Source organism: Hemicordylus capensis, chromosome 2 (assembly GCF_027244095.1).
Source record: "Hemicordylus capensis ecotype Gifberg chromosome 2, rHemCap1.1.pri, whole genome shotgun sequence".
Classification (NCBI taxonomy): Eukaryota; Metazoa; Chordata; class Lepidosauria; order Squamata; family Cordylidae; genus Hemicordylus; species Hemicordylus capensis.
The window spans coordinates 162,069,332-162,130,279 of NC_069658.1; the positions used below are offsets into that span (position 1 = coordinate 162,069,332).

The 60,948-nt window shown below is 45.5% G+C and overlaps 1 protein-coding gene and 1 long non-coding RNA gene across 2 annotated transcripts; one reads left to right on the forward strand and one right to left on the reverse strand.

The window, feature by feature from the left end:
* Positions 1-6,442: 6,442 nt before the first annotated feature.
* Positions 6,443-8,214, reverse strand: LOC128346502 (uncharacterized). Its single transcript, XR_008316992.1, has 2 exons — positions 7,985-8,214; positions 6,443-6,563 (listed from the first exon to the last, which is right to left on the reverse strand). It is a non-coding gene; the product is annotated as an uncharacterized LOC128346502 (long non-coding RNA).
* A 5,180-nt stretch (positions 8,215-13,394) lies between these two features.
* On the forward strand, positions 13,395-41,674 carry HAO2 (hydroxyacid oxidase 2). The gene is made up of 8 exons (XM_053289577.1): positions 13,395-13,449; positions 21,461-21,612; positions 24,252-24,403; positions 26,610-26,890; positions 29,631-29,849; positions 37,041-37,199; positions 38,407-38,476; positions 40,915-41,674. Exons 2-8 carry the CDS (start codon positions 21,482-21,484, stop codon positions 40,968-40,970), a joined length of 1,068 nt encoding a protein of 355 aa, XP_053145552.1. The 5' UTR covers positions 13,395-13,449; positions 21,461-21,481; the 3' UTR covers positions 40,971-41,674.
* Positions 41,675-60,948: the final 19,274 nt, after the last annotated feature.

Sequence of the window (60,948 nt, forward strand, 5' to 3'; positions counted from 1 at the left end):
AAAATATTTCAGAAAAGTAGTGCTGCCTCAGTACTCTTATTTATAGTTTAGTTGATTCCACATAAAGGGATGAACAAAAACAATTACTTGAAACAAACAAAACTGCTATGATAATGACAATGGCGATGTTGAATATCCAACCAAAATTCTCAAAGCGGCTTACATAGAAAAATAAATAATACATTAATAAGATGGTCCCCTGTCCCTCAAAGGGCTCATAATCTCATCATCAGAGGGCTCACATCATCACACATTATGTTCAACACGCATGTACAGTATACTCAGGTACAATGACATCACGGGCTTGTGATGCTCAATTCCTACCGCGCAGGCGCACTGGAGCGCCTTGCAGTTCTCAAGGGCTGCTGGGACAGACGGACAGGCCCAGCGGCTGCTCTGCCCACCTCCGCCGCTGCCACACAGGGGGGTGCCTTCTCGGCTCAGCCCACCCCCCACCCTCCACATGGCAGGCACATGGCAGGCACATGGCTGCTGTCTCCTGGCTGCGCACATGGTGGCTGAAATTATGGCAAAAATTGGTGGGGCGGGGCAGTGGCAGGGCAGCAGCAGGCTTCTGAGGAGGCCCTCCTGGTTTATTTTTTTAAAAAAGTGAAACAATTTGAGGGGGGTGCCTCATGGAGGGGGGGCCTAAAGCCCTTCAGGTCCGGGCATCAAAATTACCTAGGTAAGCCACTGTCTGTATGAGCTGTTGCTCCAGCTAAGGCCTGAGGCTGTCTGAAGGCTTCATACAGCAGCCCATGGTCTAGATGGAGGTAATTCCTCCCCCAGGTACAGGTCTGATAAGACTTCAAGGGATCTCAGTTATGTCTCGGATCCTGCCAAGACTTAAAGGTCTTCAGTGTCTGGCAGATTCTTCAAAGCCAGACTCAGAGGGCAGTGCAGTGTCCTCAGGCCTTGGCACAGAGAGCTGGGGTTCAGGTTCCGGTGCCATCCTCCTCCTCTTCCAAGGAGTCCTCGGTAGCAGATTCCTGGCTGTAAATTGTGGGTTCCTGCACCCTGACTTCCTCCTAATCGGAGAAGTTCTCTATGATGGTTGGAGGATTGTGGCTTTGCGTCATGATACGCAGGTACAGTCATTTCCACAAACACATGTACAAGTGTACAGACACACCTGCACACTCCTACAACATAATGCCTGAATCAGGTTATAATTTTATCGGATTTTCCTGCCAAACTCGGATTCAATTGCCATGCGAGCAGATGACACATATCCTGTCACTGCCTGGCATCCTGACTAAAGAAGTGTGCATGCTTCCAGGGGCTGCAATATGTTCCTGATCTTGTGGGGCCTTTCCGGAGCATGGGGATTGCTCCAGACTCTAAGGGTCTCTTGTGCAACTGCACACACGCAGCAGGGGCTGGGGAGTTAGGGTTAGGTCTCCCTTCATCCTCCTCCAATCCCTTGAAGCATGCACCCTGTGTTTGTCGGAAGGTCAGTCCCTTGCCATTTGTCTCACCAGATCTGACCAACTTGGGTGTGGCTTGCCTGATGTGCTTACATGACGTGCCGCATTATGGAGCCATAATGCTGAGCCCCAGGGCTGCTGTAGCTTTGATGCTTTTCTGAAGTGCTAGCAGTTGCAGAAGCCGCAGGTCTGCAGTTTTCCCCATTGGGGGGAACCAGTGGGGAACCAATTGGGGGGAACCAATGGGGGAAATGGTAGGATCATGTGAGCCAGTACTCACACACTGAATACTGGTGCCAGATCCTCTATCCTGTCAACATATTCTTAGGGGTGGAATGTTTTTCAGTTCTGATTCAAATGGCCTTGCCCATGGAAAATGTAGTGATGCACTTTGTCACACAGCGCAACGTGAATGGGTATCCTCTGCAGGAGCTCCCGTTGGTAGCCCCCTGTAAAGTAAATGTGCCGTCAAGTCGATTTTGACTCCTGGCGCCCACAGAGACCTGTGGTTTTCTTTGGTAGAATACCGGAGGGGTTTACCATTGCTTCCTCCTATGCAGCGTCTTCCTATATCGCTGCTGCCCGATATAGTCCCAGCGGGGATTCAAACCGGCAACCTTCTACCTGTTAGTCAAGCATTTCCCTGCTGCACCACTTAAGGTGGTAGCCCCCTACCTAACTGTAAATGGGCATGTGCACTAGCATGACCCTAACCACACCGCTGCATCAACATCAGGGAGGTGTGGCCAGTATTGGGAAGAGGGCAGTCCACTCAGAGCTTTTTTTCTCAGAGCTCTGAATCAGCACTGAACAAAGTGATGGGTAGAGCAGCAGGGCCGCCCCTCTTCCCAAACTGGCCACGCCTTCCTGTGCCTGCTGTTAATGTGGGGATATTGGCCAGTGCCAGGGAAAGGGGTACCTCCTCAGCAGTCAGCACTTTCTTCAGCTCTCCCTCCGTTCAGCATGCCTTGAGGATGGAGAGAGGGACACGGCTGCCCCCATACAGACTGAATCAAAGTGGGGGAGGCAACTGCCCCCTTCCCCTGCTGTGGACAGCCAGGGCGGTGCGCCACCGTTGGAAGAGCTAAGCATGCATGCTGGCTGTGTGGTTCCAAACTGCATTCCTGTTTCGACCAAGGTCACAGAGCCTCCATAGCTCCTCAGTATTGCCTCAGTCACTGCTGTAGCAAACCTGCTCCAATTATTCAGAGCGTGAGCAGCATCACTACAGCGGTGGCGCAATTCATAGGAGCCAAAGAGGCTCTACAAAGCTCTGTAGCCACCAAGGGCGGCTCCAGAGTGTGGCATGGGGGGCAAGGGCCCCCCCGACCAGTGGCTTGCCCCCCATCCCCCCATTTCTGTTTCAGAAATATAATGTGCGAGACACAGCCAACCCACCCATAAATACACTTTGCTCCTTATAAGCCCCCCCTGTTTTCTGGTGCCTCAACTGGAAGCAGCGAGGACTCAGTTGGGAAACACATGGAGCCAAGATGCGTGCCCCGTGCTTCCATGGGCGGCCCGCACTGTACTGTATGTAAGCCACTGTGTGTAACACAATCAGTTACTTTTGACACAAACACTGGAGCACCAAACAAACATAGCTACCCTTTTGAAGAATATGTTGGGGGATGAGATTGACAACACCATGGTGGCACTGCTTTAGAAAACTGATAGCCATGAAGAATTGGCCTTTAAGATCATTTTGGTGACAACAGTAGGATCGATAAAGAACGGCTGTGAGTGCTCTACAACATTGTGGAATTAGTTGTCAATTCTCTCTGCACCTCTCCCAAAATGAAGCCTTGAGAAATGGGATCACTTATTTACAAGAGGTTTTTGCCTACTCTCCAGTAGGAATGCCTGAGATTACCAGGGATTCTGTGTGTACATGTGTGTGTCCCCCCACCATCAACTTCGCAACACCTGGACCAATATGAACCAAATCAAACAGTTACAGGGACACAAAGGGTGCGGTTCTAGGGACCCATAGGGACACCTCAATGGCGTAGTTTGTGATGATGTCATCCACCCTGATTCAAGATGGCAGACATGTAAACTTTGGAGGCACAAGTGGGCTAATTTGTGAACCGCCTAACCGATTTGAATCAAATTTGCTACAGCTGTAGGGACACATAGGGATGCCCCAATGTCATAGTTTGAGATGATATAATCCACCCCTATTATTATTATTATTATTATTATTTAATTAATTAATTCGATTTCTATACTGCCCTTCCAAATATGGCTCAGGGTGGTTTACACAGAGAAACAACAAACAAATAAGATGGATCCCTGTCCCCAAAGGGCTCACAATCTAAAAAGAAACACAAGATAGACACCAGCAACAGTCACTGGAGGTACTGTGCTGGGGGTGGATAGGGCCAATCCAAGATGGCAGACACGTGTGTTGGAGCTAGGACCCTGGCAGCATCAGCTCTCAGCTGCAATGTCTCATAATGACCACTGGAGGGGTTAGGGTCATGGATAAAACTGCTGGACTCCTCTCCTCTTTGTTCTCCCAGTGTTAGTCTCTATTTTCTCTCCCCAGCGATGGCTGTTTGTTTTCTCTCTTGGAGAGGAGAGCTGGTTTTGTGGTAGCAAGTATGACTTGTCCCCTTAGCTAAGCAGGATCTGCCCTGGTTGCATATGAATGGGAGACTTGGTGTGTGAGCACTGTAAGATATTCTCCTCAGGGGATGGAGCCACTCTGGGAAGAGCAGAAGGTTCCAAGTTCCCTCCCTGGCATCTCCAAGATAGGTCTGAGAGAGATTCTTGCGTGCAACTGTGGAGAAGCCGCTGCCAGTCTGTGAAGACAATACTGAGCTAGATAGACCGATGGTCTGACTCAGTATATGGCAGCTTCCTATGTTCCTCAGCCATGAGCTATAGCTGCAATTAAGCTGCAGGCTTTTTCACATTTGTAACCTTTTCTTTAACTAAATCCTTGTAGTTCTTCAATACTAAAGAACTGTCTCAAGACCTTTGCTGCTTTCTCACCAAACTGGTTTTGCTTTGCTATTTGGGAATGAACTGCCATTCTTCCCCTGCAACATGAACACTAGAGGCACAAGTGGGCTAACTTGTGGATTGTCTAACCACTTTGAACCAAATTAGGTACAGTTTTAGTGAGTGGCACACAGGGACGACGTGATGGTGTAATGATGTCATCCACCCTGACCCAAGATGGTGGACACGTGAACATTTGAGGTGCAAGAGGTCTAACTTGTGGACCTCGATTTGAACCAAAATTAGTCCAGTTGTAGAGATAGTGAAAGGAAATTAGGCAGATTAGTTCTTACTAGAAAAACAACTTGTTAACTATATAATTTGATGTTTTGAGACTACAAGGCAAAAAGAGGCATGCAGATGTTAAACAGTGGCAGCACCAGGAAAATACATTGAGTGGGGGCACAGAAAGGGCAAAGTGCATTTCTGAGTAGGTGAGCTGTGTCCCACATATTAGGTTTCTGAAACAAAAATGGGGGGGTAGGTAAAGGGGGACTACTTTTTTGAGGGCGCTTGACCCATTGACCCCCCCCATGGAGCCACCCTGTAACAAACAAACATATATGGTAAGAAATAAAAATACTGGGGGAATGGAACAATAGATAGCATAATTTAGAGTGTCAAGGGATACCTTTGATTACCTGCAGCATTCCCAGATGGGGCTTTTAGCTTGCATCTCCTCCAGAATGGAGAGTTTGCACTCGCACATCAGCCAGATTTACCCCAAAGTCTGTGTGACATATCAAAGGGTACTCCATACACTCTTTGGGGTTTTCCCTGCATATTGGAGCCTAGCCCAGTTTATGTCCAGGGTTAAAAAAAAATCCACTTTTTGCATTGAGATGCGAACTAAAGGGCTTTAAAAGCCCTGTGTGAAAACAGGGCAGCTCTCACAGCTCCCACACAGTTCTCAGGGTATATGATGAGTGATGACACTTTGAATTACATTCACAGCAAGAGGGAAGCAGCCCCTCCCCTCTGTTCTTGGGTTTTCTTTTTGTGCAGGTTCACATTGCATGTTTTCCTTCTAGCCAATGGGGGGGGGCAGGGTGTGTGTTTGGGAGCTCCATGGGGAGGAACACAATGTTGCCTGCAAAACTTCATGTCCTAGATTGAGAGCCTTTGTATACCCTAACAGATTTCTTCCCCTTTCCTGACACATGCATGGTGTACTTTTCATCAGTTTGTTGGTAGAACCTCTTTTTTAACCAGCGAAAACCTTAAGCAAGCAGGCTGATATTGTTCAAAGAAGTCAACTTGAGCATACACAGAGGTTTTGTAACTAGAACTTTCAAAGAGTTTGCTTCCGGAAAACTGGCTTTTCCACTCTTCGCATCTAGATGAGGCAGTTCTATTTGTATTCCTAAAGAGTGCTTTCCTCTTATCGTGTTAATGTCTATGTAAAGACTCTAGTCAGTGCCTCTCTCTGGCATTTGCTGCGGTATTTTCAGAAAAACTCACTTGAAACCAGGATTTTAAAAACCCGGAAACACATCAGGACAAGCTATAATTTGGAAGACAAAGCCTGATTTGGGTGTGGGGTGCTTCCAAAGATCTTGAATGGATTTTGAGGTAAGTCTGGCCAGTGTGAGAACACCCACACTCTTTTCCAGAGGAGATTTGCGGTAACAACCTTGTGTGGAAACCCTCCTGGTGAATGAACAGAGGGATAAATGATTGAGAACCACTCCGGGTAAACTCTTAACAACTAAAGAACAAGTCGCTTTAATATTATATTGTTCCCGTCAATTTCAGCATTTTTTCAACTGGAATTCTGACTCCTTGTCTACTCTACAAGTCCAAGAAATGCTCCTAGAATCTGTGGTACCAGATGAGTGCAGTGCAAACATTTGCCATAGGGGAATCATAAGAAGCAGGATATGAAAGTTGCATTGTGGCTTTGAGTGGCATGCATATCTCAATCTTTGCTCACTCTTCAGATCCAAAGAATCCACACAAAACATTCCGACTCCATGATTCTGCAAGGATTAATAGGCATCCAAGGGTGGTTGTTATTTTTTAATTTTTTTATTGATGTTGCTACAGCTGGAAATTGATCTGGCTTCCAGGAAGAGATCTAGTTCTTCCAGTGCTGCTTCTGTCTCTGCCTCAACATCGCAGCAGGATCTATAAAGAAAAGTAACATTTGCTGTTACTGCCACCAAACAGTGGTACACTGCTTCCCTTGATATTTTCCAATAACGTATTGCATTTCTCACCCGCCCCTGACATTTTTCCTGTTTAAGTTCTCCCCCCTTGAATCTTTCAGTTTTGTCCAAATTGCTTCTAGGAAATTTTTCAGATCAACCGCATAAATAGACTTTCATGGTAAAGCCCATCCTGTTAACATTCCCAGGTGCCTACCAGAAGGAGGAAAATTCCATTCTTTCTGCATGAAAGGAGATTTGTGGGACCACACTGGCATCTAGTGGGCAGAGAGTATAAAAACTGAATTGACTTAATCACTCTGTCATTCTATGCAGGGAATTCGATAAGGCTGTATTGCAGATCTGTATTGTGTGCGATAAGATCTGTATTGCTGACTTTTGTGTGCGCTTCAAGCCATAGCAGGAATCACCATGTTGGACCGGATGCCACTGCTACAGAACTACTACCAGTTGGCTTGTCAAGGAACAGATATACTGTATTGCAGACAAACAAGCCATAGGCTCACATACCAGGCAGTGCACTGCCCTTTGAAGGCTGCTGCATGCACACAAAGCTGTGTGCAGTCATTGCTATGCCCCTGCCACCCTTGGGAATCATGGCAGTAGCGATTGTACACAGGCACCGCAGCGATTGCATACAGCTTCATGTGCCCGCAATGCCCCCATCTCTGCTAACAGCAGGGGTGGGCTCTCACCTCTGCAGAACCCAAAGGAAAGAGTTGTGGTCAGGGGCGTAACTATAATAGGGCAAGGGAAGACAGTTGTCTGGGGGCCCACTGCCTTGGGGGGTCCCCCAGAGGCAAGTCACATGACTGACTCCCCCGGCTGTGCACCCGCCCGGGCTTCCTTCAGTTGTATTCATCCTCCAAAATTTATGTGAGTGTTAAAACCTGGAGCTACCAGAACAGCATGTCTCTCTCTAGTAAAATTAAATGCCTTGCATCGTCCACAATTTACAAAAACTTTAAAAAAATAATTTAGGATGATGTTCTATTGTGGCACATAGGATATATATATAAAGTTTTACTATGCTTTTTGTTACCACTATTCAGCCTCATTTGAGATTTCTTTACTTCATGAGCTGAACTTCAGTGAGGGCGGGGGACATTTTAAAATCTTGTCTCTGGGCCCACTACAGCCTTGCTATGCCCCTGGTTGTGGTATGAAGGACAAGACAGTGGAACTGAATATGAGGAATATTAATAGTTTAATGAAATAGATATTATGTACAGAGAGACAAGTGCAGACTGCTTTTCAGTGCTCTTGCTGCTGGCTGTGTTTTTAGCTCTGCCTCTACTCCAGGACTGGAATACAAGTAACTAAAGCATCATTCAAAAGCTGGCCTGGATCAAGGAATTGATTGACCAAAAACACACACACCACAATCTCATCCGAATGTTGCATGAGGATCTTTCTTTGAAGGGCAGTTGTGATGCATGGTGTGGGAACCAATGGCTTTTTCAGCCACAAGATGGTAGGCAACCTCAATGGAGACCAGCTGAGTACAGAATGGGCACTGTCACTGCTGCTTGTGGTGATCTTCCTGTAGGTTGCACTTGCAGTCTGTAGGGCAGAGAAAGTGAAGAATGTGCCTGAGGGCTGCCTGTGGAGAGTCTAAGGAGACACATGGACAGTAATGAGCAATGGTCAGAAATTGTTGCTGTCACTGAAGCCATGAGAAAAGTAAGTAAGGAGGGAAGGGGCTTAGAGAGGGAGGAGAGAGGTGTTGGTGTTAGACAACAGGAAGGGCATTTTTCTATGTTGACCAGTCTGCTTGACAATGGTTTTAGGGAAAACAAGGCTTTGGGGCCTATGATGGCAAAATCATACTTTCTCTGCCATCTCTACTGTGATCTGTTTTTCAGACAGTTTCAAACAGTTTCCAAATGTCAAAGGGTGCTCTTTCGGGGATGCACCGGAGGGCATGACCAAGCGCATCTTGGCAACTTTCCCAGTTTAGCCTGCCTTCTACTTCAAAGGCGATTTGAAGGGATGTGGCATTCTGACAGGATGAGCATAAACCACAGAAAGTTCTATATGATGCAGTTGTGATATAGGTAGTTTCATTTAAAAAAACCCCTAGATACTTTTTGCAGGTATCGATTGTGCAAATTCCACGCACAATATGATTGACCAATTGATTTATAGGCCACAGAGGGATGACAAATTAGGTGATAGGTTATCGGTGGTCTGGATTCTTCTAACCAATCATGATTAAGACGAACAAGGGGACAAAATTGGGGGGATGATGTCAAAACATTTGCAGCAACACATGCAGTTGTGATATGGGTAGTTTCATTAAAAACCCCTAGATACTTTTTGCAGGTATCGATTGCGCAAATTCTACGCACAATATGATTGACCAATTGATTTATAGGCCACAGCGGGGTGACAAATTAGGTGATAGGTTATCGGTGGTCTGGATTCTTCTAACCAATCATGATTAAGACGAACAAGGGGACAAAATTGGGGGGATGATGTCAAAACAGGATAGAAGACAGGAGGGGCAACCACAGAGGAGACAAGAAAGAGAGAAAGTGTGAAGACAGATAGCTTTCGAATCTTGACAGCCAAATTTCTGATTGATGCCTAGAACATGTTGCCTGAACCCTGAAATTGTTTCTTAGTGCTGTCTGCGGAAGGTTGTCAAGATTTGGGTGAGAATCACTTGTCTGTGTGTTTTCATGTGTCTTGGAGGAGGAGAACAAGCCAAGCAAAAGGCAAAGGACCTAGACTTCTGGATGCTCTTTTCCCCTTTTGGGAGTAGGGAATTCTGATGCCCCAATTTCTTACATTGGCAATTTCCAGGGGGTTGTATGGGAGATTCGATTGGATTGCTGCACTCACACTCATTAGGAGTGTGACATCAGTTGCTTTATGAGTATTGCATCCTTCACTGGCTACCACTTTGCTTCTGGGGCAGATTCAAAGTGCGGTTTTGACCTTTAAAACCCTATATGGCTGGGGTATCCATCAGACCGCATCCACCCATGTGAATCTGACAGGGCCTTTCATTCTGCACTAAAGGCCCTGCTTTGAGGACCCTTCTTTTTAGAGATACTTTTTAGGGTTTCTCTTTGTGGTTTGTATCTGAGTTGCACAACATTTAAGCAAGTACATGAAAACATAAACCAAAACATAGGGGATATTACAAGATCTGTACAGACTCAGGAATGGAGGTGAAAACAAACCATTTTCAACAACGGGGAGAAGCAGTTCATTCTTTCCTGCTTCATTTTTTAACTAGACTGGGGGGGATTTGGCCCTCACTGCTTTTTACGTACTCTACTCAGAGTGCTTGATCAGTGTGTGTGGGGGGGTATCTGTATGTGAGATATATAGATATATAGATATAGATATACACACACACACACACACACGCTGGCCAACGGCTGTAATAAAATTGATGATGATGATGATGATGATGATGATGATGATGATGATATATACTAGCCGACCCCGCACAGAGCATCTGTGCGCTCTTTGGGGCTGGCAGTTACCACCTCTCCCCCCCTTCTGCCCCAGTTTCTGCTTCCAGGCCCAGCCACCTCTCCTCCCCACTGCCGCTTCTGCCTCCCCCCGACTTTCTTTTCCTCCTCCTGGGTCTTGCCTCGGTGGCCGAGCCGGGCACACCACCTCTGGCCTCCACAGCCGGGCTGCTGCCGTGGCAACCAATCCTCCTGGGTGCGCCTCAGCCAATCAGGCGCATCTGCCACCCAACCAATCAGCTGGGCTCTGGGACGCACATTCCAAGGCACACCCAAGAGAATACACACACACACACACAGTTACCTATGGCTTGCTTCTGTTTTTGTTTAGGATGAAGGGGAACATTAAAGTGAAATACACTGGGTTCCAGGGGTATAACTGTAATGGAACGGATGGGTTCAAAGAAACCTGGCCTCCAAGCTCCTGAGGGCACCCCAGCTCCATCCCTCCCTATTTTCTTCATTATTTCCCTCACTCTGAGGGGCTGGTAGGGAGAGGGTTGAACATGGGCCCCCTCTTCACTGCTGGGTTCCTCCACATGGGGGGCACAGTTCGTTCCCCCCTGAAATACATTTTGCCCTTCTGTGCCCCCCCTTTTAATTTCTTGTGCCACCACAGGCCACATTACGAATACCTCTCTGGTAACATAAAACCAGAATAGATTCTTAAAAAAAAAAAAAAAAGATAAACCAGAGAGGGTTTATTAGAATATACAGAATATACAGAGGATTTAAAACACCACAAGATTCTTATTGATTTTAATAGTGAGAGCCAAAAAACTATGAAGTGGAAGGCTATTTAAGGTTCTTGATTTGATGATTGGTTAAAAATAATTCTAGACACATTGTGTTTAAAAATTTGCTCATCTGGATCGATTCTGTGAAGCTTAGAATTATCTTTTAGTATATCGGAATAGCCATAATCAGAACATTCCTGGGAACATACTGATATTTTGAAAATGATAGCTATCTTTAAAGATTCGTGTTTCAAAAATTTTCTAATGAATGGAACCATGTCATATATAATTCACACACACACACACACACACACACACACACACACACACACACACACTTCACAGTAATTCATGAAACTTACCAAAATAGAAATTTACCAAGAAAGACATTAAGAGGTACTATTAGAACAACAAAGGCAGCAGCCTGCCTTAAATGAAAATCAGTAGCCAGGGTGTTTTTCACACTGGGCTTTAAAAGTCCTTTAGCTCACATCTCCTCTAGAATGGAGGGTGTGCGTTCACATATCGGGCAGATTTACCCCAAAGTCCCTGCAAACTGTCAGGGAGCACTGCACACATAATTCAGGTTTTTCACTGCGCATTAGAGTGTAGTCCAGTTTATACGGAGTAAAAAAAATAATCCATTTTTTGTATCACTTTTTTGGGACAACTTTGAGTTCTCAGTAATGCCTCCTAGTAAACTTGCGGTAAAGCCTGCTGTGTGAAGACCACCCTGGGAAAACTTTCCAATACAAACCTGTCTTCATCTGCCCAGAGGAATTCACAGACACAGCTATGTGCTGCTGCCTGTGATGCCATCCACTGCTCCAGTCTGATTTTCTTATACTCTTTATATAGCGATAATCAGATGCTGATTTATTCTGCAAACCTTGTACCATCAAATAAATGGACGTGATTATTTATTTTTAAAATCCATATTTCTGTCCATAGCATGTGTGTTTCATCTTGTACCTGCTTTAAAGGGTATGGGTCCTATTTACAGTACTAACTTTGTCCTCATTAGTCCAATTTGGATATGCCATACATCAAATTGAGGTAATGAATTGGCTAATAAGTCTGTAATAGGCTTGAAATCTCCATCTCCAGTGGTTAAAATGGCAGTGCAGTCTGAAGCCATATTTTTCTCATTGTTTCTGGAGTTGGTTGTGTTCATCATTTGAGTTTTTCTAGCAAATCACTTCTAGCAAAGACAGAGTTCCATTGCCACGTCGTATTTTGTCGAACAGCCCCTTGTTTTCATTTTGGTGAGTAGTATGTCCACATTGATACATCATTTTCTGAGCTGTCATAATCTTTTCTGAAAGGAGCCCAAACCATGCCAAAGGGTTATGATTTATGACCTTGAAAATAACCTTCATGTTCATTTTTTTAGAACTGCATCCATCCATATCTTCTTGGTCACCCCGTGTATGATAGATCTAGAATGGATGCGTGCATTTAACATGCTAACTACCAGTGCCAGATTTGGGCACAAGCTAAGTAAAGCACAGCTTAAGGCCTCACATCATGAGGGACCTCTGCATAAAAAAGACAGACTAAATTTCACGTTTTACATAATGAATCTGTTCTCATGAGCAGCCTAGCCCAGACTAGGGCAGCCTGGGCCAGGCTGTTCATGTGGAGCGCCGGGATCCATGCAGATTCCAGCACTCCCACCCAACCTAACCCCACTCCTAGGCCCGGCTCTTAACCAAGGTTAAGGGAGCAAGTGCTCCCAGCTGCTGGGCTTGTGTGTCTCCTTGTGCTCCACACAGAGATGGGCTCCTAGAGTGCCTGTCTGATGAGGGAATCCCCCAAGAAACTGTGCTCACCGTGGTGCCTTGTGGGATAGCAGGGGGCTAGGAAAATTGATCATCTGGGTGAAGGTCGGTTGATTCCTGCCTTCCCCCCTTCCCGCCTGCCTGCCAGGTCATGTGAATAGCCCCAATCTATTTTCATTATGTATTTATTTGATTTATATACCACCCTTCCAAAATGGCTCAGGGTGGTTAATGCTCTTCCTAATACAAATAGGCTTATTGCAATATAACTGCTTTTGTTAGATGATTCGTTTTTCATTGCATATTTGTCCAGTAAAAATAAAGCTTTATTATTTCTATTCTCATTATCCTTTTTGTTAGAATAATAATATTTTATTTGTAATGCTGCGGGGCCTTTTAAGCTTGACATAGCTTAGGGCCTCAGCATGCCATAAGCTGGCCCTGCCAGTATGACTGAAAAGGGGGACTATTGTCCCCTATGGAACTGAGCTTACATATTGAGTTCTTATTATAAAATAGCTGCAACTCAAATACCACAAGCGACATTTACTATCTGGATAGGTACACTAACAAGTCTCCCCAAAAGGCAAAACAGGGATGGTGATTTACCAGGGTGTAGAATGGCTGGACTGTTTCATTGTCAATGCACTTTCAGAACTACATAAGCAGTACAAAGTTTGCTGGAAGGTTAAACTTTAAACTCTTATCTTCCCTTCCTCCCAAAGCTGCCCCCTAACACAAACTGGCCATCCTCTTGAAGAGTTCATTATGCATTCATTTCGGAATTCACTCTGAAGCAAACTCTTTCCGTCGGTGCTCCCCAATCTTCAGTGCTCAAAGTAAGTTAACTTTGTGGAGTGGGGCAGTGGAAGGGGGTAAGGGCTGTTGTTGAAAAACCCATGGCCTGCTGGACACACCCATATAGAGTTGATTGATTGATTCATTAATTCATTCATTAAGTGCCGTCAAGTTGGTGTCAACTCTTACTGACCAGATAGATAGATTCTCCCCAGGATGATCTGTCTTCAATTTGGCCTTTAAGGTCTCTCAGTGATGCATTCATTGCAGTTGTAATCGAGTCCATCCACCTTGCCACTGGTCATCCTCTTCTTCTCTTTCCTTCAACTTTCCCCAGCATTATGGACTTCTCAAGGGAGCTGTGTTTTCACATAATGTGTGATAGTTTGAGCCTTGTAATTTGTGCCTCAAGGGAAAATTCTGGATTGATTTGTTCTGTGATTCATTTGTTTGTTTCCCTGGCTGTCCATGATATCTTCAAAAGTCTTCTCCAGCACCAAAGTTCAAAAGCATCAATACTTATTCTGTCTTGCTTCTTCAAAGTCCAGCTTTTGCATCCATAGAGTGTCATGGGGAAAACCATTGTCCGACTGATTCTAATCTTTGTAGGTCACGACATCGGCATCTAAATATCCTTTCCAAGGCCTTCATTAACCCTACCAAGTGCTAGTCTGAGACATATTTCTTGACTGCTGGATCCTTTACTGTTGATAGTTGATCTTAAAAGGCAGAAGCTGTCCACCACTTCAATGTCTTAATTATCAGTTCTGAGGCTGGTTGCTGTACCTGCTGTCATTAGTTTAGTATTCTTGACATTTAGTCGTAGTCCCATTTTTTCACTGTGCTTCTTGACTTTCATTACTAGAGCTTGCAGATCATCCACATTCTCAGCTATCAGAGTGGTGTCGTCAGCATAGCACAGGTTATTGATGTTTCTTCTTCCAACTTTAAAAGCACACTCATCTTCTTCCAGTCCAGCTTCTCTTAGTATATGTTCAGCATATAAAATAAAGGTAAAGTGTGCCATCAAGTCAGTTTTGACTCCTGGCAACCAAAGAGCCCTGTGGTTGTCTTTGATAGAATACAGGAGGGGTTTACAATTGCCTCCTCCTGCACAGTATGAGATTATGCCTTTCAGCATCTTCCTGTATCACTGCTGCCCAATATAGTACCAGCAGGGATTTGAACTGGCAACCTTCTACTTGTTAATCAAGCATTTCCCTACTGCGCCATTAGGTGGCATAGAATTTGAATAAATAAGGAGAAAGTATACAGTCTTGTCTTACTCCTTTGCCATTCTGGAACCATATAGAATACTGCACTTGATTTCATTGCCTAATATCTTTGCATAGGTGGTAGATGAGAAAAAATCTATCACCTTAAAAAGGTGGTAGATGAGAATCATTTTGAAATTACTGATTGATTACTGAAGTTAGAGTACTTGTTCGAACCCAGGTCTTCTACACATGTTCACTCTTGTTTGTGTCTGTTGCTTGGAACACCACCAACATGTTCAGGCGCCTATATTTGGCAGCTGGGGGGATTACTTAAGATGCTACAGAGAGCCCTTTAGCTACTGCGGTTAATTAATTTCTAGCCCTCTTCAGGTGTTCTAAAAAAAAAAAGGATGCTGTACCTCTGTATCATGTCTGGAGATTACACTCGCAAACCCTACCACAGTGCTGATATGCTGAGAAGCCTCTTGCCACTCTGGCGTCCATACATATGTTATGGCATTTGTCTGAAGAAGCAAATACTGTATACAAGATGGCTCTTGTTTGCATTAGCAGAAGGTTGGAGCATCCCAGAAACAAGGTGGCTGTTCTCATGCGCATGCAAAACTGGGCTAAGGAAGCCCAGCGCGATTTCGCCTGTGTGTGAGAACTGTCGGGAGCTGCTCAGCAAACAGCAGCAGCACAGCAGCAAAACCGCTTAGGGAGCCGTCCTTCACAACATTTCTTCAATCATCTGCCAGCCCCGGCCGCTTGCAGCCAGGGCTGGGTGACTGAAGGGCTCCCTGCTGGCACCAGGGGAATCCCCATAATGCACTGCACACTCCCAGCCCCCAAACCTCCCTGCAGCCGGCAGCAGCAAAGGATCGCCTGGGTGCATAACCTGCACACCCAGCAAAGAGGAACAGATTGTCGGGGGGGGCGGTTTAAGCTTTTAAAGGCTTCCTCCTACTGGCCCTTCAAGCCCTTTTTCATGATGGTGAGAAAGGGCTCAGTGTCTCTGTCACTTACGGCGTGTGCCTCTTCAGACAAAGCTGTCAGTGTGGCTGTTTTACAACGCTGTCAGTGTGGCGTGAGCTTTCTCAGTATATCACTACCAGGGAAGAACTTCCAAGCAGGCTCTCAGGACACTGTACACAAATGCAGCTCCCCTTTTTCTAGAAGAAGGCTTCGACTAGTCAGGGAAGAAGCGGGCAGCTGTCTGCCCGGCAGCGTGAGCCCAGAATTACCAGCACTAAGGCCACAAGCATAGATAATTATTCTGGATCAGGTCTGGTCAGTGAAGTGCTTCCTTAGGATACCCCATGGACAGAGGCGTAACTATAGGGGGGGCAGGGGGGGGCACGTGCCCCGGGCGCCATCTTTTTGGGTCATGTGGGGGGCGCCGCCATGACCAAAATGTTTAAAAAGAAATTAAAAAATTTTTTAATACACATTTCTCCTGCTCAGTGCAGCAGCGCTGCAGCAGTCAAGGGAGTGCAACGGCGCCCCCTGCACCACGAGCGGCCCCTTCTGCGCCGCCCGTGCCCCCCCATTGCTTTACTGTCGGCCAGTCAGTGGCCTGGCTTGGCGGCGGCGGGCGCCGCGGCGGGTGCCTTTCATGCTGCTCACTGCGCCTGCCCTTGTCTGAGGCTCGCTCGCTCCGTCGCTCGCTTAGTCTGGAACAGCCAGAAAGAGGCCCTCTAGTGGCTTGCCAGCCAGAGGGTCTCTAGTCAGTGACGCACGCGCGACTCAGCCGGTGTGCCGAGTCGCGCTGCGCATGTGTGCAGTGCGTCCGGCCTCCTCTGTTTGCCTGCACGTGGTGGCGCGGTCGCCGTCGCGGAGGAAAGCGTCGTTGCTGGGGCTGGGCCTGCACTGCAGCAGGCGCAGGCAGGACGACGAGGACACACACAGACACCCGGCATGGAAGAAAGGATTCGGCGGCGGGCAGGTGGAAGCAGCAGACCAAGTGTCAGGGTGAGAATGAGTTGCAAAAACTACAGAAGCCACATGTGGAAAAAAAACATATTAAAGAATCAGGCTTTTATTTAGCTGCCCAACTATGGTCTCAGGTGCCTAACAGGTGTTAATGTTTGCATTATACGCTCCTCTCTCCGCCCCAAAAGAAAGAAAAACAATCATAAAGATTCTTTGGCACTCAATCTTAAATGCATGCATGTATATGGAACTGAGAGTCAATTCCCACAGCCTGGGTAGTACAGCAGTGTGAGTTGACTCAAGCAGTGTAACATAGCTGCCTGTGCATTGTTACAAGGTGTTTCAAGAGAGTTTTACCATGAGTTCTGCTTTCTGGCATGCTCATTTTTGCACTGTGAAAGCTTGCCTTGTGATCTTAGTTTACGCTGAAGTGCTCCTATAACAGCTCCATCTCAGGAAAAACCTGCAGTGCTAGCTTTAACAAGTGCCTGTGGTATCCTGCTAAAGACACAAAGTTTGGCAAGAAAAATGGAGGAGGGGGTTATATGCCAGGACCTTTGGAGATTGTCTCTTGCTTGTGGAGAAAAACCTAAGTATAATGTGGTGTGTATCATCATTGCGTCATAATTCTGTTGTTTGAGATACAAGCCAACTCCACAGGGTTGTTGCTTGTGAGGAAAAACCTAAGTATAATGTAGTGTGTATCATCATTGCATCATAATTCTGTTGTTTGAGATACAGGCCAACTCCACAGGGTTGTTGCTTGTGAGGAAAAACCTAAGTATAATATAGTGTGTATCATCATTGCATCATAATTCTGTTGTTTGAGATACAAGCCAACTCCACAGGGTTGTTGCTTGTGAGGAAAAACCTAAGTATGTAGTGCACCACTCTGGGCTACTTGGAGGGAGAGTTCGCATTTTTGGTTATTTATCGCATTTTTGATTATTTATCGCATTTTGAAATTTTTGGTAATTTTTGTATTTTTTTTAATTTTTAAAATAAAAGTTTTCTGAAACATGTGTGTCAGTCAGATGTATGCTGGGGGGTGGGGGTGGGGCGTGGCGGGGGGGGCAATTTCAGTGCTTGCCTCGGGCGCCGTTTCCCCTAGTTACGCCTCTGCCCATGGAGCATACCCCATGGAGATTCTGAAAGAGGAATTTTAAAAAGAAAGCAAGTTTATTTTGTACAAGGCACAATGAAGCTGTTGGAAGTGAAGGACTATACGCTGTCTCTTGTCTCAATGACATAGGAGGATAGTCAGAGGGCTAGAGGGTCAAGACATTGATCATCTCTTCTCTACTGCTCTGACACTATCCCTTTGATATGTAGATTGCTAAGCTCAGGGACTTCCTTCCTTCCTTCCTGCCACTTCATCTTTCTTCTTCTTCCCTACTTTCTACCTTGCAACATGCAAGCTCCTCTCCCCTGCACCATGTGTGCAGAGATGCTGAATGCATCTGCATCTAGCTAGCTAGCTAGATTAGAGATCCTGTCTCTTTACTTTACTATCTAGAATGGAGTTCTATAATAAATGCATCCTTATATTGATTTGAAACTATGAACTGGCTCCAAGTTACTTTACTCTCAGCATACACGCATGCCTAACTAAATTCTGCTGTGTTGTGCCTCTGTGCACTCTGCTATAATGAAAAAGAGTTTCTCCTACCAGAGAGAATTCCCAACAGAAGCAACCGGTTATTTAGCAGTAGTTGTAATATGGCGAGCGAAGAACTCCCGCAGGGGGAGAGTAAAAGAGTGGGGGGTGGGGGGGAGAGAAAGGTCTATGGTGAGGCCTCAGGGCTGCAGCTGTAAAAGTGAAAATGGGGAAATTTCCTGCTAGGAGAGGGGAGTGTGAATTACAACAGCAACGGATATTTATATATCGCTTTTCAACAAAAGTTCCCAAAGCAGTTTACAAAGAGGAATAAAAATCAATAAAGATGGATCCCTGTCCCCAAAGGACTCGCAATCTAAAAAGAAACGTAAGACAGACACCAGCAACAGCCACTGGAGGGATGCTGTGCTGGGGTTGGAGAGGGCCAGTTGCTCTCCCCCTGCTCCATAAAGAGAATCACCACTTTAAAAAGATGCATCTTTGCTCAGTTAGCAGGGGCTAGAAGAGATACATTTGATTCTGCTATCTTGAGAATGCTGCCAAAGAAAGGGATCTCAGTGGTGAAATCAGCGAGCCAGCATGGTCTAGTGGTTAGAGTGCTGGACTAGGACTGGGGAGACCCAAGTTCAAATCCCCATTCAGCCATGTTACTTGCGGGGTGACTCTGGGCCAGTCACTTCTCTCTCAGCCTAACCTACTTCACAGGGTTGTTGTGAAAGAGAAACTCAAGTATGTAGTACACCGCTCTGGGCTCCTTGGAGGAAGAGCGGGATATAACATGTAATAAATAAATAAATAAATAAATAAATAAATAAATAAAATGTGCTTCTTCACCACAGAGGTGACTGTCCAGATGCCAGGTGGACAGTGAGTTGAGGGGGCTGGGGCACAGGGGTGCCACGTTCCAAAAACAGCAAGAAGCTCAGGTGCAGTCCCGGCTTCCCCAAGCTCTCTAGACTCTTGGTAACATGACTTTTCTTGACTTAAAATGGAGTCTTTCCATCAGGTTTTTGGTCTCTGCTGCCATTCTGCTCCAAGCAGAAGTTAAATTCCGAAACAGAGGGGAGTCTGTCTTAGAACAAGAAAAAGACATTTTTTAAACCTTGGAATGGGAGGAGAGGTTACAGCATTATTATTATTTTATTGCAGGGGCATGAAAATGGGCTGCAAGATTAAAGTGTAAAGAACTATGCAAGGAGGGGTTGATTGTATTGTTCATTTCTTCAAGGTCTTTCCAGATGGTTTTTAAAAAATCCTTGCATTTTGAGGGTGCATCCATTCTAGTTTCAATCCTGCACAATATCTTTTCCCCATGTGATAGGTGAAGAATAGAGGGGAAAGAGGGGAAGGATACACACAGACACCAAAAAAATACCACCACCCAAAATACCACCACCCAAAGCAGAGGCAAAGCCTCAGACTGATGCTCAGAAAATGAACACATAGTGCACGGCCACCGTGTTTTCAACTAAACTTCTTCAGGGGCAGACTATTCATGTTCTTCCTTTTTCTGATAACAAAGCAGAAACTTGGAGTGATAGATACTCCATAATGGAGCTGTTTCAACTGTTGCTATCAAAATAAGGCAGAGCAAAGTTTTTCTTTTTGTTTTGCCTCTGAAGTTTATTTTCAAAACATCAGTGGAAAGTAGCCTTGCTGCAGAGGCAGGGGTGGTTGCTATGGAGACTGAGGTGCAAGGCACACAGTTTCACTGTCAAACAGCTCTTAGAGTTAGGAAGCCCTTCCTAATATCTAGCCTACATTGGCTTCCTTTAAAACTGTCAGTTCTAGTTCTGCCCTCAGGAGTAACAGAGAACAAGTCTGCTCCTTCTACATCTTTTAAAAGTGGTGATTCTCTTATATTTAGCAGGGGGAGAGCAACTGGCCCTATCCGTCCCCAGCACAGCATCCCTCCAGTGGCTGTTGCTGGTATCAGCCTTATGTTTCTTTTTAGATTGTGAGCCCTTTGGGAACAGGCAACCATGTTATTTATGTATTATTCATTTTTATATGTAAACCGCTTTGAGAACTTTGGTTGAAGAGAGGTATATAAATATCTGTAGTAGTAGTAGTAGTAGATGAAAGCCCTTCAGATATTTGAGGATGGCTACATCATATCTCCCCGTAGCCTTCTCTTCTCTAGGCTAAACATACCCCTCTCCTTTAACTGGACTTGTTTTCCAGCCCTTTTGCCGTCTTTGTTGACCTCCTCTGAACCTGTTTCAGTTTCTTGGTGTCTTTCTTAAAATGCAGGGCCCAGAACTGGACACAGTCAACCAAGTGAGGTCTGACCCGCACAGAACAGTGTGTGCAGACATACAAATATACAAATCGTGTGGATACTGCACCAGTAGGTACAGCCAGAGGCGCACTGACCCCCGGACCTTGGGGACCCGGTCTGGTCCTCCAAGATCCGGGCAGGGCTCCAAATGGCCGGGGGGGCCCTCAGCAGCAACCCTACCCCCGCCGCACCAAACCTCCGCTTTTTTCCCTTTTAAACTTCTTACCGCGGCCAAGGGGTGGCTGTGGGGGGGGGAGCGGAGCAGTCCTTCTCCCTTCTCCCCCCTGTCTCCTGATGGCAGAGAGACCAGAGGGATGCTGGCCGCGTCCGTTTGGCCCAGCATCTTTAACAAAGTGCAAGGCGTCCCCATTCCCCCCCGCCCAGCCACCCCTTGGTTATGGTAAGAATTTTTTTAAAAAAACCATAGAGGTTGGTGGAGTGGGCCTCCCACAGGAGGTTTGGGGGGGCCTCACATGCAGGGGGGCCCTGTGGCTGGGGTTCCAGGCAGTCCAGGTGCCCAAATTATCTTGGTGCACCCCTAGGTATAGCATCCACTAGAACATACCAGCAAGCTCCACCCTTACATGAACACACACACACAGCACTGTACTCCTGCATAGCATTTGTCTGAGGAGGCACTCTGGGAAAGATTCTCCCCTGGATATGGAATGACAGGGTGCCAGCATTCCAGATCATGGGGAATATCTCTCCCCAACTACAATACTTATAGGCACAATTCAAGGCACCAATAAGTCTTCTCCCCTGTGCCCCGCCCCCACCTTGTGTGCGAGAGTCCATGTGGTTTCCTCTTCTTGGCTGTGTTTTTTTCCCTCCGGTGAGGAGAAAGAAATGGCCTAGCTTTTTATTCAAACCAGTTCCCAGAGTGTTTTGAGGGTGAATCTCTTCTTCACAGGCTTTTATTTTCTCCCACCAGCTCTGCTTCAGGGCTCTAATCAGCGAGTTGTACTTGACACATTTATCCTGTCTCTCTCTTCCCTTACCAGGTTTTCTCCCATTGCTCTGAAATGCCCCTGGTGTGTTTGTCAGAATTTGAAGCTTATGCGAAAAAACATCTTCCCAAGGCCTCCTGGGATTTTATTGCAGCTGGTGCAGATGAATGTTGCACCCGGGATGACAACCTCATGGCATATAAAAGGTAGGCTGGACGACTGGTCTTGAGAGGGCAGAGTATTAGCATTCACATTAGGATGGACATTCATAAAGTACCATGGGTTGGCATATGCAAAGGAAGAGAATTAATCCCTGAACAGAAACACAAGATATGCACAAAAGAGTGGATTAATATGGCAAACATTATTATTCCAAAACATTTTGGCCAACATCCAGCACAGCCCTTCTAGCAATGGAACTAGGGCTGCAGCTATGCAGGAAGCCTTCAGTATCCCTGCACAGTGGACCAGGTGTGTAAGGAGGAGAAATCTTTGTGTCTCTCTCCTCCCTCCCAAAGCCCTTTCTGCTTGTAAATATTGAGGGGTGTGAGGAGAAACATTAAAACCCCACTCAGCAGAATATGCTCTGGGAGTAAAGAGGTTCCGTCCAAGAGATTATCTGGAGACATTAGGTTGAGTTCAAAAAACAAATAAAGATTTATTAAGAAATGAACACATCACTTACTGAGAGAGAGAGAGTCCTTGAACAACATACGCAATCAGGCACTAGCCTTCAACAACAACTGAACAGTTCACTGACTCTTAACTGACCAAGACGGACCGATTAACGTCTCATCATGCCTCTAGTGGCCAGAAGAGGTTACTGCAATGCTAAGAGAAGTGCTTTAGAATTCTCACTTCTAACCATATAAATATGTTCTTGAGGGCTGTGTGACCCTCAGGAAGAGATTTATACAAGTGGAAAGAACTTTGGGAGGGAAGGGGGGAACATGAACATTGTTTTTCCTCCCCGCTCCACACCTGGTCTGTAAGGCAAAGGAGCCTTCAGTGCAGGGATGCTGAAGGCTTCTTGAGGAACTGCAACTTCCCTGCAGTTACCAGAGGTCTGTGCTGTATGCTGGCCATTAAAACCAAACAATAATAAAATATGACTACAACTAAACACAAAAATCTATAACACATTTTTAAAATGATTTGCCAAACACATGGCAAAAAAGCAGTCCCGCAATTCACCCTTGGCTATTGGAACAATGGAGCCGACTTCTGATCACCAACTTCATGGAAAAACAATCTGACTTCTCCCCTAGATATGAAGGTTCAATCCTGAGATCTTCATCAGTGACTAATGAGGGAAGGAAGGAACAGTCAGGCTGCTCCAGTTCAGTGAAGCATAATGTGCTTTTAATCACTGACATGTAATCACACGGGAGAACAGATTGTTATACAGAAGACAAATATGAAGCTGCCTAAAGGGAATCTTTTCACCGGATTTTTTTAGATCTGGCTATGTGTGAATATATCAACATTTATAATGGTACAAGTTCAAGATTTATCCATCAAACCTTTACTAAACTGGAAATACAGTTCCTGTTTCTTTCCATGAGCGGGTTCAAACCTAGAACCACCCCCCCCCATGCCAAAACTGTGCTGTTCCAGTGCATTATGGCTCCACATAGAACCACCCCATCAGTCCTAATCTGCTTTAGGGTTACATTATATTATAATCTTCAGTCGTAAATGTAATTTTCCCTTTTCGTGATGGAGCAGGACAATTGTATGGTTTGTTTCCTTGTTAGTGTTTCTTATCCATGTTTGCAGCTCTTTGATGCCTCTTGTTGCATCAATTAATTTCAAAATTCAAATGTGGGATGTGTTGCATAGCAAGAGATACCAGAGAAAGCTAGTTGTCAGAACAGATGGGTTTCCTTAAGAGGTTCTTTGGCTTTTCATTGGACTTTAACCAGAAAGATATAATTCCCTATGGCCCTCCCGTTGTTGAAGCCAGGGGCAGAGGCACTCTTACTCCTGAACCTGCAGGTGAAAGTCCAGGGCCTTCACACACCCTGGGGGCTCCCATATCCTATTTAGCCTGTCCGGGTAGTATGGTTGTCATGCCACTGGCCTGGCCAAGTGTGACTTCAGCTTTAGAGATAGAGGGGGGAGTGGGGAAAAAATATGTGGGATAGGGATATGTTAAGTTGTGAGTTGAAATCTTTCTGCTAATGCATATTTGCATAAATATAAAAGGTAAAGTGTGCTGTCAACTCGATTTAGACTCCTGGCACCCACAGAGCCCTGCGGTTTTCTTTTGGTAGAATACAGGAGGGGTTTACCATTGCCATCTCTCGCTCACTATGAGATAATGCCTTTCAGCATCTTCCTATATCGCTGCTGCCTGATATAGGTGTTTCCCATAGGCTGGGAAGCATACCAGTGGGGATTCGAACCAGCAACCTTCTGCTTGTTAGTCAAGCGTTTCCCCGCTGTGCCACTTACCTGCTTTATATTCTTGTAAGTTCATTTGCTGTTTGTGCCCTCAAGCATCTATGTGTTAAAAACTATGTGCCTGTAGGGGGATGATGCTTAACTTGCAGCAGCATGAGGTGGGGGGTGAGGTGGCTCCAAAGGTCTTTAGGTCCAGGCTCCAAAATTCCCTAGGTGCACCTCTGGCCAGTAGTGTAGCTATAATTGAACAAGGGGGTGGGGGACCAATGTCCCTGGGCCAGGGGTCCTCCAACTGGACAAGAGCTTGGTCTTCACTCTCCCACCCTCAGAAGAAGAAAAAGTTAGGGGGCAAGGGCAGGGGCCCATCTTCACATTTTGCCCCAGGGCCAATTCCAACCCTGCGACACCCCTGGTGGCAGCCATCTGCTTCTTTCCACAGAATCCATTTACGACCGCGTGTCCTGAGGGACATGTCTGTAATGGACACAAAGACCACAGTCCTTGGCACTGAGATCAGCTTCCCTGTGGGGATTGCTCCCAGCGGTTTCCACAAGTTGGCTTGGCCGGATGGAGAGCGGAGCACAGCTAGAGGTATGCCAGAATATCTTCTTTCCACAGAATCCATTTACGGCCGTGTGTGCTGAGGGACCAAAGGAGAACCTTTCTAATTATAGTGGAAATGACAACCTGCCTCTTGATGGTGTCTGGAATTGTGGGGAAATGAGGGTATAAAACTGATAGTGGGCCATTATAAACGTAGAATGAGATTCCTGGAATGCAAACACATACCACTTCCTTTTGTCAGGGATGAAAATTTCTTAAAATAAGGGTCAAACTAGACACTAGGTAAGAGGGTTTGCTTACAGTTGGAAACACTTCCCAAACACCACCACAAAGAACAGCTGTGGAAGACCCAGTTCTAATCTGGACTGCTACATGCAGAGATATGTCATTTTCCCACTGAAAATTGCCCCCCTCACTGTTGCCAAAGTTGGTATTGCTCTAGAAGCAGTTTTGTATTGCAAATAAGCTTTTGGAGGCAAATATCAGCTTGGCGGGGTGTGTGTGTGTGTGTGTGTGTGTGTGTGTGTGTGTGTGTGTGTGCCATTTTAGACAGGAAAACAATGTGGAGGGAAAACAGTTAACCTCCTCCACCCCTCATGCCACAGTCCCATTTGGGATCTGAGGAGGAGGAGGAGGAGGAGGAGGAGAGGTAGTAGTAGTAGTGATGTGCAGGGGTGTAGTGAAACCCCCGGGGGCCAGGGGACAAAATATATGGAGGTGGGCCATCACCCTAAGCTACACCCCCAGTGCCCTAAGCCATGCCCACTGCATCTGACATCAGATGCAAGGGGTGGGACAACCAACATCTCCCCACTGCCGCTCCTACCTCCTGCTCGGCACCCCTGCTGCCACTGCTGCTTGTCTTGGCCTCTGCTCCAGGATGCGGGGGGTAAGCTGAGTGGGGCAGATCACTCCCAGTGGTGGTGGTGGTGGGCCTCTATGGCCGGCCTGCTCACCTGCGCAGTTTGAATACAGACATTGCATGCCTGTGACGTCATGGGCATCTATAGTCGAAATGTGCAGATGCACAGTTGGCCGGAGAGGCAGGCAAGCCGGAGAGGCCCACCGCTGCCGCTGCCACTGCCACTGCCATAGGGATTGTCCTGCCCCTTTCAGTTCACCCCCACCCCTGGAGGCCAAGATAAGAAGCAGGGCAGGGGCGATGGCAGGGAGGCAGGGCAAAGTGGCAGTGGGGCATGGAAGGGCGATGGCAGAGCAGCCTGCTTGGGGGTCCCTTGAGGGTCCCCTGACTTTCTGGGCCCAGGGACATTTGTCCCTGCTTGTCCTATAGACACTACGCGTATGTCTGATTGTAAACACACCTCTTAACAATGTGATTAAGTCCACTGCCAAGCTTCTTAAAGATAACCATTAAAATGTTGCTTCTCATCTAAAACCAATATCTGCCCTCCTGTAATTTAAGCTCATAAGATCTAATCCTGCCCTCTGGGGCAACAGAAAACAAGTTTTCTCCATGTTCTACATAAAAGCCCTTCAGCTATTTGAAGATTGCTATCATGACCCCCCTCAGTCTTCTCTCCTCCCATTTCCCACATTCTCAATGTCTTCATCCTTTCTTCATAGGGACTATAGAGCTTCCAGATGTGCTCCTTGTTGCTCCATCCAGTCGTTGTTTTCTCAGTTGTTGCTTTCCCAGTCACGAGCCAAACTGCATCACTGCCTTCACACCAGCATGTTTTTGTGTGCATTTATAGCATTATCTATAAACGCAAAAAGAGAAGCCACAAAAGACAAGAACATTAGCACTAATAACATGAGTCCTTCTGCAGCTGCATCGCTGTTTTCTATGAAGTCAGGAAAACTCTGTTTATCAATCTCACTATTTAATCATGGGGAAAGTACAGGCTGTCCATGTAATTTCACACAGAATGAGTGTGAACACCATGAGTGGCACAAGAGCTACCCAATCAGTACTGCACACAGCCAGTGGAAACTAAAGGATGTGGTTTCTCCAAATCCTTGTTCAGTCCTGCAGAAAAGATTGTACCTCTCCCCAAAATGGGTGAGTGCAGGTGAAGAGAGGCTTAACTAATGATGCATGTCTGTTATGTTCCCGAATGCCTCCTTTCCCTTCATTCTCTCTCTGGCATCCACGGGTACATAAGAAGATCTATTCTGTAGCAAAATAAGAAGAATTAGCTATAGACCCAGGGCAGGCTTATGACCAGTGCATTGGACTGAGGCACTCCCCTCCCCTTTGTCTCTTCTGAAGCGGCAGAAGCCATGAATGTCTGCTACATTGCCAGTACCTACTCTTCTTGCTCCGTGGAAGAAATTGCTGCTGCTGCCCCTGCTGGCCTCCGATGGTTCCAGCTTTACATTCACCGGAAGAGGACGCTCTCAGAGCAGCTGGTGCGACGGGTGGAAGCCTTGGGTTTCCAGGCCCTGGTGCTCACAGTCGACGTGCCATACACTGGGAAGAGGCGTGATGACCTCCGCAACAACTTCCAGTTGCCAACATACACATCAAAGAACTTTGAAGGTGCCTTTGAGGTTGGTAGTTTTTCCCCACAGAATCTGTTTTTTGTTTTTGTTTTTTTAAGCCTGTGAGAGAAGGAGTGGAAGCACTTCAATCCCAAACCATGAGTTGAGTTTCCAAAAGTACATACAGCAGGCAAGAAATGGTTCAGAGCTGCTTCTCTGATTTCACTTCCATCCTCCCCACTTTATAAGTTCACTCCTATCTCTGTGTGGTGTAGCATGTTCAGGAGACTGGAAAACGAAGACACACAAGCCCTATTCAGAAGTCTTATTCAGACATAACCTCCCAACACACTTATAGCTGCATTTGTCGGCATAAGGAAATGCCATAATCATGACGGTAGGCGCTTCTTACCAAGCTGCTGGTCACAGAAGCACTGCCTGCACCGATACAATCAGGGGTGTAGCTATAATTGAGCAGATGGGTTCAAAGAACCTGGGGGCCCCCAGTTCCTGAGGGCCCCCAGCACCACCCCTCCCTATTTTCTTCATATTCTCCCTCACTCCGAGGGGCCGCCGGGGAGATGGGTGAACACGGGCCCATTGTTTACAATATGTCCCTATGCAGACAAACGCCACTGTAATCACGAGCAGCAAGTTCCAGGGCGTAAGTGATGCACCAGAGAGGAACTTCTGGCCTGTTTTGAGCGCTGAAAGTGTGTTGGGAAACTCTGACTTAATAGGACTACACATTAGCCCAATTCAGACTTTATGCTGTACCTGATGTACATGTGTACAGATATAGGTACACTTGTTCATGTGTTTGTGTGAATGACTGTACCTGTGTTCATTTCAAAAGTGAACCTGGATACAGGCCCTTCAAAAGCATGGTGCAGATAGGAAGTGCATTTCTGTACCTGCGTTCAACATAACATGTGAATGATGGCAACTATGGACAGATCTGTTTTATATAGGTTTTTATATTTGATTGATTGATTGATAGATTGGTTGGTTGATTGATATACTGCCCCTCCAAAATGGCTCAGGGCGGTTTACAACAAATAAAAACAATTAAAATCAATTTGACAGTTAAAATCAAAACTAAATCAATTAAACAATTAAAATCATTTAAACATTAAAAACATTAACATTAAAATCATTTAACACCAGCATTAAAAATTTAAACCATAAATCTAATTAAAAGCCTGGGCTCTTATTTTCAAACTTTAAAATAGAAATATATTATTTAATATTTGTACTTTTATTTTTTAATTGTGCATTATTTTAATTATATTGTATACCGCTTTGGGATTATTTTAATGAAAAGTGGTATAGAAATTGGACAATAAACAAACAAATATCTCAGACTAAAGGATCAGAATCAAGCAGGCATGCTATTTTCTGCTTGACTTGTGAGCTTTGCCTTCCCATGTACATCAGGTTCCACCTCTGAGGCACAAGGCATAGCCATAAATGGCTACCTTCTATGCCTTCATCACTAGAATCTTACCACTAGGCTGGCCTGCCAATAGGCTCCACCCCTTGGTCTGCCAGACACCACCCTTTGGTTCTTATACTGCACCATCTGTTTGTTGGGATCTTAGGAGTGCTAGCAAGCTTTGGACCATCAGTGTAAAAAATTGGTGGATTGTGAAGGCTTCTATTTCAGTTGAATTTGAGAAGAGTTTGCAAACGTCCCCCGCCCCCCCCCCAAAAAAGGTATAACTGACACAGAAGCAATATTTCAAACTTTGCAAGTCCCTAACCTTCCTAATTGGAACATGCCATAGCAGAGGATTGGGTTGGGGAATTGTAGGCAGGATAAATATGTTCATCTACAAACCAGTGGCTCTGACATTTTAATCTCTTACCCCAGGGTTTCTCAAACCTGGGTCCCCAGATGCTGTTAAACTACAATTCCCATAATTCACAATGGCCTTGTGTCGGGGATGATGGGAGTTGTAGTCTAACAACATCTGGGGATCCAAGTTTGAGAACCCCATTTTACCCTAATCTAAGTTTTGTGCATTTTCTAAGGCAAACAAAATAATACAAATCTAGAATTTGGCTGTTATCTAGAGGTGTGCAGAACCGGTTCAAATTGAACCAGGTTCAGTTCGAACTGGCCCTGTTCGACTGGTTTGAACTCAAACTGAATAAATTTGGCAGGAAATGATTGAGATGTTTTCATTCTCAAGCAACTTTGCCCATATCTAAATAAGAGTTACTTTAGATTACAGTAGGGGTGTGCACTGAACTGTATTTGGTTATTCAGTTCAAATTCAAACCGAACTGCTGGTCTGCGAACCATTTCAGCCGAACTGGCCGATGATCCAGTTCAATTGAACTGAACGGCCCACTGGCCAGTTCAACCAAACTGGTTCATGGGCCAGCAGTTTGATTCAAATTTTGTTTGAATTCAAACTGAACCACCAAAAACAGTTCTCTGCACACCCCTTCTATAATCTAAAATAACAGCTATTTAGATATGGGCAAAGTTGCTTGAGACTGCAAACATATCAGTCATTTCCTGACCTTTCTTGTGTCAGGTATTTCATGCCTGCTGAGACCCAGTGGCCTTGTAGAGGAGGAAAACCTTCAGCTGAAAAATGAGACATTCTACTGTCATGGTCAGTAAAGCATGTGGGAAAGCTTGGTCTCTTTCCAGCTATTTATCTGGATTTTGACCTTCTGTTCTGACAATCTCATTCAGACTGCTTTCTTGGCTGAACAGCAATGATACTTGGCTAAAGTACTGTGCTACACAACCTTGAAAGCAGTAATGGGGTTTCTCTCTGCCCCTCTGCTTCAGGATGAGGATCATACCAATGATGAGAGGCTGCATGCCGGCTCTGTGGACTACTCTGTCAGTTGGAAGGACATTGGCTGGCTACGGAGCTTGACGCGTCTGCCGCTCATTCTCAAGGGAATTCTGACCAAGGAGGATGCAGAGCTGGCCATGAAACATGGAGTCCAAGGGATTGTTGTATCCAACCATGGAGGGAGGCAGCTGGATTCAGTACCCGCAAGTGTAAGTGGTAGAGCATCGCCTCCCGTGTGCAGAAACGCCCATGGCCACCGCTGAGGCTTATTTGCTTGTATCTGCATACACACAAACATACACATATACACACCACACATGAATTGATGAGTGCAGGGATAGAACTGAGAGGAAGAAGTAGTCAAGAGCAGGCTGAAGTGGGAACATTTGTGCAACGTTAAGGTAAGAAACAAGCTCGTTGTCAAAGTGGGCTTCAAGGTCGAGGAGTTGTCAAGAACTGTGCTGCCGTTTCCTACATTACAAGGCCCCTCCCCACTTCCACCCACTCTGTGTTTTGGGATTTCTGGTCACAGACTGCCTAGGGGAGGGTGTGCGTTGTTCTATCCCCATGTTGAACAGAGCACAGAGTTACTGGTTGCCATCTTTCAATCCAGGGCCAACCCAAGGAAAGACAGGAAACGTCTATACTGTGTGCATTGTTGAGCAACAACCCTATTTTAACAGCTAAACAGTCTTAGCAAGTATAAAGCTTCCTGAACCAAAAAGTCTCATCCAAAGTCCTCCATGACCTTTTACATGAACAAATCCTAAATAGCCTGGTTATTCAAGTGTCATTTTCCCCAGTGCCTGTCCAGGTTTTTATTTGTTTGTTTATTTAACATATTTATCCATGTCCATGTTTATCCAGGTTTAAATGACATATTTTATCATTTTAAAAGTGTATTTATTTATTTATTTATTTAGTTTATATCCCGCTCTCCCTCCGAGGAGCTCAGAGTGGTGTACATGATTATTGTTATCCTCACAACAACCCTGTGAGGTAGGTTAGGCTGAGAGATACATGACACGCCTAGAGTCACCCAGTGAGTTTCATGGTTGAATGGGGATTTGAATTGGGGTCTTCCCAGTCCTAGTCCAACACTCTAACCACTATGCTATGCTGGCTCTTTGCTTTTTATTTCCCCCACCCCTTGCCACCTTCTCCAGGATGAGTATTTCTCGGCATTACTGCATAAGCACTTATGTGATCCTTTACAAGGAAAAGCCAGAGGCTGGCTTGAGCAAGGTTGCTCTTCCCACATAACAAAAGCCCCATTATTTCAGAACTGTTTTCCATTCCCTCCCCCCCCCCTTTGTTGTTGGATGGCTAACCTCCCTACCAACTCAGAGTACTGAAGCAAAGATCTGCTTGCTTCCATGGCAAACAGGTGTGTTCCCAGCAGTAAGGCTGGCCTCCCCTACTGCCCCCACCCCGCATAGCCTTCCCTTCTCCACTCCATTTTGAACAGTTCCCACTGTGCCACTGCCGAATCGGGATGAATGTAAATAATGGTTGCATTAGGAGCCTCTGCAGGTGCTCCTCTGAAATGCTCATCTGCACAAGTCCCAAGTCCCCTTTCACAGCTCCTCCTGAGTGCATAACATCTCATTAGCACTCCACAGCTTCACTCAAAGTGCACAGAAATGGAGCCAGGGGTGTAACTATAATAGGGCAAGGGGAGACAGTTGTCTGGGGGCCCACTGCCTTGGGGGGGGGCAGAGGCAAGTCACATGACTGCAGAGGCGTAGCTAGGAAAAATAACACCTAGGGCAAGCACTGAAATTGCGCCCCCTGTCCAAACATCTGACACCCATATTTCAGATAACTTTACCATAACAGCTCAAAAATACAAGTCAAGCTCGTTAATCTTTTAATATTTCAAAAACTATTTAGCAGTGGACGTAGCCAGACCAAAAAATGCTGGAAAACTACAAATTTCAGTATGCTGGGGTTCATGAAATACCCAAAAACTATGCGGAGGTATACTTGGAAAACTAAACAGAAGTGTCTGTCTAATTATCTACTATGCATTGTAGCATCACTATTACATAAGTTTTAAAAATAAATTGAGAATTTGAGTTTTCCCAGATACTCTGAAAATAATTAAAGGATATGCAAGGTAAATTGTGTCACTGCTTGGAATATATTCTAGTATTTCAGAAAGACAGTTAAAATGAGAGAAAGAGAGCAAGAAACTCCCAGTGGGCCTTAATACTAAGGATTTCACACTGATTCAAAGACAAATTCACCATTAATAGCCATATTATTAAGACATCACATTTAACTCATTTATCACAAGAAGCAAAGTAAGAGCAAATCCTAGCTCCTAGATACAATCCTAGCTCATATGTATCAGCTCAGTATTCACAAGCCCTGATTCTCTGTACAAAGTGCCAAACTAAATATGAGTACAGTGACTTATATTATATTAAATTAATTTTTTTTATCTGTAGCCCTTTCAGGGGGCTTCCTAAAGGCCGGTCTGCAAAGGTTCCCCCCCTGCTGGCCTCTAGGGCCTCACAGGGACCATTTGAGCATGAGTGGTGGCCATTTTTTAATTTTTTTTTTTAAATGGCCATTGAAAACAAAATGGCCACCGTGCATGCTCAAATGGCCTCTGCATGTCCTGGCATGGCCTGGGCAGGCCATTTGAGCATGCGCAGTGGCTGTTCTGTTTTCAGCAGCCATTTTAGAACATGGCGCCCCCTTCAAGTGGCGCCCAGGGCACGTGCCCTGCCTGCCCTACCCTAGATACGCCCCTGCATGACTGACTCCCCCGTCGTGCACCCGCCGGGGCTTCCTTCAGTTGTATTCATCCTCCGAAATTGATGTGAGTGTTAAGACCTGGAGCTACCAGAACAGCATGGCTTTCTCTAGTACCATTAAATGACTTGCATCATCCACAGTTTACAAAACCTTTTAAAAAACAATTTAGGATTATGTTCTATTGTGACACATAGGTGTATATATATATATATATATATATATATATATATATATATATATATATATATACATACATACACACACACGTATACATATACATACTCTGCTTTTTGTTACCACTATTCAGCCTCATTTAAGGTTTCTTTACTTCATGAGCTGAGCTTTGGTGGGGGGGGGGATTTAAAAATTTTGTCTCTGGGCCCACTCCAACCTTGCTACGCCCCTGAATGGAGCTAAGTGCATTCAAATGAATTGTGGCAACTGTCAGTATCATCTGGGGTGGAGAGAGATGTGCCATTATAAGTGCGACAAAGGCAGGTTCACTGCTCTGAAAACAGATATACATTTTGGTGTTCTGAGCCTAGCAATGTGGGAGGGAAAGGCCATTTCTGCTTCAAATTTCCAGCATGTCATGGGTGGATACTTCTTGGGTAGAACCAGGCCTGCACAACATAAGGCCCAGGGGCCAGATCCAGCCTGCCGGGAATTTTTTTTGCTGGCTCCAGGGGTGGCCCAAAGTATTGTGGTGTCTGAGGTGAGGTGCAAAATGCCACCTTGCTTGCCCCATGGACCTGGTGGGGATCAGCCCCCTTTCAAAATTGTCCTTTGCAAGCGTTGAAAGTGCTTGGGAGACAGGGAAGAGGAATGGTTGCTAACAGCCTCCTCTTCCCTCCTCATTTTGTGGGAAACTCATAATTGTTTTCATCAATATTTTAAATGTGTAACTAATAATTGCTCTCATTAATATTTTTAATAATTAATTTTAATGTAATCATTAATGTACTGAAAATTTACCTCAGCTGCTGCATGCCAAGTCATAGTTGGTCCTGGCCCACCAGGGTATTTGACTTGTGCACCCCTGGCTGTAGACTGTGGTATCACCAGCCCTTACCCACCTCCCCAATCCCTGGAGCAGTTTTAAAAAATGTGTTTGGTGGGAGGGTTGCAAGGTAAAGGTGTATTACATTTCAATAAATTAGTTGTTTTCACAAAGTCCATGTGTATGCAGTTCCTCCTTCTCACAGAGAAATTCTGAAGGACTGTCAGATTATCAGCTGTCTATACTAATGGTAGAGATGGTTCTGTGGACCATCAGAGGGGTCTTGTGGACCAGTGAGAGTGGGAGGAGTGGGGAGGATCTGAAGGGAACCTATTTCCAGTATGAGAGTTTTGAGTCTGTTCTCACTGAGGAGATGTAGGTGGGTTTCTTGAGAGAGGTTGGAAAAGGGGGGAAAGCACCTCTCTGGATGGATCTGTTTGATCACCGGTGAAGATGAAAATTTGGGTTGCTAGACCTTTGGAGCAAGATTGTGAGGTGGTGCCTGGGAAATCAGAGGGCAGAGCCTGGTGGAATGTAATGGCACCTGACAGGTTGGGTGACAGCACCTGATTCTGCCTGGTTCCTCAGGGTCGGGCCTGATGATAGATGTGTGGGAAACAAAGCTAATAATAAAAACTCTTGTCAAAGGGAAAGTTGGCCAGAGGGAGGAGTGTTAGGAAACAAAGACTACAGTCCTAATTCTTATCAAGTGCAATGACATTGACTTCTGAGGAAGCCTGCTTAGGATTGTTCTGCCCGACTGCAATAGAATGCAATTAACCTGGGAGTGAGTTCCACTGAACACAAGTAGAACTTACTTCCAAATAAACTGACATAGGATTGGGCTGTAGGAATCCAAGCCACCAAAACATGCGTTATCCTCATGTGTTAGAGGATTGCGGGGTGGTGGGGAGAGTGGATCTGGTAAGGGCAAGAGTCCCCGGTTGGACTTTGTGGCTCACCCAGCCCTGGTCTTAGTCAGAAAAGATTCTTATTATGACTCCCAACTTGCATGAAGGATGTACAAGGGAATTTGACCTTGCTCCCTGTGAGGACTCTGTAGCCTACATAACTGATATATTCCAGCCTTCAGGCTCAGTTGACCTATTTTGCATTGTGTGCCCTGTACAATACTGAACACGTTGTCAACAATGATAAATGATCAAAGTCATTAAAAAGGAATGGAACATTACTGGGAGAAGTTCCACTGTGACCGAAGGGACCACCAACAGTTGGAACTCAGACTAAAATCCCTCCTGTCATGGCAAAACTCTGACACACATGCTTGTTGGACCAGATGGTGTAAAAGAGAAACTATTTCTCAGAGGCAGCTTCTCTTTTGTTTGGTTGAGATCTAAAAGTAAAAAGGAAACCCCCATTTAACTTTTAAATCTCAGCCAGGTATAATCCATGTAATTGCACATCAAGTGTCATTTGGTAGTTTTTTCCAAATTGCAGCTGATGAGGTCCATTGGGAATGACTGAAACCGTATTGTAGGACAATAATCTTTTTCTGCTGTACCATTAATATAGAAGAACTAGTATTTTTAAAGCCCGTTAAAATAACGGGCGCTAGTAGCCTTCCTTCCTTCCTTCCTTCCTTCCTTCCTTCCCTTTCCTTTCCTTCCTCCTCCCTCTCGCCCTCCTTTCCTTTTTCTTTCTTCCTCTATCTCCCTCTTCCCTGCCTTCCTTCTCTCTCCCTCTCCCTCCTTCTCCTTTTTTCCTTCCCCCTCTTCTCCCTCCCTTCTTTCTTTTTTCTTTCTCTTTCCCTCTTTTCTTCCTTCCTTCTCTCTCTCTCTCTCTCTCCCTCTCTCTCCATTCCTTCCTTCCTTCTCCCTCCCTCTCGCCCTGCTTTCCTTCCTTCTTTTTTCTTTCTTTCTCTCCCTCTTTCCTTCCTTCTCTCTCCCTCTCCCTCTCCCTCCTTTCCTTCCTTCCCCCTCTTCTCCCTCCCTTCTTTCATTTTTTTCTTTCTCTTTCTCTCTCTCCCCTCTGTGTTCTTCTCCCTTCTTTCTCTCTCTCTTCCCCTACCTTCTTTTTTCTCTTTCTCCTTCCGTCTCTTCCCCCCCTCTCTCCCCCCCACCCCCCCTCTCTCTCTCTCTCTTCTGGAGTCTCTTCTCCCCTATATCCTCCTGATTTCACTTCCCCTCCCCTCCTCCTTCAGCTGTCCCCTGGCATTCCACTGCGCCCCCAACAGTGGAAACAGGGAGCCCACTTCAGCACCCAGGGCAACAGCTCCAGCATGCACAGCCTTCTCCAACTGAGTACTGGTGCTTCTGCTCTCTCTGTAGGGGAGCCTCCACCTCCGGCCCCAGACAGCCCTCTTCAGCTCTGCTTTCTGGCCAGTGCTAGCCAGCGAGCTGCTGTCAAGGCGCCCTTTTGTGAGGCCTTGTTGCCTCCAGAGAACAGCAGCGAGAGGCAAGCAGCTGCTTGAGAGGCAAGCGGCTGCACACACCACTCACCCCTCCGATCATGCCAGACCACATGGAGACAGAGACGGTCTCCCTCGCCGTCCCAGGGCCGCACAACTCATCAGCCCCAGCCCTGACTGCAGCAGCAACAGCAGCCGGTGTACGGTTGCCGGGGCCGTTGATTGGCACCGCAGCAGCATGCTCCTGCCCTGCCAGCTTTCCCCCGGCGATCGAGGTGCCGAGCAGCTGTGCGGTGGGCAAACTTCGGGAAGCAGAGCTCGGAGTGCCCGGACCTCCCTGATCCCCCCCCTCCGGAACCTCGGGCACCCGTGGCTGGCGGGTTGCAGGGGGGAAGCAGGGATTCGGCTACCCTCCCCCCTCCGATCGTGCTGGACCACATGGAGACGGAGACGATCTCTCTTGCCGTCCCAGGGCCGCACAACCCAGGTGACCTCTTGGCCGGCGGTATCGCCGGTGAGGGCACCCCCGGCCCATCAGCCCCATCCCTGACCACAGCAGCAGTAGCAGCCCAGCGGCAACGGCCGCTTCTTCTCGGCCCGCCGCTTCTCTTCCACCCGCCTGGCGGTGGCGGGGGTGGCAGCAGCAGCGGCTTCTCCTCGTTTCGCGTGATGAGGCAACATGAATCCCCCCCCCGCGGTCAGGCCGGTCCGGCAGCCACCGCCATCTTTGGCTGCCCCGTCTTTCCCAGCTCCCAACATGGCCGCCCGTGTCCCTGCAGGCCGGTCCCGCTGCTGCCACATTTTTTTGCCGTCCCCCCCGGTCTGGCTGGTCCCTTTTCTGCCATATCCCCCCCCCCGCGGTCAGGCCAGTCCCACCGCTGCCACTGTCTTTCCCTGCCCCACATCTATTGCTGCCCCATCTTTCCCTGCTCCCAACATGGCCGCCCGTGTCCCTGCAGCCGTATCTTTCTCGGACGTTCTGGTCATGCACTCCGCGCATGTCCAGAACGGCCAAGAAAGACACGGGCAGGGACACGGGTTCACGCTTTAGCTCTTTATTATAGAGGATGTGCAAGACAGTTGTTGCAGAACAAATGAATGCCGCCTTTCTTAAAGCAGTGGCATGTTTGTGTGTTGTGGAGGGTCTGGACAGTGGTCCATGGTGATGAGAACAGGGATGTAAACAAGTGTGCACCTGTGAAATGTTAGGAGGTATGCCTGTGTCCTCTCCCCACATTGACGAGTTTTTCATTTGTTTCATTGCAGATTGATGCTCTGCCCGAAATTACAGCCACAGTGCAAGACAAAGTTGAAGTTTATTTGGATGGTGGGATACGGACAGGAAATGATGTGTTGAAAGCACTGGCACTTGGGGCAAAATGTGTCTTCATTGGGAGGCCTGCCTTATGGGGCCTGGCCTATAAGGTGAATAAATATCAGATCTGGATATCTGACTAATCATACTGATAAAACACATCATCATCATCTTTATTTGTTAGCCACCCCATAACAAATTGTTTTCTGTGCAGCTCACAATACAGCACCTGAAATAAAAACACATAACGCATTAAATTATAACAGACCAAAAAAGAAAATACAAAATACAAAGCCATTTAAAAACTTTTAAAATCAGTTGAAAATCAAATTTGAAAATCAAAATGTAAAAGGTCTGCGTAAACAAAAAGCTCTTTACCTGGCATCTAAAAGAACAAAGTGATGAAGCCGGACGAACCTCACTGGGGAGGGTATTCCATAAATGGAGTGCAACCACTGAAAAGACCCTCTCCCTAGTAATAACCCCCCTTGTCTTGTTTGGCAGGGGCACTCGTAGGTGGGCCTCCAAAGATGATCTTAAGGTCCAGGTTGGCATAGATGGGGCAAGGCACTCTCTTAGGTCCCAAGTCATTTAGGGCTTTAAAGGTTAAAACCAGCACTTTGAATTCGGCCTGGAAATGGACTGGGAGTCCGTGCAGCTGATGAAGCACTGGCATGATATGATCAAAACAACCAGTCCCAATTAATAATCTTGCAGCCTGCTTTTGTAACAGCTGAAGTTTCTGGACTGTTTTCAAAGGCAGCCCCAAGTACAATGCATTGCAGTAATCTAAGTGAGAGATTACCAGAGCATGAGTATCTGTGGCCAAGCTATCTCTATCCAGATAAGGTTGCAGCTGGCGTATCAGCAGAAGCTGATAAAGGGCGCTCCGAGTCACTGCGGCCACTTGAGCCTCAAGTGACAGGTAAACACAGAGGCCTTTTTTTTTTTTTACACTGTAGAGGCCATTTTACCCTGAGAGCCCAACACCAGGTACAAACACTCTGAACCAGCACTCATTTGGACTTTTCTTAAACCTCCACACACACACAGAGGCCAGAACCGGGTCTGCCCGCTCCAGGGAGTGGGAGTGGGAAGCCCCCATCACCACCCTGACCACCCCTGTGACTGCTGTTGTAAATTTTACCATTTACAAAAATTGTATGCTGCTTCAAAAGCGGACAAAGCCTTTTTGATCAGAAAGAGCAGTGCGACACAAGAAAAGAATGTACACCAGGGGGAAAATCCCTCCCAGAACTACTGCCCTTCAACCTGCACTGGCTATATTATTTACAGTCTTGTTATTTCTTGGAGTAGGGTGAAGAAGGGCTTCAAGAAGTATTGAAGATTTTGAAAGACGAATTTTGTTTGTCAATGGCTCTAGCTGGTAAGCAATTTTTCCTTTATTTTCAGGATTGTATATCTTATTGAGAGCTGCTGATACCTGTTGTTGTTTTAATTTCTGTTTAATTTAGATCTCTGTTTTAATTTATGTCAACTGCCTCAAGTCTAAAGAAGTCAGGCGGTCAATAGGTTTGCTAAATAAATAAGTTAAAAATAAATAAAATACCCTTTATGACTGCTTACCTGACCCTAATGTGCCAAAAGAGAAAAAATAAAGGAAAAATATGGAATAATGAGGTCAAGGTGGGGGCTAAGACTCGTAAGACGATTGTACAAATAGTATTAAAATCAGCCACTAGTATTCACAGGTTGAACATACTACTAAAGGAGACAAGACATACTGTATAAAATAAACAGGCGAAGGGCTCTCCTTGGGCACAATGAAGGCAGAGATACTGCTTCGTAAGCCCCATGGAAATGAGTCAGAGTTGTGCAAGAGCCTCACCATGCTCTTGTGCAGTTTCCATTCTGCTTGCATAGGAGAACTTCCCAATGGAATGTACCCTTTGCTTTTGTCATTATTTATACTTAAAGCCTTATGGTTTTAGATCATGAAATAGGAAGTTGGCAATCATTGCCATTGTCACACTCAGTCCTTTCCCAGTTTCCTTCCCCGAATCCCAACCCTACCCACTTACTTCATACTGGCTGGCATCCTAACTGGCAAAGCAGGTGTATCAGGAGGGACTGCAAGGAGAATGCACTTGCAGAACGCCTCCAGTCCCCCTGTGTTCATGCTGTTACACCAAAACCTTGAGAGTTCAGAGCACTCCTCATGCTCTGGAAGGATTCTATAGGATTGGAAATGTGTTGCTGAGGTTTCAGATCTTACAAAGTCCTTCCAGAGTGTGCGGAGAGCAGAGCTTTGATGTCTAAGGGCTCTGGCACAACAGCGTGCATACAGGGCAACTGAGGCTCCCGAGAGTCCCTCCTTTCGCACATCCTTTGTTAGTCAGGATATCAACCACTGTCCCCCATGCTGCTAAAGCTAGTTGTGCCCAAGTCCCACTGAAAGCAATGGAGCAAAATTGCGACTGAGGCTGAAATCTGATGCACACACTTCCCTGGGAGTAAGCTTTATTGAACACCCTGGGACTGGTTTCTGGATCAACATGCATAGGATTGCACTATAAGTCCTATTGCTTTCAATGGGACTTAGTCATCAGGAGTAACTGTAGCCAGAGGTCTCATTTCATTGCTGAGGCTGAATGAAAACAATGCAACCCTGCTGAGTTTCAACAAATACAGAATATACATACTTGACAATATGCCTAAGTCATAATTCATTGTTTGATTGAAGTAGAAACTAAGATTCCTAGGACGCTGTGCTAATGTTGAATTATTTATTTCTTTATTTTAGAGGAGAGCTGGTCTTGTGGTAGCAAGCATGACTTGTCCCCACAGCTAAGCAGGGTCTGCCCTGGTTGCATATGAATGGGAGACTAGAAGTGTGAGCACTGCAAGATATTCCCCTCAGGGGATGAAGCCGCTCTGGGAAGAGCAGAAGGTTTCAAGTTCCCTCCCTGGCTTCTCCAAGATAGGGCTGAGAGAGATTCCTGCCTGCAACCTTGGAGAAGCCGCTGCCAGTCTGTGAAGACAATACTGAGCTAGATAGACCAATGGTCTGACTCAGTATATGGCAGTTTCCTATGTTCCTATGACTTTGCAGGAGCAGAATTAGGACTGAAGTCTGTAACCAACCCCATGAACACTTCCCACAACTCTCATCTTCTGGTTCCAATGCAGATTCCACCCTCAGTTCAGTGGGTGGCCTTGGCAGAAGGACCTTTTTTTGATGGGCCTCCATTGCCCTCTGTGTTAAAAAGGAAGCAGCTGCTCCAGTTTTATAGCCAGCATTCAGTCGACTCCTGACATTTTGCCACAGCTAGTAACTTCTACATAGAAATCTTTAAGCTCACCGATCTCACAGCCCATAGGATGAATTTACTTCCATTTTCCTGCTTTCCTTTCCAAAAGTAAATTCAAAGCAGCCCAAGGCAAATGAAAAAACAATAAAAGACAATAGTGACATCAATAAAATTCAATCAAAAATGAATACAAAAATGGCCAGTGGAATAAGGTAGTTTGCTTCACACACCACACCCTGCCAACCCAGCACAGCAGCAAATCAAATGCACTGATCAGTCTCCACAAAAGCCCTGCCAAAAAGCCAGGCTGTAATGAGTCAGTGGTGGTACAGAAACAAGGAAGGGGCCAGGCGGACTTCCCTGGGAAAGGTGAACCATAATGATGGCACCACAACTGATCACTGAATTAGATGATCACCTCTCCCCCCCCCTTTTTGTACTCAGGAAAATGTTTAAATTAAACGTTAAGTGGCTCCATTGCATGAGGGTGCCTGATGTGCTGACCACTGAGTGGTTCTGCCTCGTTTTTAACAGCTTGTGTATTTGTATTCAGGTTGTAGAAATGTCTCAGAAATTGGCCGCCATCTTGTTCAGTACTCCAAGCTGTAAAGGACACTCCAGCAGTGTTTATCCAAACAATCACAGCAGTGATGGAAAAGAGTCAACAACCCGCATGTCAGAACACACATAACATCTTCTGGTTAGCCAATAGGCAGTTCACCGCTTCTTTGACTCTGCACCTGACAGTTGCTAAGATGGAACCCTCCTTTGCATCTCAAGACTACCTCCCTCACTCATTGAGACCAGCTATGAAACTCTCAGTGCTGCCACTTCAGCTCAACACTGCCTCACCCTGCAGTCTCCCCAAGTATTGCCACAGAGAGTAGATAATAGCCTGATTTTTGCAATTTGATTTCGTAGTAGAACCGTTACAAAAATGGTTGGACATCATACAGACCCTAGAAACCAAACCAGCAATTCTTACCTGAATCCTAACTCAAATTTGATTCTAGATAGGGAAGAGGAGGAGCATAGATTAATGTTCTCATTTATTTCCCAAATATATTTTTTTGTTTGGTAATATTCTTGTGTGTGGCTCCTATTTAAGTCAATGGGGCTTACACAAGAGAACATTCTGTTGGGCTGTGCTCACAGACATTACCTGCTGGATTTCTCATTTGCCACCAATGGGCACAAGAGATGCTAAAGTTAGGATGTACATGCAGAATAGAAATATCTGTTTAGTATTAATGCCTTTAATATTTCTGTGTGCAAGGTTCTCTGAATTAAAGTAAAATCTTATTTTCAATTCATTTCCATTGTTTTGGTCTAAATTTCATTATGGATCTGCCTTTGTGAACCACCTAGAGCCTTTGGAGCCAGGCGGTCTATTCATTAAACAAATTAATTAATAAATATGATGATGATGATGATGATGATGATGATGATGACCACCAGATGGTGGGCATGATAAGGCTCGGGGAAGAAGCAGAAAGCTCCCTCATTGAGTTTTAAAAGTTGGTTAACTGACAAGCACTGCCACAGAGAATAACCAGACACAAAACCAAAAACAATAAAAACCTGGCCCAATTCAATACCCACAGGGTATTGTAAAAACAGGGTTTTTTCATACAATGCATAAGTAACCTATGGAATTCTCTGCCACAAAATGACAGCCACCAGCCTGGATGGCTTTAAGAAGGGCTTAGATAAATCCAAGGAGGACGTCTATCAATGGCTACTAGTCTAGATGTTACATGAAAGATATTATTTGATATGCTACTTTTACAATCTGTAGTTGAAGTAGGCAGAAGGTCAAAATCCATCCTGTGGAGCTTGTCCTGTTTAGACTTCATAACCCCTCTGAGAAACAGAGTGTCTCATCTGAGCCGTCCCATGTCCTTCATGGGGCCTTCCTGTGTGTACCACTGATAACAGATGTTGCTAGCAGATTCCTAGATAAGACCTTAGAAATAACACTACATATCAGCCAGTATGAAAGATGTCAAGGATGTTCAGCCAAGCAGATCTGATCGGCACCTTTTAAAAGTGGTGATTCTTTTTATTTAGTAGGGGGAGAGCAACTGGCTCTATCCACCCCCAGCACAGTACCCTTGCAGTGACTGTTGCTGGTGTCTGTCTTATGTTTCTCTTTAGAATGTGAGGCCTTTGGGGACAAGAAGCCATATTTATTTATTTATTATCTCACTATGTAAACCACTTCGGAAACTTTTGTTGGAAAGAGGTATATAAATATTTGTTGTTGTTATATATCACAAGGATAATGCACCTATGGAGTTGGTTCTGCAGTCATTCATACCCATTCAAGCCCTCCATAACACACAAACACGCCACTCCTTTAACAAAGGCGGCATTCATTTGCTCTGCAACACCGGTCTTGCACATTCTTATCTATTAATGGTATAGCAGAAAAAGATTATTGTCCTACAATACGGTTTCAGTCATTCCAAATGGCAGAGGCGTATCTAGGGAAAACAGCGCCTAGGGCGAGCACTGAAATTGTACCCCACCCCCCCAAATATCTGACACCCATCTTTCAGATAACTTCACCACAATATCAGCTCAAAAATAAAAGTCAAGCTTGTTAATCTTTTAATTAACAAATTATGGCACTACCTGAAAATTATAACCGCACCTTACTTGCTTTCACTGATGCAGATTGCTGAGGCAGCACAGATACAGCCTTCTTCAGAAGAAAGCAAGAATCACACCAATCAGCTATTCAGAGAGGTACTGGAGACTGGATGTAGTCCTTACATTCCCTGATCAGCATGTTCATTGCATTCCAAATCCAGCAGCGTGTATTAGCAACCCCCTGCCCCCGCCCCAGCTGCTATCTGCCAGCAAGCAGCAACATTCACATTTTTTATATCCCACTCTTCCTCCAAGGAGCTGAGAGCAGTGTACATAAGTTTCTCCTCACAGCAACCCTGTGGAGGGTTGCAAAGCAACCCTGCACAAAAAGCCTTTTGCAGTCAAGCGGGGAAAGGGGCGGCAGGGAGGTATCCTGCCGCCCCGATTCCTATAGTAAATATGGCGCCAGAGTTGGAAAGCAGCGGGAGGAGTAAGTAAACCCTCCCCCGCCCTTAATGGAACCCCCCACCCCAGTGCTGGACCGCAGCTCCGCGGTTCTGTGCACACCCCAGCCCTGGTGTCAGGTGAGGTGTGTGCAGTTACATGGATTTCACGTTTCATGATGCCAGCCTGCTTGATGCATGCTTGCTCATCTCATCTATTATGGGTTGCAGCTGCACAGGGTCTCTGGGGGCCAGCCATCAACCATCCACTCATCTCCCCTGCCCTGCGCCAGGTGGCCGAAGCCCGCCTTCGCCATGTTGCTGATAAATCACTTCATGTTCCTGTTTCCAAGTTCCCCCCATTCTTCCTTATCTCAAGTAGGCAAGTGCCACCACACTCCCTGCTTGGTCCATCTGGCCGCCTCCCCCCACAGGCTGACAATCTCCCCCCCCATGTATAAAAACATAGGAACATAGGAAGCTGCCATATACTGAATCAGACCATTGGTCTATCTAGCTCTATATTGTCTTCACAGACTGGCAGTGAGTTCTCCAAGGCTGCAGACAGAAATGTCTTTCAGCCCTATCTTGGAGATGCTGCCAGGGAGGGAACTTGAAACCTTCTGCTCTTCCAAGAGCGGCTCCATCCCCTGAGGGGAATATCTTACAGGGCTCACACTCCTAGTCTCCTATTCATATGCAACCAGGGTGGACTCTGCTTAGCTAATGTTGTGAACTACACCTGGTTTTGCACTCTGTTCAGAAGGAAAGAGGGAAAGTCATTTAATACATAAACTGAATTGGTTCTTGGAGATGGTGCCCATGTCGGATGTGGGCACGCAAACAGAGACAGAAGGAATACACACTCAGAAAGTTCATTGGGCTTTATTATAGAAAGTGGCTCATCAAGAGAAAATTCAAACAGATCATCCAAATTCAACATGTTTCGGATTCCAAGTGTTGTGCAATGTGCCTGACTATCCAATGTGTTGGCATGCCTGTGCAGTCAGTAATTACAGCTGTCTAACAAATCCTAATTAAAAACATTTTAGAGAGAAACAGAGAGAAGAAATAAGGAAGGGCTTAGGAAAGGGGATGGCAGTGATTAGTGAAGAGGAGGGAGCTGGCTGAGTTGTTGAATAGGCCTCTCACCAGTCCCGGAGAAGGCTTCAAAGGACTTCTTCGTTGTTAGGCTTGGGAACGATGCAGGCTTCAAGCAGTCAAGCAGGCTGGTGGTAGATACTCAGAGCAAGGCAGAGAGAGAGAGAGAGAGAGAGAACACGCACCATGGCTGGGTAGTCTTGACTTCTCACTACACAGCAGAAGTCACAGACAGTCCCTTGTCCATGTCCAATTCCGGATTTAGCCCCGCGGCTTGAGCAGCTAACCCTGGGTATCGCTTGCTGCTTTGCCATGTCTCAGAGACCCCTTTTGATAGCACCTGGATCCTATAGATCTGCACTAGGAGTTCTTTCAAGATAGCAATTTACATCATGGATCTCAAAAGTGACAGTCACTCTTATTATAAGACTTCCCTCTCATGACAAAACTGTTTCTTGGTTAGACTTCAGTTCAGAGTGGCATCCTCTGCATACAGGCTTTTTGTGGTCAGGAAACAATTTGTTCCTCTGTTTGTTCTCCAAACATCTGCATTTCTTAAGTTGTTGGTCTGTCTTTGCCTAAGAGGCAGGCTCCTAGCGCCTCTTGCTCCAAAGACTGTTAAAAAGTAGGGTTGTGCATTTTGTTTTGTTTTTGGCCCAAATCTGAAACACCCCCATTGCAAAATCCGAATCTGAAACTTTTGTATTTTAAAAAATGGCCCCAGGGCAAAAATAATGAGTCGGGTGGTAGTGCCCTTTGGGTGGAAGCTACCACCCAAATTTCAGATGAATTGGGCAAAGGGCTGATTTTTGGTGAATTTTTGAAGTTTAAGATTATTCCCATAGGGAATAATGGAGGTTTCAGCAAAAGTATAGCTTCACGTCAGGGGGAAAGGGGTGGCCCAGAGCAGAGTAGGGTGGGTGGTAGTGCCCAGTGGGGGCAAGGAAGCTGCCTGAATTATTTCAAAGGAATTGGGCAGAAGGCTGATTTTTAAAGATTTAATGGAGTTTACGCGTCTTTAAGGTTCTTCCCCATAGGGAATGATGGAGGTTTCAGCAGCCCCATAACTGCACTTGGGGGTCACCAGGGTGTCCGAGAGTGAGTGGTGGTGTAAAGCACATAGGGTGCCAACCTCCCCATGGGTTGCTAACCTATGGGGTACTGGGTTCTGTTGTTTCTGAGATGTTTTGAGTGTAGATTCTCTGGTAGCATATGAGAGTGGATTCTTGGTTGAAAATCTCATATGCTACTAGAGAATCTACACTCAACACCTCAGAAAGAACAAAACCCAGTACCCCGATGGGTTTGGAACCCAGGGGGTGGTTGGCACCCTCTGTGCACTACACCACCACTCGCTGTGGGCCACCCTAGCCCCCAAGTGCAGTTATGGGGCTGCTGAAACCATCATTATTCCCTATGGGGAAAAAGCTTAAAGACACTCAGACTTCAACAAATCAGAAAAAATCAGCACTTTGCCCAGTGCCTTTGAAATCTGGGTGGTGGCAGGCACCCATAGGGGCACCACCACCTGACCCACTCTTCCACCCCCAAGCCCCTTATCTGCCCCGAATCTGCCTCAAAGAACATAACAGCACACATCAACAAGAGCAGAGCTTTCCTGAAACCAGGTTTCCAAAGCAATATCACACAGATGCAGCATACTAGGCCCTAGGGCCAACAACAGCACCCTGCCCTCCCTCCCACAAGCATTTTTTGTCCACAAGGAACAGAGACACAGCTAAATCTGTGGTACCTGGCCATAAAAGTGGATTGAGTAAGGAAGGGTGCAAACAAAAGCAACATTCTGCCAGTGGAACAGCCAGGTTTGCCCCCCACATCTACCCAAGTGAAGAGTGATGATCCTGACAACAATTGCACACAACTTTTGGTGCATTCTTTGACTTTTCTGCAACAGATTGGAGCCTGTAGCACCACACAACCTATTTGATCTAGCTGGAATAAAAATGATGATGATGCTAGAAGTCACAATATGACCCAATCTTCATTGCAAAGAAGAAGTCCACAGAGAAAGAAAGAACCACCAAGATGCCCAGCCATGAGGTCCCAAAATACAGCACAACCAGCAAACCATCCTAGGTAGGCATTTGAATTGCGATATATGTATATGTGTCTAGGTGGCCAGATTTGGCTTTTAAAAAGCCAAATTCTGGCCTACAGCCCATTTGACCCACGAGTATATCCCTTAGGTTCCGGCAACCCTGTGTGTGTGTGTGTGTGTGTGTGTGTGTGTGTGTGTGTGTGTGTGTGTGTACGTGTACACACACACACAGAGTAACTAAATAGGGAGCAGTACGGGAACAGAGAGACACAATAGCAGACACAATATAACTATGGATTGAACAGAATAGATACAATTAATTAGTGGGGAAAGACAGAAATGTTTGTTTTTAAAAAAAAATCACAAGGCTACCCTTAACCACCTAAAATCACAAGGCTACCCTTAACGACCTACTAGTATGGGGAAGAGGATCCCTCTCACACAGAACCCCTGTTTAAACTTCTTCTAAACTAAACAACAATACACAACTTTTTAAATTCAATTGCAACCCCAAACCTCCCTCCAAACCTCCCCATTCACTCAGTCTTGGGCACTGATGGCTGGCACAGACAGACACAGCAGGCATAATCAGGCAGCAAAGGGGTTAAAAAAAATTCTTTCTTGAACATAAAAGCAATGCAACAGATAAATCCATTTTCCCAGGCTGGCATAGCCAGTCATAGCAGGCTAGGCTCAGCCTGGCAACAAGGCATCGTGGCATCATGGAATCTTTAGTTGAGACATGCAATGCAAACTTCTTCAAACATTAGCAAAGCAAGCAGCACAATGTCAATTGCATTACAACACAACACATTCTTAACTAAATCATTCATGCCAAAGGAAACTGGCCTCAGGGAAGATGTGTGAGCTTTTTGTATATCTTATCTTATGCTGATCCTTTTAACAAACACTCAGTTCCTGGAGTGGAGAGACCAAAAGGACAATTTTCATGCAATGCTGAAACGGAAGTCCTTTTTTCGAAGAACAAAGCATTTGGGTCCGAAATAAGGTCATTTCGATTCCATTACAAAAATTTTGTTTTTAATTCTTTCATTAAGATTTGTGTACAAAATGTCCAAAAATGTCATTTTCGGACATAAAACATTTTGTGGCCAAATTGAAATGCACAAGCCTATTAAAAAGTCAAAAGGGGTTGTTTAAGAAGGAAGAAGCTAAGCTATATGTGTGAGACAGCAATTAAATTACTTGTGTACATCTACCTAGTGTAAAAGAATGTTCAAGTAACACCAAAAGGTTATATGTTTGAGGCTAGTTAATCCATGCATTTTACTAAGGCAAAACTATATAGGTGACATCAACATGGTAAGCACTCTGTCAGAGGAAGTAAAGGATTAGCTTCCAGCTTGTCTCCTAGGAGTTAATCATTTCACTGTTGCAAGGAGTTCAGTGATTCTTTGCAACAGGGAATCTCTCAATGGAATTGCTGGCAAAGACACACAGGGCTCTATGAGTTCTGGTCCAATATGAGTGGCCTGGGCCATAACTGTAAGGGGACAAGTCATGCTTGCTACCACAAGACCAGCATGGAACAATGGGAAAGTTATGAGGAATAAAAGTTGCAAAGCTGACATGACACCTCAAGACCACAGTTGGGGCTCCCCCTCCTCCATCCCACCCCCCGCGCACCAATCTTTAAAATTGTTTTAGGGTTTTTTTCTATTTTGGCATTCAAAAAAGGAAGCACAGACTGACTCAATTTCATCAGGAAAGGTCTCTTTGGATTGTCTGTCTTCCATACAGCACACTTGCATGGAATTGTTGAAATAAATATGATTTGAATTTCTATAAATTAAGAAGAAATATGGTCCCATAACATCAAGAGAGCCAGCGTGGTGTAGTGGCTAGAGTGCCGGACTAGGACCGGGGAGACCCGAGTGCAAAATCCCCATTCAGCCATGAGACTAGCTGGGTGACTCTGGGCCAGTCACTTCTCTCTCAGCCTAACCTACTTCACAGGGTTGTTGTGAGGAGAAACTCAAGTATGTAGTACACTGCTCTGGGCTCCTTGGAGGAAGAGCGGGATATAAATGTAAAAATAAATAAAAATAAAATAAAAAGTGGGGACATGAACAGTCGGAATGTTCTTGAGGAGAAAAGGAGAGGTGGAAAGGAATGAGTGGGTAGAGAATGGAAGAGGGAGTAGCCAGTTTCTACCTTGTTGCCCTGGAAACAGCTGTGAAGGGCTTATGTTAGGGCTGGCTGGTGAAATCTTTCCATACCTGCTAGCATGCCCCTATTTTTCCATTCAAGTGAATGGGAGAATAGGGATGTGTTGGCAGATATGTCTTTCTCCTCTCCCAGAGAGGATAAATGTCTTGAAGGGCAACCATCACGGTTGAATGGTTTAACTTATGTCACAGAAGTAAATAGGAAAATAGGTTTGATCACATACGCCTTGGCTTCTTAATTCTGCCTGTTTCTGTTTTGCTGCATTTTACCTCAGAATAGGTGGGCCACAGAACTCCTCCAGTCTTGCTCCTCATAAAGAGGAAGAGCTGCTAAATTTCTTGTAAATGCTAGAGGGCCCAGGACTTTTAATAGTTGTGTAACAGGCAGACATTCAACTGGTGAAACTTTGTCTAGCATATGAGCGTATAAGCAGCTGTACAGCTAGCGATTGTTATCCATGATCCCAGCACCTGCAATTTCGCATATCCGCTGTCAGGCAATGTAGACCTGGCCTTGTTATATGCAACTGAAAAAATAATAATACATTTGCCTACCTGCGGCTCCTGGGTGGCCAGAAATGACTTCTGATGTCATTTCCAGCCACCATTTTGCTGAAATAAGCCATTTCATGACTCTTAGGTTTTGTTTTTTAAAAACATTTTGTTGTGGAAAATTGGCAGAATTCAGGGTTTGGGAGGGCATTGCTGAAAAACTGGACACCTGGAGAGCATGGCATGCTACTTTATTCCACTTATTTCTGTCTACTCCCCACTTTTTTGCCATTTTTTGACCTCCAAGAACCCCCCAATTCCCACTGACTTAAGTTATTGTTATCCTCAGTTTCATAATCCGCAGTTGCAGGTGAAAACAGAACCCCCAATAGACAACGAGGGCCACCTGTACTTCAGCTGTTTGACAGCCAGAACTTAAGCAAGTGCTGTGGGAGCTGGATCCCAAATCTGACAGTAACCCCCCCCCCCCACACACACACACTTAATTTGGTTCACACCCCTTTTGGAGTGTTTGGCATAGTTGACATGTGTCTATGACTAAGTAGTCCAGTGATAAGCAGTGTTTTAGCACTGGAGTTTGGATTAACCTAGGAAGCCCTCAAGAGGGAGAAGCATGGCAAATGAGTTTTACTCCCAGGAGAATTCAATGCAGACTCCCTGACCCATTAAAATCAGGCTGGCCGCACGGTTCATTCCCAGCAGCCTCAGATGCAGTCTCCATTATAAGTTAGAAACATTCCTGTGTTCTAGTATATAAATGTCCCTGTCTCTTCTTGGATCCTTTCTATTGCCCCAGAGAAATTGGCCCATTTGTCAACCCCCATCTCCTGTATGTGTTTTCTGGCACCTTCTGGAAGCTCTTTTTGCCCCTACCTGGCCCTCATTATTTTCTTACTGGATTGCCCATTAGCTATGATGGCTAAGCCCATCACCCCTTCATAGGAGGCAACTTCCCAACACCAGTATTTTGTATTTTTGGTCATCAAGATAAGCCTGTTTTCTGTTTGGCAACTTGTAATCCCATTAAGTTCATATTCCCTGACACAAGAAGCATATTGAGGTGTTCAGTAACTTACATGGGCACTGAGTGCATGACTTGGACCCTATTAAAAAGGGACTTTCAAGCCCCACAGCCTCTCTCTGATCACCCCATTTTGACAGTTCTGAATACCTGGCTTCAGTACATCTCACTTGGGTAGGTAACGAAGACTTTTCTTAATTCCCCTTCCCCTCCCAAGCATGCTTGAAGATGTATGGATGCAGACCTGTATGGGTGTGGATGTTTAAGGACCAGCCAGCCTAGCAGCTTCTAGACGAGAATAATGGGGAATGCTCTTGTCCCAACTCTTCCCCAGGACAAGAGAAGAGTCTCCATGCTGGGAACTCTCAGTCGCAAGAGAAGTCATGGAATAGGACTATTCTATTCTGTGACAAAAAGACTTGCATCAAAATAAGACCTTGCAAATCAGTTCATGATGGGGATTTTTTTTTTTTTTTAAAGGCTGCCTTTCTCTCCTGCCCCTGAAATGCTTACTGCTTAAATCCCAAGAAACTGGGATGACTCCATGTATCTCATTCTGTTGTCTGGTTTGAAATCAAATTAGTGGCGGGAGAGAGAGAGAGAGAGATTGTCTAAACTGATTGCTGGTGGGTGACTTCTCTTTCTGTTTGGCATAGCTCAGGGTAGTGTTTGTATGATTCTTTCTTCCTACTTTCATTCTTACAACAATCCTGTGGGGTAGGTTAGGATGAGAGAGAGTGTCTAGTTTAAAGTTATCCCCTGAGCTTCCTGGCTGAGTATAGAAGGATTTGAACCCAATTCTCCCCAGTTCTCATCCCACTCTAACCAGTACACCACACTGGCTTTTAACTAAGTGGGGTATTGAATGCAGGAGACAAAGGAGACTAAACTCCTTATTTTAGCTATGAAACAAGTACGGGAGTGTCTAAACTTTAATAAGGTTGGCTGGCATAAACTAAAACACACGCACCACAGAAGAGTGTTTTTTCATAGAAGCACCTATGGAATCTTACATACACTTTCTCCATAGCAAACCTGTATTCACTGGGATGAACTCAAGATATTTTTTTTGTTCAGAACTGAATCTGCTCCCTATCAGTTGGTTGAGATACACGTGCAAATGTGAAGTGGAAGAAAGGAAAAATACTGTGAAATCTATTTTTTCTTTCGTGTGTGTGTGTGTGTGTGTGTGTGTGTGTGTGTGTGTGTACACTTGTAAAATTTGCACACATTGCCTTGATACTGCTGCCCAAAACAAAACTCATTCTGCACATGGATGAAAGAGAATAGGTGGAAGACTGGTGCTGAGGGCTGGCCGACATCCAAAGCAGAAGAGCAGCAGCACAGGGTGAAAGAGGGTGCTGCCAATCAGAGCAGAGGGACCAAGAGCAGACAAAGAGCATGCCTGTGGCATGCTAAAGCAGAAGCAGGCATTGGGTAGACTGGCATCAGAGCGTTGAGAAGTCCCACTAATTTAACAAGAGCAAGTTAAAACAACAACATCTCTAACATGGCTGGCCTTGCACTAATTGCTGAGCTTTTGGCCTTGGTGTTCATTACCAGCATGGTTCCCTTTGACGAGGTGTTTGTGCAGTTCTGCTTTCCAGTGTTCTGTGTTTTATGTTGGAATCCCTAATCTGTGTTAACTGTGGTGTACATTTGTCTGTTAGGGGCCATGGGGCTCTAGTTCTGTAGAAGAGCACATGTTTTGCATGCAGAAGGCGGTTCCCAGGTTCAACCCATGGCATCGTCCAATAGGGTTGGGATAGGGCCCCTGAAATCCTGGAGAGCTGCTACCTTTCAGTGCAGGCAGTACTGAGCTAGATGAACCCATGGCATGACTCAGGCAGCGTCCTATGTTCTTAACTGGGACTTCATGCAATGTGCAAATGGGCAAAACAGTTTACACAACTTTATAGAGAAAGCCCTCCACTGTATTCTAATGTTCCTGCTAATGAATGTTTGCATAAATATACTTGTTTTGTATTATTACAGTCTTGTGAGTGCAGTGGCTGTTTGTGCCCTCAAGAACCCATGTGTTAAAAATCCTCTGTGTGTCTAATGTTCTGAACAATGGCCTATTAGCGTTCATCACCTTCCATCAAGAGGAGGACTCACATACAGATTACTGAGTGGGCTGGGCGTTGAATCAATTCCATGCAGGCTCACTATTTTTTAATTGCATATAAAAATCATATATTAAAGTGGGGCAGGGCAGCCACTTTTTCCTTTGTCTCCATGTACTGAGATCTGTTCTGCACCTAGTAGAAGGTGAAGGAGAGGAAGGCAGCGATGGGCCCATTTTAAAATCTCGTCTCCAGGCCCACTCCAACCAGGGCCAGCTCTAGGGGATCTGGCGCCCAGATGCAACACTCTCTTGAGCGCCCTTAGTTATCGTGAAAAATAAAGATTTGAAATACAATTAGTGTGTATTCAAAATTTTATACACAAAGATTTTATGTAATTATGTACATAACATTGTATATAATTATCTATTTTTATTATTATTTTTATTATATTATTATTTTGTATTTATATCCTGCTCTTCCTCCAAGGAGCCCAGAGTGGTGTACTACATACTTAGGTTTCTCCTCACAACAACCCTGTGAAGTAGGTTAGGCTGAGAGAGAAGTGACTGGCCCAGAGTCACCCAGCTAGTATCATGGCTGAATGGGGATTTGAACTCGGGTCTCCCCGGTCCTAGTCCAGCACTCTAACCACTACACCATGCTGGCTCTGTTACTTATAGGTTACTATAAATACTTCAAATGAAGTATCACTTGTAACTATGAAGAAAGCACAATTCTATGCTAATAAAATAGTTTGGATATATGTGTTCCTGTGTCGCCCAGTTCCTGCAGGATAGTTAGAAACTGAAGTGGATGGCATCTTAATTCACTCTATAAGTCACTTGATAATCTTCCCTTCAGTCCTACAATAGCATTGTTTTAAGTTTTCTCTCCCCACCAGTTTCTATGAGATGCCTGCCCTCTCACCAGCGTTCCGTCTAATTCTTACCATCAGTGAGCAGAAAGAGTTTTGTTCTGGGCAGCACTATCAAGGCAGTGTGTGCACATCACTCATTCACTCACTCACTCACTCACTCTCTCTCTCTCTCTCTCACACACACACACACACACACACACACTTAAGGGCCTGTGATGGGGGTTTCAGGCAGATTGAGCGGAAGATACTGCATGGGACAGAAGTCTTAGGAAGAAGGCTGAAGATGGTGTCAGAGCTGGAGGAGGAAGGGCAGGCAAAGAGCTAAGGGGCCTGTTCCCTTTCAGGAAGTCAGTTTACCTGGGAAGAGAGTCATTGCTGGCTAGATACTGATGACCTGGGGAATGGCTACCCAGTTTTAATAGTTAATTTGTTTTAATTGTTTATCATGTTGTGAACCACCCTGAGCCATTTTGGAAGGGCGGTATATAAATCTAATAATAAATAAATAAATAAAATAAAGAGAGACCAGATTGAGGACTGCAAGAATTCAGGCAAGCCATCAGGGAACAGCAGCCAAGCCTGTTTGAAAAATTCAAGGCTGAAGAATCCATCCCAGTTGTCAGAAGGCAGCTTAGAACCGTCCAAGGCCTGTGGCATTTAAAGGGATAGCACACCTTTGTCATCAGCTTCTGTGATTGTTTGCCACTTGAAAGGACAGTTAGGGGGAACTGATAGAAATGTCAGTTACAGATTCAAACTGATACAATAGGAGGAGAGCTGGTCTTGTGCTGGCAAGCATGACTTGTTCCCTTAGCTAAGCAAGCTCCACCCTGGTTGCATATGAATGGGAAACTTGATGTGTGAGCACTGCAAGATCTTCCCCCTCAGGGGATGGAGCCACTCTGGGAAGAGCAGAAGGTTCCAAGTTCCCTCCCTGGCATCTCCAAGATAGAGTTGAGACAGGTTCCTGCCTGCAACCTTGGATAAGCTGCTGCCAGTCTGTGAAGACAATACTGAGCTAGATAGACCAATGGTCTGACTCAGTATATGGCAGCTTCCTATCTTCCTATGTTCCTACACGCAAATAATGCACCATGCACAGTGTGGCACACAAAAACATTATATCTCACCTCCAGCCCCCCACCTCTGGCTCTGACTTTACAAGAAGTAAGGTCTCCAGGATAGCTGAGAAGAGATAAGTATCTGCCTCTCAAGCTATATTATTTATGGCCTATAGAAGAACAGGTTCATTTCTCATAGGGTTATGAAATCTCATGGCTCCTCTGTCCCTTACAGATTATTACTACATCTATATCTTGCTGTTCCTCCAAAGAGCCCAGAGCAGTGTACTACATACTTGAGTTTCTCTTTCACAACATCCCTGTGAATTAGGTTAGGCTGAGAGAGAAGTGACTGGCCCAGAGTCACCCAGCAAGTCTCATGGCTGAATGGGGATTTGAACTCGGGTCTCCCCAGTCCTAGTCCAGCACTCTAACCACTATACCACATTTATACATATGCTACATGGAAGATGCTGAAAGGCATAATATCATACTGCACAGGAGATGGCAATGGTAAACCCCTCCTGTATTCTACCTAACACAACCACATGGCTCTGTGGTCACCAGGAGTAGACACCAACTCAATAGCACACTTTACCTTTACATGTCCAGAACTGAATGAGAGGGGGGAGAGAGAGAGAGAGAGAGAGAGAGATCCATATGTATATTCTTTAAACTAAGGTGTAACATATAAGTAAGGTATTCATTTCACAGCAATTCACTGGCCAGCATGAACAACCACCTTTACAAAATCCTTCTTACTCCCCTCTATCTCATCATTGAAACTTACACAAGATCACACACGGGCTTTTTTCTTTGTGCCAATTAATCTCAATTTTGTGCATACATTCATGATTAAGCAGGCAAAACACTCAAGTAGTCCTTGCTCCTTATTTTCACCCTTTAAAAAATAGTCCCTACCTATGCCTGTAAATTCTACTCAATTAACTCAAAATAATCATACTGAAAATTAAATTGAACATTATACTGCATTAAGCAACTAAAACAAACTGCATTTTTGCCCTGGATTCTACAGGCACTGCATGTTTTGCATTCAATTCTCTGCCATCCCCAGAATCACAGACACAGAGTGATTTCATGCCTGATATCTCCCCATTTCACAAAACATCCCCCATTATATGCACCCCTCCATTTTTGCTTACTGTTTTTGAAATATGAATGATAAAGGATGCTTCCTCTATGAAATGAGACTGTGCCTGTGGTCTTGCTCCCCATGTCTCCTTTCTCCTCACTCTGATCTGAAGAGCCTCCCTCACACATGAGGTGAGTAGTGACTATGTGCATGTACAGAGAGTCTAGCCCAGAGAGCAAACGAGGGGAGGAGAGCCTCTTTCTATGTGGCTCTGGTCAAGTTTGTTTGAGAGTCCCTTTGCAAAACAAAGAGAATCCCTTTGTTTTGACTTGATGACTTGTTGACTCAGACTAAGCAGAACAAAGGGAAGCCAGTCCACCCTGCACCTCTGCTTAGTCTGTATATCTTTGCAAATTGCAATCCACTTGTATGCAGATTCCCTGAAAGAGACAGGCAGGCGCCGCGGGACACACAGGAGAGGGTGGGAGCTCAGGCTGAGGGCACAGCACACTCAGACTGTTGTTGCTTTTCTTCAAGTTCCATTGGCAGTGGCACCTTCCCAGCCCAGTGGGTGGCGCTCTGCACCTTCCAGCAAGCTGTGCCCGCCCCGATGCAATGCATCTGTTGCTTCCTCGGAAATGCCAGCCCTGACTCCAACCTTGGTACACCCCTGCTTGCGGGGCTTTCACTGCCCAGCCATAGGTAGATTCCAGCCAAATCTCCTGGGAAGGATTTCAATCCTGGGTCTTTCTCTGTTTTAAGCAACTCCAGTTACCAGAACCCCTCCAAAATGGATCCCAGCAGTTCAGTCCCCAGTAATATTGCTCCAGTCACCCATTTCCTTGCTGGTGGCCCACTGGCCACCCAGGGACAGCCATGCCTGCAGATTTGGCTTCCAGCTTTAGCCAATTGCCTCACCCTACAACAACTCAGCAATATTCTGCTCTAGTTCCATTTCTCCCCAATCTTTCCTAGTTTGTCTGTCAGGTCTGTCTCCCCCGTGACCTCTCACTGCTTCCTTAATTGGCCTAGTCTATCTACTTCTCTTGTCTTTTCTGACCCTTGTGTCTTGGTTGTAGCCTCAGCTCTCTCTTTATTTCCCTTGTCTCTTCTCTGACACAGATTGTTCTTTGGTCTTGGTTGCTTCTCCCCACCTTTTCCCTTTTGCTTTCTTCCCCCATCTGTAATAGGAATTAGCCTTGATTAGGAATTAACTTTGATTAGGAAGTACTCTGGGTCAGCTTCATCTAAATAGCCTAGACCCATCTCCTAACTAGGAACCTGCTAGATTTCCTTGGCCTCTGACTCTGCTTTTCACATAATCCTTGTCATTGTCCCCTCTTCTCTGACACTATTTTGCACCTAGTCCATGTCACTGTTTCTTTGCTTCAGTAGTTCTGGTCTCCTGTTTTCTGGGTTGAGGTGAGGGTTCACCTCACCCCACTTTTCCCCTGATCCCTTTTCTGACACTGATTATTCTTGGGCCCTGGTTACTGCTCTTAATCTTATTTCCATGCTTCTTTCTTTCTCTGTCCTCAAATTCAATATGACTTAGTATTCATTAGTGATTTAGATACATTTACCTAGATTACCTAGCAATCTCTTCATTGCTAACACATTCTACATACAACCAAAGTGGTGTCTATACACATGGACTTCCACAGATGGAGTACACAAAGATCAAATTGATTACATTATTGGTGCAAGGAGGTGGAAGATCTCAGTTATAACAGCAAAAACGTGGCCGGGGCTGATTGTGGAACAGATCACGAACTGCTCATGTGCAAGTTCCAATTCAAGCTAAAATGCAAAAAGAAAGCTATCCAGCTTCCACAATATGATCCTGAGAGTGTACTCACCCTTTTCAAGGAAAACATCAGGAACCGCTTTGAAGTTCTGAACCTCATTGATAGGGAACTAGAGGAACTGTGGAATGAAATCAAAGAAGTTGTTAAGGTTGAAAGTGAAAAGAGACTGCCAAAGACCAAGAAACAGAAGAAAGCAAAATGGATGTCAGAACAGACGGTGGAAATTGCCAAGAAGAGGAGAGAAACCAAAAGTCAAGAAAGATAAAGACCTCAGGAAGGAACTTAATAGGCAATTTCAGAAAGCTGTTAGAAGAATCAAGGAGCAGTATTACAATGACATCTGTAAAGACCTTGAGGAAACAAACATGGAAAAAAAAGGAGAGTTTTCCAAAAGATCTCTGAACACAGAAGGAGGTTCAAACCTTGAATTGGTATGTTAAGAGATGCCAAAGGACAGATAGTAACTGATTCAGATAAGATCAAACAGAGATGGAAGGAGTATACTGAAAATCTGTACAGCAGGGACATCAACATCTGTACAGCAGGGATGTCAGCTTGAAGCCTACTCTGAGAAGAGCTGAAGCAGCTTCAGACAGTGAGCAAGCTTTTCTAAACAGAACAACATCTAGCCTTTCCCCCCTTCAAACTAATTAACAGGAGGAGGGGAAATTTTGAGGGGCTGGTTTCTCTTTAAGGAATAAGAGTGTGTATGCCTCTGTGTGTGTGTGATTTGCCAGGGCTAGCATTTGCCAGGGCTAGCAAATTCCAGTGTTTGTTTGTCCCTGCCTGGAGGGGGTGGAGTTAGCTAGGGCTGTGGGAGGCCCCACATTCCTTTGACCCACATGCTGTGTCTCAGTTTGAAGCCTACTCTCTACATAAGAGGTGAAGTCCTGAGAGCAGAGCCAACAGGGCTAGCAAACAGGACTTTGGAGTTTTGCAGGAGTTTAGTGGGAATTGTTTGGGGGAGCCTGGAACAAGTCCCTATGATCACAAGGAGCCCGGTGGAGAAGGGAAGGGAAGTACAAATCCCTTCCTCACATAATTACTGATGTCTCCCGTGTTACAGCCAGCGTAGCCAAAGTTAGGGGACTCGACCCAGAATTTGTTCAGAACTCAGGCCTATTTCCAATAGCAATGTTCAGCTCAGAGAAACACTAATGCAAGGCCTCACTCAACTCTGAGTGAAATGATAATCTCCTAGGAGACAAGCTGGAAGCTAATCCTTTACTTCCTCTGACAAAATGCTTACCATATTGATGTCACCTACGTTGTTTTGCCTTAGTCAAATGCATTGATTAACTAGCCTCAAACATGTACCCTTTTGCTGTTACTTTGAACATTCTTTTTTATAATTACACACTAGGTAGATGTACACAAGAAGTAATTTAATTGCTGTCTCACACATATAGCTTAGCTTATTCCTTCTTAAACAAACCTTTTGACTTTTTAACACTCTTCGGAGCATGAGGCGCTAGGAGCCTGCCTCTGAGGCAAAGACAGACCAACAACTTAAGAAATGCAGATGTTTGGAGAACAAACAGAGGAACAAATTGTTTCCTGACCACAAAAAGCCTGTATGCAGAGGATGCCGCTCTGAACTGAAGTCTAACCAACAAACAGTTTTGTCATGAGAAGGAAGTCTTATAATAAGAGTGACTGTCACTTCTGAGATCCATGATGTAAATTGCTATCTTGAAAGAACTCCTAGTGCAGATCTATAGGATCCAGGTGCTATCAAAAGGGGTCTCTGAGCCATGGCAAAGCAGCAAGCTTTGCCTAGCCAGCAGATCTTTGCTCAAGAGCGATCCCCAGGGTTAGCTGCTCAAGCCGCGAGGCTAAAGCCGGAATTGGACATGGACAAGGGACTGTCCGTGACTTCTGCTGCGTAGTGAGAAGTCAAGACTACCTGAGAAGTCAAGACTACCCAGCCATGGCGTTCTCTCTCTCTCTCTCTGCCTTGCTCTGAGTATCTACCACCAGCCTGCTTGACTGCTTGAAGCCTGCATCGTTCCCAAGCCTAACAACGAAGAAGTCCTTTGAAGCCTTCTCCAGGACTGGTGAGAGGCCTATTCAACAACTCAGCCAGCTCCCTCCTCTTCACTAATCACTGCCATCCCCTTTCCTAAGCCCTTCCTTCTTTCTTCTCTCTCTGTTTCTCTCTAAAATGTTTTTTATTAGGAATTGTTAGACAGCTGTAATTACTGACTGCACAGGCATGCCAACACATTGGATTGTCAGGCACATTGCACAACACTTGGAATCAGAAACATGTTGAATTTGGATGATCTGTTTGAATTTTCTCTTAATGAGTAATTTTCTATAATAAAGCCCAATGAACTTTCTGAGTGTGTATTCCCTCCGTCTCTGTTTGCATGCCCACATCCGACATGGGCACCATCTCCAAGAACCAATTCAGTTTATGTATTAAATGACTTTCCCACTTTCCTTCTGAACAGAGTGTGAAACCAGGTGTAGTTCACAACACCCTCATATTCTTGAGAAAGTCTGTTTGGACATTTAAATAGGTGACCATTACAGCTGAGACCTATCCTCCTAATAAACCCTTTCTAAATATTGTAAATAGCCAGCAAAACCAGTATGAAGATATCAAGTCATCAGGGGAGGGGGCACTTCCCAGTGTATTGCACAGAGTGCCACATGTATGACTATTTGCCCCATTGGCAGAAGTCATGGGTGTGTGCTCAGTGCAAGGAGCTCCTGGCTCTCAGGGAACAAGTTTGTTCCCTTGAGACCAAGGTGGCAGTTCTGGAGAAGCTCAGCGAGACAGAGAGGCATGCGGATGAGATCTTCAGGGACATGGTAGAGGCCTCCCACTCCAAGGCTGATAGCTCCTCAGCTGTCAGGGAGAATGAAGGTCTTGAGGAAGGAGGACATCGGTCTGAGGAAGAGGGAAATGCTCCTTTAGAAGGGACCCCTTCCATGGATGAGGAGTCCATATCCTCTCGCACAGGGGATACTCCTTTGGGGAGCGGGGGCCTACTTATAGTGGGTGATTCAATCATTAGAAGTATAGAGAGATGGGTTTGTGACCCACGTGTTGACCACACGGTGACTTGCCTGCCTGGTGCAAAGGTTGCGGACATCACACAGCATCTAGATAGGTTCTTAGGCAGTGCTGGGGAGGAGACAGCTGTTGTGGTGTACGTCGGCACCAACGATGTGGGGAAATGCAGTCGGGAGGTCCTGGAAGCCAATTTTAGGCTGATAGTTAGTGTATTGAAGTCCAGGTCCAACCACGTAGATTCTCAGGAATGCTACCTATTCCACACACAGGTACAGTGAGACAGGCAGAGCTGAGGGGTTGCATGAGACATTGGTGCTGGGGGAAGGGGTTTAGATTAGTTAGGCACCGGGATACATTTTGGGGGAAACAAGGCCTGTACAAAAGGGACGGGCTGCACTTGAACCAAGATGGAGCCAGACTGCTGGCACTTAAAATAAAAAAGTTTGCAGAGTAGCTTTTAAAATGACACCTGGGGACTAGCCAACAGGAGCTGGACAGTATCTGGTTTGGCAAATGCCATCCCTTAAAGTGTGAGGGTGCAGAGGATTCAGATAAAACAGAACAGGACAGAGCAGAACCACATAAAGCACACACCACACTATTTGGGCATCTCTATGTGTCATTCACTGCAACTATACTTAATTTGGATTAAATTGGTTAGACAGTGCACAAATTAGCTTGCTTGCGCCTCAGATGTTTATGTGGCTGCCATCTTGAACTGGAGTGGTTGACA

What these genes read in the sequence shown, in the direction of transcription:
- HAO2 (XM_053289577.1), top strand. Translation starts at nt 21,482, where the DNA reads ATGCCCCTGGTGTGTTTGTCAGAATTTGAAGCTTATGCGAAAAAACAT. An exon ending in ACTTTGAAGGTGCCTTTGAG is followed by an intron (nt 26,891 to 29,630) that starts GTTGGTAGTTTT and finishes CCTCTGCTTCAG; the next exon opens with GATGAGGATCATACCAATGA. An exon ending in TGGATTCAGTACCCGCAAGT is followed by an intron (nt 29,850 to 37,040) that starts GTAAGTGGTAGA and finishes GTTTCATTGCAG; the next exon opens with ATTGATGCTCTGCCCGAAAT.